Raw genomic sequence first — 72,089 nt, 5'->3', positions numbered from 1 at the left:
CCCTTTCCAGTTGTTACTGCGTTTCAAATTCAGAAACCATAATTATTCAAATTCCTTTAGCACTGTGTTCAAATCAGCATATTGTCATTCATTTTTCGTGACACACAATCATCATTCAATTTAGCAAAGCTGGTTCGACTGGATATTTTGCAGATTTTTTCCCTTTCAATTTCGTAAAGAGGCAATCAGTTTCGCTAAATGAGAATTCAAATAAGTACGACTAAAGAATTACGAATAAACTCAGATAAACTGTAATGGGCAACTGTTTCGTACCTTCACTTTAATTCAAGCGAACCTTATTGTCTTTAATTAAGTTTCCAGTAGACTTTGCATGGGTCCCATACGTTTTATCTTTTTTTCTTTTCATCTTTATTCTGGGGGGGGGGGGGGGGGGGTCTTTGTGTTTGAATCGGGTGTTCTTTATGTTTTTCATGTATTTATTTTTCTTTTTCTTGTTTCTTTCCCAACCATCAATCTGCATAAGTAAACTACCTGGAAGATCACGTGCTTTTTTAGAACCATCATTAGTTCTATAGATTACGTGACCTCCGTCAACAAAAAAAGATCAAAGCAAACTAAATCTGCATTCCTTGAAGACTTTCGGGGTATTAGCCTAGTTAGTAGCCCAAAGTAGCCCAACAAAGCCGGTGTGTCCCTTTAACATAAACCAACTTGAACCCGAGAATGCCAAATCATTCGATATTTATGGAGGTGGTTATAAGAACGACCGGGGGAAGAAACCTACTTTCTATCTTTCTGTCTTAATTTACTTTCATCATAATTTCTATTCCAGCACCAATTCTGCATAGAATTAAAAGGACAGGTTGTTTTGGAATATGCGCTTTTGGGCTACAAAAACATTAAACAGGGGGAAATAATCGCGCGCCACAGGTTTCGCGATGCACAGTCGCCAACCCCTACTCACTAGTGGATATTTGTATTTGTAAACAAAAGAAAGCAACAGAAGTTGGGGTAAATTCCCAGTCGTTGCAACCAAATGGGCTCAAGTAAAACAGCGCGGCATCTTCATAGAACCGTCAGTCCCGCATTTGAGTAAAGAGAAAATTAATTATAGTACTTCACAACAAATTGATTTTACATTAACAATATACAAACTTTTCAAGATAGATCTATTCCGAAAATAACGGTCCCTCAACTAAAAAGTTGTTGTCATATTTCCAGGTGACTCGATGATAGAGCACAATGGAATGCCATGGTCAACATATGACAATGACAACGACAATGCCGAGGGCAACTGTGCAGAGATCTACCATGGAGCTTGGTGGTACAACGATTGCCAAACCTCCAACTTAAACGGGCCCTATCGGAGTTACAGAAACCTGGGTAGCAATGAAAAAGGAGTTACTTGGGAAAGTTGGGCTGGAAATGATAAGTCATTGGAAGAAATGGACATGAAAATAAAACCATTGAGTGCCGGTAACTAACACCAACATTATTGGTAATTACTAAAAATAATTATTAGCATGAAACCTTTCTTGATTACGAGTAATGGGGAGAGGTTGATAGTATAAACCATTGTGAGAAACAGCTCCCTCTGAAGTAATGTAGTTTTCGAGAAAGAAGTAACTTTCCAAGAATTTGATTTCGACACCTCAAGTTTAGAATTTGAGGTCTCGGAATCAAGCATCAGAAAGCACCCAACTTCGTGTGACAAGGGTGTTTTTCTGGCATTATACTTCGTGTGACAAGGGTGTTTTTCTGGCATTATTATCTCACAACTTCGACGACCGATTGGACTCAAATTTTCACAGGTTTGTTATTGTATGCATATGTTGAGATAAACCAACTGTGAAGACTAGTTATTGACAATCACCAATAGTGTCCACTGTCTTTAAAGGATGGTTTACTTTCCAAGCGATTTGGAAGTGTCCCTTTCTTAAAAACACAGGTTCACAGAGGAAACAAAAATTGACAAGTTTGGTGACAACTCAAGTTGTACACTTGTACAACATCAGTTTGTTTTGGCCAAGGCTCGAGCCAAATGAAGGCCAGAATTTGTCGAAAGTAAATGTCATTGAACAATATTTTTGATTTAAATTAACTGCACTCAAAGTCTGTTTCACTAGATTTCAAATCAAGGGTAGTTAAGTATTATAGATTTATTGAACTAATGTTATCGTTTAAACCTTTCAGAGCGTCGCGTTTTAAAACACACTTTAGCTAGTTTCAGTAATGCTTACGGTTTTAGTTTATGTATATTGTGCCATGTGACTACAACTTCTACCTTAACGTTATTTATTTATTTCATAGCACCGCTAAACTTTATTTATTGTGCCGCCCCTAAATGTAGCCAGAGCTCTAAATGTAGCCTGACCTAAATGAAGCCCCAAACCTGTATCTTAATGTCGCCCGAACCTAAATGTAGCCCCAAATCTATACATAAATGTCGCCCGGACCTAAATGTAGCCCCAAACCTGCATCTAAATGTCGCCTGAACCTAAATGTAGCCCCAAACCTGCACTCAAATGTCGCCTGAACCTAAATGTAGCCCTAAACAAGTCCCTAAAATGTCCCGCTCGATTTACGCCCAGGTCGTATAGTTAAAAAGCAAGACACTTCTTTTTAGAGAAGTCCCCCGAATGCCCTACTCTGTTGTAGTAAAATAAAAAGCAATTGAAGTTCTTAATCAAGCACAATCTACCTACCCAGAGGATACACACATGGTGTTAGCGCTAATGCTTATAAAGCTATATAACTGTTGTCATTGCTTTTTGTCTGTAGCCAGCTGCTCATTAATTATCTAATTTAATAAACATCGTGTTTCAAGCTGAAACGACATGTTTTATCAATTCAGAGCAGAAGACGATCAGAGCATACTGATCGAAACGTCGGGTTGAAACCAACGGTTCTTTTCAGAACCACCCCAACTCATTAGAGATAGTCATTACATGGTGTTACCGCAAACCTTTTTATACTGGCAACAAGTAAAAGAAAGATAAAGATAGCGGACTCAAGCAGCACATGAAGAAGGACAGTTGCCGAGGCATATCCCCAAAGCTTATAGAGGCCAGGAAACGCAAAAGACCAACAATCCAGGGCAGAAAAGTACAAGATGTCTACAAAATGGGTACTGCGGACCGTAATCTTTTTCGAGGTAAATAAAAAGAAACCATTAACCCCCGAGAATATCTTTGTGTTGGTTCATATCTGCCATAAGCGGCAATTTTCCCATGCTTTAATATTAATAAATTGCATAAGAAACAAAAGAATGTGCTTCTTTGTATTATTTTTCGTATTGTCCTTAAGAAAGAAACTGCTTTTCATGCGTGTGAGCAAAGCGAAGTAGCATGAAAGTCTTCTTTTACTTAAAGGGGGATGCAAATCTGCCAACAAAAGAGCATTCGTGCGTGAAGCCAATACGACGTGGGGTCCGGGCCAGCTTAAGGGACCGGGAAAATTATAGGTGCTCTGCATGCGTGGTGCAATATTAGGCCAAATTGAGGGGACATTTAATATTGGGGGGGGGGGGGGTCAAGAATCACAGATGCATTAATGACAAGATTACACGATGCTCACTATGCTAACAACAAAGTGCCCTCTTCGCCCTTCAGCGTGTAAGGGAGCACGTATATATTTAACCCCCCGAGAGCTAGGCCGAAACTGGCCGAATCGTCCGGTGCTGTAATGAGCATCATTATCAACAGGTGAATGCACACCGCTCGGTTTCCTACCCTGCATATTCATGATCTCCTTGCCCCCGCTACCCAGCTTTTGGTACACAAAGGAATAGATGGGTGACTGTTAATCCCTGATGACTTGGACAAAGCCCCTTTGTGCCCGGATTAGTAATCAGTCCTGGCCATAAACTTCTCTTGTAAGTTTATTGCTGGTTTCTATGTTATGACTGCATTTGCAAAAATAAATAAGGAATGATTTCTTCAACTAAATTCTGCTGTTAAAAATATAAAACACTAGGTAGGCTACTCTTTCGTAGGAACAAACCATAAAGGGTGGACTTAGGCCGTTCCAATCTACTTCCGTTCGAAACCGAAAGTAGCTCGCTATTGTAACATCAACTTATTGTCAATTTAAACCTGTATCGGTTTTCAAAAACAAATTGCCATAACCCTAGCGTTGGGATCACAAGTCTATACTACTTTATTATTCATCACAACATATTTTGGTTGTGTTTTTCCCAACAAGTTTTGAACATGTAGTTGAGTTTCATTAAATAAAAGTAAGGTTCTAAAAGCGTGTCACAGACGTTGTGTCGGAAAACAACGCAGTTGCCCTTTGTTGAACATGTCATTACTTCTTGGAACCGAATGTAGCTTGGAACATTAAGTTTCAACTTATGGTGAATTTAACCTGTGACTGTTTTCAAAAGCAGAATTTCACACCCTAGCGTTGCCATCACAAGTGATGCTTAAGTTCAGTACCACAACATGTGATAAGTTTCTTCAGAATGTGTTTCGACAAGCGCGTCGTAAATTTAAACGTTGTGAGTTTTTTAGGGTGGACTCCAAAAAAATCGACATGGAAAAGATAGCGACAAAAAAAAGAAGAAGATGGAGAGCTGAACTAACTACATACAGGGGAATGACTTGGCGATTAAAAGAGAGAGTGAGATGGGGTATTGGTGAAGATGCTTTCCTCATGCAGTGGAGTGAATCAGGCAAGAAGCCGATGGCCTGACTATTCATGCTCAGACAAGTAAGCTCAATAGAACTAACAGCTGGTTGGGATATTAGTAAAAATCTTTTAGGTAGACAATTTCATATCTCATTTAAACTGTCTAGATCTGTTACCATAAAATGAACTTATCTTAAATCAGAGAAAACACAGTGTTATTTATGTTTTCTCTTAGATCTCTTGACACTGGCAGATAGGCTTTAGCGCGAGTGAACTGATCAAATGATCCAATTTTGTTGTCGCTTAAAATTGTTAAACAGTAAGCTACACCCATTGACGTCACCGTTACCATGGCAAAGGGTTATAAACGAACGACCAAATTGTGTTACACGCTTGAAGACATACCTTATCATCAACGGCGGGTTTTGATAGGGTGTATTGTTCCGGTTTTCTTGCCGTTTTTAATTTGAGAAAATAGAAATAGCTGTTGCAAACAACTTACCAACCAAATGGACCGAGAGTATAAATGCAAAAAATAGTTAATGGCCTGACGTTTCGACCCTAGCAGAGTCTTTCTCGAAGGCTAAATGACAACACAACAAACATGAACAGGTAACTAAGTGAAACATAAGCAGTGAAGTGGAACTACATGAATGGGGTTAGAAAGCATACATAAAAAGCAGGGGGTAAACAATGAATAGGGGGACAAAAAAGGGGGGGTGAAGGGAAGGGACTGGCTTGACCACAAGCAAGAATATGGAAACACAAAGGACAACATCAAGGGTGGTGAGGTTGGGTAAAAAGTAATTTATTAGTGAATGAGGCTCAGGCTAAAAGGCTATGGGGAAAAAAGGAGACGGCAAAACAAAAGGTTTATTAGTCGTTTCCTTCTTGGATGTTCAGACCATGGGCTTGAATGGTCTGGAGGCGTCTAATCCAGAGTTTCTCCCTACTCAAACGCACAGTCTCTCTGTGGTTGCCTAGTGCCTCTATGCCCTGTAAGATCATGTCAGAAATGGAGTGATTAGGAAGATTGAAGTGATGACCTACAGGTGTATCCAGCTTTTGGGTCTTGACTGTAGATCTGTGGCTGTAGAAACGCCTCTTGAGTGTAGTTCTTGTTTCACCTATATATTGAACACCACAGACTCTGCAAGATATGAGATTAGTGGTTTTTAATTTGATGAAGAAACTTATTCACGCCGTATACGTACAAAGGCAATTAGTTTGCTTTGTTCAAAAGAATCAGCGATGCATGTACCTCATATGGCAAAGGTAAAAGGCAGTGGACCAGCTGTTAGTTCTATTGAGCTTACTTGTCTGAGCATGAATAGTCAGGCCATCGGCTTCTTGCCTGATTCACTCCACTGCATGAGGAAAGCATCTTCACCAATACCCCATCTCACTCTCTCTTTTAATCGCCAAGTCATTCCCCTGTATGTAGTTAGTTCAGCTCTCCATCTTCTTTTTTTTTGTCGCTATCTTTTCCATGTCGTTTTTTTGGAGTCCACCCTAAAAAACTCACAACGTTTAAATTTACGACGCGCTTGTCGAAACACATTCTGAAGAAACTTATCACATGTTGTGGTACTGAACTTAAGCATCACTTGTGATGGCAACGCTAGGGTGTGAAATTCTGCTTTTGAAAACAGTCACAGGTTAAATTCACCATAAGTTGAAACTTAATGTTCCAAGCTACATTCGGTTCCAAGAAGTAATGACATGTTCAACAAAGGGCAACTGCGTTGTTTTCCGACACAACGTCTGTGACGCGCTTTTAGAACCTTACTTTTATTTAATGAAACTCAACTGCATGTTCAAAACTTGTTGGGAAAAACACAACCAAAATATGTTGTGATGAATAATAAAGTAGTATAGACTTGTGATCCCAACGCTAGGGTTATGGCAATTTGTTTTTGAAAACCGATACAGGTTTAAATTGACAATAAGTTGATGTTACAATAGCGAGCTACTTTCGGTTTCGAACGGAAGTAGATTGGAACGGCCTAAGTCCACCCTTTATGGTTTGTTCCTACGAAAGAGAAGCCTACCTAGTGTTTTATATTTTTAACAGCAGAATTTAGTTGAAGGAATCATTCCTTATTTATTTTTGCAAATGCAGTCATAACATAGAAACCAGCAATAAACTTACAAGAGAAGTTTATGGCCAGGACTGATTACTAATCCGGGCACAAAGGGGCTTTGTCCAAGTCATCAGGGATTAACAGTCACCCGTCTATTCCTTTGTGTACCAAAAGCTGGGTAGCGGGGGCAAGGAGATCATGAATATGCAGGGTAGGAAACCGAGCGGTGTGCATTCACCTGTTGATAATGATGCTCATTACAGCACCGGACGATTCGGCCAGTTTCGGCCTAGCTCTCGGGGGGTTAAATATATACGTGCTCCCTTATATACCTGTAAATGGGTTCAGCAGACATTGCTGCAGTGACTTTCAAAACAATGTGAGGTATTTTGTAAAGCAAAGTACTTTCTAAGCAAATACAACAAAGAACTGTCAATTATTCTGATGACACTTGAATGACAAGTTAGACAGGTCGGATGTAACTGGGATGTACACTTTCAAAATGTAATATATTTACTCATAACATTGTTTCATACCAAAGTTAAGAATCTGCTTCTCTTACACACCAACTATAATAAGACTGCCTAAGGATCAACTTGTTAGGTAGCCTTATATAATTTTAAATGGGTTTATAGCAGATACTGCAGTGACTTTCAAAACAAAGGGATTTGTTTTGTAAAGCAAAGTACTTTCTAAGCAAAATACAAAAAAGAGTTGTCAGTTTTTTGACACTTGAATGACAAGTTAGACCAGTCAGATGTAACAGGGACTTACACCTTTAAATTGTACTAGCAAGCGCGGCATCCAGCTGGATGAGAAGGATTCTAGTATACAAATGTTGTAAAAGGTAATGTGGGGGCAAGGGAGGTATTCTGACAGGTAATAATCATTTCGTTGGATTAGAAATTGTATTTATGATCGGTAAGGAAATTTGTCATTAATGTTGTATTTTGTTAAAAATTAATCGTTGAGTGTGCACAACTTAGTTGTGAAACGATGTTTATTAATGAAACCTTTAAAGCTGCTAACTTATACACATACCAGCCCCCCCCCCCCCCAAAAAAAAAAAAAGTTGTGTAATCTGATTCTCTCACACACCGACTACGTAGCCTTTTATGCTTTTAGATGGGTTCAGCATTACTGCAGTGACTTACAGCACGTTTTTATGTGCAAGTTAAGCCCTTAGACCTCTCAGTGTGGCGGTTTCTCTCGATTGCACACCTTGCTGGGTGAGCACACACGTTTCAAAAAAAGTCCATACCCCTGGCACTGAACTTGGTATTTGCAGTCCAGCACATAGTGTGCCTTGTAGAACACATCTACTGCTTTCATGACTGATGCTTGTGGAAGAATATTTCTTGACTCGAGATCAGCGCTGCCTAATGATAGCACAAAGGGCTGGGGATGAAGCTTTGTGTCTATCCTTCCGGTATTGTGGCATTATGATATCCTGTGGCATAAAAAGAATAATAAATAAAACTTGTTAATATCCTAAAACTCAGTTCTTAAGATATAGCGCCTAATATTCCATTCAAATGTCAAAGAAAGTGATCATTATTATTTTATTTTACAAGAGGATATACAGAGTTATTTTTTTGAGTTAATTTGAGAACTGTTTTACAGCGCCTTGTTAGGGTTTACAAGGTGACGGCACAATCTGAAGACGCACAAACCACACGAACACCAGGACAGATCCGTATACTGAGAAGAGTAACAGTAATTCACTAGAGACATGTGTGTTACTATTAGTTTGTGTTGGGTTTGTAAGAATTGTAATTATTTCTGAAAACAAATGATTCATGAAATTGGGTTTTCAAAACATACTGGAGTCATTTAAATAAAATAAATTCAGATAACAGTGACAAATAGAAGACCAAAGCAAGGCTGCCTGTTTTCAGAGAAATTCATCACTTTTACCCGTTGTGTGTCGATGGATGATTTTGGGAATAAGTTGCAAATTATCTGCCTCGGTCAGCACCTTCATTGCCTGCATGTCGATCTCATTATCTGTATGAGTTGTAAACAAAATAAATTTAATTGCAAAGCTGTTACGCATGGGCATAGCTATCCTATCTTAAAAGTAACTAATGCACTGCTTCCAATACATCGAAGCTAATGACGATGAAATAATTTAGCTCATACCAAATAGTAAACACAAAGGAAACTGTATTTATTCATCATTAATATTGATATTGTCGAAAACTAACGCCTTCGCATTTAATTAGTTTGAGCATTGAGTCAGATAAAAGCCTTGAAAAGCTATTGTGTCCATTTTATCCTTACAAAAAAATATTCGAGAGCCGATTATTGTTCCCGATGGGAGCTTGTACTTTTATACAAACATTACCGAAAGGGTAAAAAATTGTGCATAAATATTAAGCTATCTTTTAAAAATTGAACTACGATTCCAGTTGTTTACTGCAAGAATCTTGAAAAATTGGTTTTCAGAAACTCGGGCGGTGCAGGGACTAGAAGGTTAAAATGTTACTCAATCAATGCACCCAATGTCTACTGGAGCTTAACAATACATCAATTGGTCATGTACAACTGAGGCATAGAATAAATAACACAAACAGCTACCTAGCCTGAGAACGAGTGTGTACAGGGCACACCCACAATTTTCATTATTTTTATTTTTGTAAAAATGTGAGATATGATACCAAATATGGTCATTATATGATATACGTTGATTTGAAAAGTGTATGAGAAGAGCATGTCATTCATATTTCTTTGGGGGTGTTGTTTCAAAAGCTACCCCGCATCGTCACAGCGTTTATCATTTCAACTCGTGCCACTTCTGAAAGTTGGGAGCTAAAATTTTGAGTCACAAATAAATCTTGAATTTAGAAAGAATATTGTGTGATTTTTAAACGGCGTCATCATCATCTATTTCAAAACTTGTTTAACTAATTTAAGATACCAACGGAACCTTTTAATTGACGATTTATAAACCACGTGTCAGTCTCCAGGCCCTATCCACGTGTCAGCGTGTTCCGGGTTCAAAGATGTTGCGTATTTTATTTTTTTCCAGGACGAACGTGGGCACACAATTACCCCACGTTCGTCCTCGAACCAGGAAAAAATCCCAGACACGTCACCACGTGAGCCTTCCCGTGGTGACGTCAGTGCACCTCGGGCCAGCCCCAAGTGACCAAATCCACAAGTGTTTTATGCCATCAACCTCCGCACATTACTCGTCACCAAGAAAGGTTTTGTGCTAATATTTGTTTTGAGTAATTAGTCCACTGCCGTGGCAGTGGACACTATTTGGTTATTACTCAAAATAATTATTAGCATATAACCTTTCTTGGTGACGAGTAATGGGAAGAGGTTGATGGTATAAAACATTGTGCGAAACGGCTCCCTCTGAAGTGCCATAGTTTTCGAGAAAGAAGTAATTTTCCACAAATTTGATTTCGAGACCTCAGATTTAGAACTTGAGGTCTTGAAATCAACCATCTAAAACCACACAACTTCGTGTTTGTGAGGAGAGCGTGTTACTCATTTATTTTGGGCGTCTTGCAACTTGTGCCACTTTTCGGAGATGCAGGCATTATACCAAAGTATATTCATACTTATATTGAATTTAGTGGAACATTCCATGAACGATTAATTTAACGAATTAATTGAAAATAGGAAGGGATATCATTCCATCACAATCATGGCTCAGGGCCGAACGTAAGTTTAGTACAAAGCCGAGGAAACTGTTGCGAAAAGTAAACATTGCAAACTGAAAGTCATTTTTTTTTTATGGGGCAATTAGTGATATTTTTATGAACTTTTACAACGCATATTTCATGCTGGACTCGTGGACAAGTCGTTAATGTCTGTCACGGTGATGCTCCCACAAACTGCTCTCGCGAAATTGCTGGTAGTTGCGAGAGCAGTGGTGTCGCGAAAAAAACTGTGTACGTTTTCAGCCGAATATGAACGCCAAACGGACCAAAGACGATTGCGGTTTAATTACAACGTTGTCGTTAAAGACAAGAAGTGTAACTGCAGCCATACCATAAATCAGTGTTTTTTAAGGGTCTGGGTACCTTTCGTAGAACACAAAACACAATGTCCGTATTTACATTAAACTTACACAGTTTGAAAATGTAGAAAGCTTCCCTTAAAATAAAAAGGGTGCTGTAGTTTTTGAGAAATGAGTAAAAAAAGTCACGAAATTAATTTTCGTCTCAGTTTACGTTACGTTCAAACACTTATTCTGTGAGAAGCACTGCAGCTGTTGAAAGTATATATTGAGAAAGGATAACAGATCAAAGTTTGGACATTAATACCCACTCAAAATCATTTGACGACTATGATTCGAGTCTATCTGTTCGAGGCCAGATATATGCGGTTTGTATTCGCTGTAACCTAAACCAGTGGAGATTTGGCATTCTTGTGAACATACGGTGATGTCGAGATAGTTTCTCAGCAAACAGCATTTGAAACTTTCAGGTGTGATTTTAATGGTGTCTTTCATTATAACTTGTTGTATAAATCAGCATCAGGTTGACAAAAACCAATGACTATAATCTTTAATTCGCGTGTTTGTGTGTTTTGCGAGATGCGCCGGATACCAACATTGTCCTTTATAGGGTGCGTCCGTTTAGCTTCCCTGTATGGGTCGACCCCGGTGTGTGTCGTTTTTTTTCTCCAGGACGAACGTGGGTAATTATCTGCACACGTTCTTCCTGGAAAAAATTACGCCACACACCGGGGTCGACCCGGGGAAGCTAATCGAACGCACCCATAATACGAAAGAAGATGCGTACAATCCTTGGGGAGCAGATTATGCAAAACGAATGACGTCACCACTTTCAGAGTGGGTGGTTCGACTGGTGCGTGTTAGGAAGTTTGTGAGACGAGCGTGCCGTTCATTTATTTGGGGTGGTTCGACTGGTGTGTGTGTGTGAGAAGGCTATCACCGCATCACTTCTGCGTTTGTCATCGTGCCACGTCAGAAGATGTACGTACGTTAAAATATTGATACCGAAATCATCTGAAATATAGGGGAAATCTTTGCATTTTGAACTGTTAATCATCATCTTGGCCCCCCTAGTCCACAAAGTTTTAAATAAGTTCAAGCACAACTGAATTTAGAACAGACATATTTTTGCACGCACTAATATTGTTCCTCAACCAAAAAGCGAAATGGTACGTGTCCTATTTTTGACGTTCATTTATTTGCTTTCGGTCGGGGCAGCCAAGCTCTGTCAAAACGAAACCAACGGCACCTCTCTAAGCCTGTATTTCAGTGGCATAGCCGACTTGATCCTACACGGTTACGGATACCGGACATTGGCGGGTATTTCGGTGATCCGTTGCGGCAATTTGTGTCTGTCTGATACTCGATGTTTCTCCATCAACTACTCCGAGCGGGATAAGGTGTGTGAGCTGAACGGGGCTACAGCGTCGCAGTACCCGACGGCTATGGTGGAGTGGGGTAGTAGCTACTACTATGGACCAGAGGAGGTAAGCCGAATAATTAAACAAAATATACAGTAATTTGAATCTATATGTGCACGGGAGGGAGACCAAGATGTAGAGAAAGTTCATTGTGTACCCCGTTGCGAGGAGCAAGGAATTAAATAAGTTGATAAAGCTTTTGGAATAATGCGTAAAGGCGTCGCAGTATAACCGCCGGCTATGGTGGAGGAACGGTACCCTATAATTATGGAGAGAAAGTGAGGTAACTTGCTAGACTAAAACTTGCAACAATTTGCAAAACATTTACAAGAACATTTTATATTTTCATTAGTGTTTGTTAAATTGGATAACTTGACATATGATAGTGTTTTTGGACCACATGTTAAAGACGCTGGACACTATTGGTAATGGTCAATGACCAGTCTTCTGACTTGGTGTATCTCAACATGTGCACAAAACAACAAACCTGTCAAAATTTGAACTCAATTGGTCGTCGAAGTGCCGAGATAATAGAGATAAAACAAAAACACTTGTCACACAAAGTTGTGTGCGATGCTTGACTTCCTGGAAATCAAATTCGAGGAAAATTACTTCTTTCTCGAAAACCACGTTATACTTCAGAGAGAGCTGGCCCCTTTCTCATTATGTTTTGTACTACCAACTATGGGGCGCCGTTTGTCCATTAATTGTTTGACACTTTTAAGGCATGTTTTTACCATGGTTTACAGCAATTAGATGTAAACCATAGAAACTGTTGCCAAATCCTTTTATGGTTTACATACCAGTAAAGTATTTGTTGTGTATAAGTTTATGGTTTACAAACCATGAACATACAAAAAACATTTACAAATCGTGGTTCATAAACCAAGAAAATTTACGCATCTTAAAAACATGGTTAATAATCCATAAAAACTGAAGCATCAAATTCATGGTTTACAAATCATGGTTTATAAACCATGATTTGTAAACCACGATTTTGTATTCTTCAATTTTCATGGTTTATAAACCATGTTTTTTAGATGTCTCAATTTTCATGGTTTATAAACCATGATTTGTAAACCATGAATTTGATGCTTCAGTTTTTATGGTTTATTAACCATGTTTTTAAGATGCGTAAATTTTCTTGGTTTATGAACCACGATTTGTAAATGTTTTTTGTATGTTCATGGTTTGTAAACCATAAACTTATACACAACAAATACTTTACTGGTATGTAAACCATAACAGGATTTGGCAACAGTTTCTATGGTTTACATCTAACGGCGCCCCATAACCAACAGCTCTCCATTAATCGTTACCAAGTAAGGTTTTATGCTAATAATTATTTTGAGTAATTACCATTAGTGTCCACCGCTTAAAGATGCATTGACACCATGTTAGGAACTATTAATTTTGGTTTTTACCCATACACCGATGTGTGTTAGCACTGTATACTCAGTACTTTCCCGAGTCCTGTGAAAAAAATATCACAGGCATGTTACTCGGGTGGGTTTCAAACCCACGACCCTTGCAATTCTAGAGCAGTGTCTTACCAACTAGACTACCGAGGTTGCCCGGCAGCTAGAGGCAGTTCGAATCGTATGTTTTGGCAGCGGGTACCGCAACGATATAATAGATGTTAGGAACTGTGGCCTACAATTCCGGCCATATCTCGTTGGGCCCCCCTGCCCCCTTTCAATGTTGGTTCCAATTGCTGATTGTGTTCTGAGTTGTGTTCTGAGTTACAGTCAACATTGAGCTGGGGGCGGGGGACAAATGTTTTGAATGTGAATGGGAAGTGCACAGGGAATCGATGTATACAACGTTAGGAAAGGGTGGCCCAAGCATTTTGGCCGGGATTGTCTGAGGGTATTTTTTAGATTTTTTAATATGCAAATAATGCTTGAAAAAGATTAGCGGTGAGTAGGGCGTGAAAACCAAAATGGCATTTCAAAGTGATTATTTTATGGGTATGGTGGTGCATTGTGTTATTAGTAACTTGAACCTGTATGGCGCTAAGCAACTCGTGCAAGCGTGAGTTGTGTTATACGTAATTTTATTGCCCTCTCTTTGCGCTAAGCAAAAGATTTTACGACTGCTTTTCTCACACTGCATATTCGTGCTCGCTGAAATGGACGTCTTGACATGACTTTGCTTTACTCGCTTTCACAAATAAAACATAACTATATTCATGGGTTAAACCTAAATAAATTATGTAACTTGGCTTGCTTCTTGTGTTATTCGGTATGAAGTTCATAAAATAATATAAATGAAGACATGTGTAACTCCCAAAGTAGCCCGTCCAAACGTCATTGCCTTTCACTCTGAGACGACAATGACGATTCCTGGCACGACCGCCATGCGGCTGCGCACAAAAATAATGTACCTGTCCAACTTTTTGGGTTGCGTTCATGTATGACGGTTCACCACACGGTTCACCGTAGCATTTTGACTGCTAACTTAGCGTAAAATGTTTTTTCTTCAACACGAAAAGGCCATTACAGTCCACAAACAACACATTACCTGTTGATATTCTTTTCAACCACCTCATTCATTTCTGGGACACGAACTCAAACGGTTAACCTTTGATACCAAAATATAAAAGAAATTTAATTAGTTTCCTTATTTACTTTACTACGGTGAACCGTGTAGACTTGATCCAAGCCTGCTATAGTTACTTTTAGTCAACTAAATATCAGTTGAAGCTAAACGGACTCCAGGATGGTCAGAAAGCCGTTTTTTGTTATTATCTTATTTGTATCACCTTACTCGCCATACAATTAATATTAATCGCTTATACCCATTCTTGTATTTTTCAAGTGCATTTCTAATGTTACTATTTTATTTATTTGGTATTAATGCTGACAAAATAACACGAGCGTAATGGTGTCCCCCCCCCCCCTCACAAATAGACAAATAAAATATAAAAGTTGCCTGTGTCTGTCCTTTTGTGTTCACACACTGTACTCGGCAATAAATAATCATTACTGTCAATGCACAAGTATAGTTAGTCCCCTTCCTCATCCAACAAAATATCATTACTGATTTGCACTTTTCCCGCAAGAAAACATAATTTACTGTCAATGCCCATCATAGTCAGCCCCCCCCCACCCCCCCCCCACCCCAAACAAAAATACTTGCTGATTTGAAATATGTTTTAGTGCCCCTGTCAGTTATGAATCCACATCCACTGTCTTTGGACATTCACAGCCCTTTAAATGCATTATTTGCTAATTTAAAAACGGGGAAAAAAATACGAAATTAACTCAGACAATTCCGGCCATATCTCGTTGGGCCCCCTGCCCCCTTTCAATGTTGGTTCCAATTGCTGATTGTGTTCTGAGTTGTGTTCTGAGTTACAGTCAACATTGAGCTGGGGGCGGGGGACAAATGTTTTGAATGTGAATGGGAAGTGCACAGGGAATCGATGTATACAACGTTAGGAAAGGGTGGCCCAAGCATTTTGGCCGGGATTGTCTGAGGGTATTTTTTAGATTTTTTAATATGCAAATAATGCTTGAAAAAGATTAGCGGTGAGTAGGGCGTGAAAACCAAAATGGCATTTCAAAGTGATTATTTTATGGGTATGGTGGTGCATTGTGTTATTAGTAACTTGAACCTGTATGGCGCTAAGCAACTCGTACAAGCGTGAGTTGTGTTATACGTAATTTTATTGCCCTCTCTTTGCGCTAAGCAAAAGATTTTACGACTGCTTTTCTCACACTGCATATTCGTGCTCGCTGAAATGGACGTCTTGACATGACTTTGCTTTACTCGCTTTCACAAATAAAACATAACTATATTCATGGGTTAAACCTAAATAAATTATGTAACTTGGCTTGCTTCTTGTGTTATTCGGTATGAAGTTCATAAAATAATATAAATGAAGACATGTGTAACTCCCAAAGTAGCCCGTCCAAAACGTCATTGCCTTTCACTCTGAGACGACAATGACGATTCCTGGCACGACCGCCTTGCGGCTGCGCACAAAAATAATGTACCTGTCCAACTTTTTGGGTTGCGTTCATGTATGACGGTTCACCACACGGTTCACCGTAGCATTTTGACTGCTAACTTAGCGTAAAATGTTTTTTCTTCAACACGAAAAGGCCATTACAGTCCACAAACAACACATTACCTGTTGATATTCTTTTCAACCACCTCATTCATTTCTGGGACACGAACTCAAACGGTTAACCTTTGATACCAAAATATAAAAGAAATTTAATTAGTTTCCTTATTTACTTTACTACGGTGAACCGTGTAGACTTGATCCAAGCCTGCTATCGTTACTTTTAGTCAACTAAATATCAGTTGAAGCTAAACGGACTCCAGGATGGTCAGAAAGCCGTTTTTTGTTATTATCTTATTTGTATCACCTTACTCGCCATACAATTAATATTAATCGCTTATACCCATTCTTGTATTTTTCAAGTGCATTTCTAATGTTACTATTTTATTTATTTGGTATTAATGCTGACAAAATAACACGAGCGTAATGGTGTCCCCCCCCTCACAAATAGACAAATAAAATATAAAAGTTGCCTGTGTCTGTCCTTTTGTGTTCACACACTGTACTCGGCAATAAATAATCATTACTGTCAATGCACAAGTATAGTTAGCCCCCTTCCTCATCCAACAAAATATCATTACTGATTTGCACTTTTCCCGCAAGAAAACATAATTTACTGTCAATGCCCATCATAGTCAGCCCCCCCCCCCCCCCCCCCCCCCCCACCCCAAACAAAAATACTTGCTGATTTGAAATATGTTTTAGTGCCCCTGTCAGTTATGAATCCACATCCACTGTCTTTGGACATTCACAGCCCTTTAAATGCATTATTTGCTAATTTAAAAACGGGGAAAAAAATACGAAATTAACTCAGACAATTCCGGCCATATCTCGTTGGGCCCCCCTGCCCCCTTTCAATGTTGGTTCCAATTGCTGATTGTGTTCTGAGTTGTGTTCTGAGTTACAGTCAACATTGAGCTGGGGGCGGGGGACAAATGTTTTGAATGTGAATGGGAAGTGCACAGGGAATCGATGTATACAAAGTTAGGAAAGGGTGGCCCAAGCATTTTGGCCGGGATTGTCTGAGGGTATTTTTTAGATTTTTTAATATGCAAATAATGCTTGAAAAAGATTAGCGGTGAGTAGGGCGTGAAAACCAAAATGGCATTTCAAAGTGATTATTTTATGGGTATGGTGGTGCATTGTGTTATTAGTAACTTGAACCTGTATGGCGCTAAGCAACTCGTACAAGCGTGAGTTGTGTTATACGTAATTTTATTGCCCTCTCTTTGCGCTAAGCAAAAGATTTTACGACTGCTTTTCTCACACTGCATATTCGTGCTCGCTGAAATGGACGTCTTGACATGACTTTGCTTTACTCGCTTTCACAAATAAAACATAACTATATTCATGGGTTAAACCTAAATAAATTATGTAACTTGGCTTGCTTCTTGTGTTATTCGGTATGAAGTTCATAAAATAATATAAATGAAGACATGTGTAACTCCCAAAGTAGCCCGTCCAAAACGTCATTGCCTTTCACTCTGAGACGACAATGACGATTCCTGGCACGACCGCCATGCGGCTGCGCACAAAAATAATGTACCTGTCCAACTTTTTGGGTTGCGTTCATGTATGACGGTTCACCACACGGTTCACCGTAGCATTTTGACTGCTAACTTAGCGTAAAATGTTTTTTCTTCAACACGAAAAGGCCATTACAGTCCACAAACAACACATTACCTGTTGATATTCTTTTCAACCACCTCATTCATTTCTGGGACACGAACTCAAACGGTTAACCTTTGATACCAAAATATAAAAGAAATTTAATTAGTTTCCTTATTTACTTTACTACGGTGAACCGTGTAGACTTGATCCAAGCCTGCTATCGTTACTTTTAGTCAACTAAATATCAGTTGAAGCTAAACGGACTCCAGGATGGTCAGAAAGCCGTTTTTTGTTATTATCTTATTTGTATCACCTTACTCGCCATACAATTAATATTAATCGCTTATACCCATTCTTGTATTTTTCAAGTGCATTTCTAATGTTACTATTTTATTTATTTGGTATTAATGCTGACAAAATAACACGAGCGTAATGGTGTCCCCCCCTCACAAATAGACAAATAAAATATAAAAGTTGCCTGTGTCTGTCCTTTTGTGTTCACACACTGTACTCGGCAATAAATAATCATTACTGTCAATGCACAAGTATAGTTAGCCCCCTTCCTCATCCAACAAAATATCATTACTGATTTGCACTTTTCCCGCAAGAAAACATAATTTACTGTCAATGCCCATCATAGTCAGCCCCCCCCCACCCCCCCCACCCCAAACAAAAATACTTGCTGATTTGAAATATGTTTTAGTGCCCCTGTCAGTTATGAATCCACATCCACTGTCTTTGGACATTCACAGCCCTTTAAATGCATTATTTGCTAATTTAAAAACGGGGAAAAAAATACGAAATTAACTCAGACAATTCCGGCCATATCTCGTTGGGCCCCCCTGCCCCCTTTCAATGTTGGTTCCAATTGCTGATTGTGTTCTGAGTTGTGTTCTGAGTTACAGTCAACATTGAGCTGGGGGCGGGGGACAAATGTTTTGAATGTGAATGGGAAGTGCACAGGGAATCGATGTATACAAAGTTAGGAAAGGGTGGCCCAAGCATTTTGGCCGGGATTGTCTGAGGGTATTTTTTAGATTTTTTAATATGCAAATAATGCTTGAAAAAGATTAGCGGTGAGTAGGGCGTGAAAACCAAAATGGCATTTCAAAGTGATTATTTTATGGGTATGGTGGTGCATTGTGTTATTAGTAACTTGAACCTGTATGGCGCTAAGCAACTCGTACAAGCGTGAGTTGTGTTATACGTAATTTTATTGCCCTCTCTTTGCGCTAAGCAAAAGATTTTACGACTGCTTTTCTCACACTGCATATTCGTGCTCGCTGAAATGGACGTCTTGACATGACTTTGCTTTACTCGCTTTCACAAATAAAACATAACTATATTCATGGGTTAAACCTAAATAAATTATGTAACTTGGCTTGCTTCTTGTGTTGTTCGGTATGAAGTTCATAAAATAATATAAATGAAGACATGTGTAACTCCCAAAGTAGCCCGTCCAAAACGTCATTGCCTTTCACTCTGAGACGACAATGACGATTCCTGGCACGACCGCCTTGCGGCTGCGCACAAAAATAATGTACCTGTCCAACTTTTTGGGTTGCGTTCATGTATGACGGTTCACCACACGGTTCACCGTAGCATTTTGACTGCTAACTTAGCGTAAAATGTTTTTTCTTCAACACGAAAAGGCCATTACAGTCCACAAACAACACATTACCTGTTGATATTCTTTTCAACCACCTCATTCATTTCTGGGACACGAACTCAAACGGTTAACCTTTGATACCAAAATATAAAAGAAATTTAATTAATTTCCTTATTTACTTTACTACGGTGAACCGTGTAGACTTGATCCAAGCCTGCTATCGTTACTTTTAGTCAACTAAATATCAGTTGAAGCTAAACGGACTCCAGGATGGTCAGAAAGCCGTTTTTTGTTATTATCTTATTTGTATCACCTTACTCGCCATACAATTAATATTAATCGCTTATACCCATTCTTGTATTTTTCAAGTGCATTTCTAATGTTACTATTTTATTTATTTGGTATTAATGCTGACAAAATAACACGAGCGTAATGGTGTCCCCCCCCCCCTCACAAATAGACAAATAAAATATAAAAGTTGCCTGTGTCTGTCCTTTTGTGTTCACACACTGTACTCGGCAATAAATAATCATTACTGTCAATGCACAAGTATAGTTAGCCCCCTTCCTCATCCAACAAAATATCATTACTGATTTGCACTTTTCCCGCAAGAAAACATAATTTACTGTCAATGCCCATCATAGTCAGCCCCCCCCACCCCCCCCCCCCACCCCAAACAAAAATACTTGCTGATTTGAAATATGTTTTAGTGCCCCTGTCAGTTATGAATCCACATCCACTGTCTTTGGACATTCACAGCCCTTTAAATGCATTATTTGCTAATTTAAAAACGGGGAAAAAAATACGAAATTAACTCAGACAATCCCGGCCATATCTCGTTGGGCCCCCCTGCCCCCTTTCAATGTTGGTTCCAATTGCTGATTGTGTTCTGATTTGTGTTCTGAGTTACAGTCAACATTGAGCTGGGGGCGGGGGACAAATGTTTTGAATGTGAATGGGAAGTGCACAGGGAATCGTTGTATACAACGTTAGGAAAGGGTGGCCCAAGCATTTTGGCCGGGATTGTAGCCTGTGACTTACACTGCTGCATAACGGTAATGGAAGACAAACGCTATATGTTCGTTATTGAATTACACTACCTTCTGATGGTACCAAATTCGCTTGCGAAGCAACAAAACAGTGTCGGAGTAGCCCTGGAAATCAATTAGTGGGTTTTATGCGATACGTATTAAAGAGACCTCCATAAAGCAAACGTACAAGAACAGGCAGAACTGAGTTAAAGCATGCAGACAAATCAGAATTACAGAAAAACAGAACAATCAGAACAATCAGAGCAATCAGAACAGTCAGAACAATTAGAACAATCAGGACAATTAGAACAATCAGAACATTCAGAATAGTCAGAACAATCAGAACAATTAGAATAATTAGATTAATCAGAACAATCAGAATAGTTAGAACAATCAGAATAATCAGATTAATCAGAACAATTAGAATAATCAGAACAATCAGAACAATTAGAATAATCAGAACAATTAGAACGAACAGAACAATTATAGAACAATCAGAACAATTAGAACAATCAGAACAATCAGAACAATCAGAACAATCAGAACAATCAGAACAATCAGAACAATCAGAACAATTAGAATAATCAGAACAATTAGAATAATCAGAACAATCAGAACAATCAGAACAATTAGAACAATCAGAACAATCAGAACAATTAGAACAATCAGAACAATTAGAATAATCAGAACAATTAGAACGATCAGAACAATTAGAACAATCAGAACAATTAGAACAATCAGAACAATCAGAACAATTAGAACAATCAGAACAATCAGAACAATTAGAATAATCAGAACAATCAGAACAATTAGAACAATCAGAACAATTAAAACAATCAGAACAATTAGAATAATCAGAACAATCAGAACAATCAGAACAATCAGAACAATTAGAATAATCAGAACAATTAGAATAATCAGAACAATCAGAACAATCAGAACAACTAGAACAATCAGAACAATCAGAACAATTAGAACAATCAGAACATTCAGAATAGTCAGAACAATCAGAACAATTAGAATAATTAGATTAATCAGAACAATCAGAATAGTTAGAACAATCAGAATAATCAGATTAATCAGAACAATTAGAATAATCAGAACAATCAGAACAATTAGAATAATCAGAACAATTAGAACGAACAGAACAATTATAGAACAATCAGAACAATTAGAACAATCAGAACAATCAGAACAATCAGAACAATCAGAACAATTAGAATAATCAGAACAATCAGAACAATCAGAACAATTAGAACAATCAGAACAATCAGAACAATTAGAACAATCAGAACAATTAGAATAATCAGAACAATTAGAACGATCAGAACAATTAGAACAATCAGAACAATTAGAACAATCAGAACAATCAGAACAATTAGAACAATCAGAACAATTAGAATAATCAGAACAATCAGAACAATTAGAACAATCAGAACAATTAAAACAATCAGAACAATTAGAATAATCAGAACAATCAGAACAGTTAGAACAATCAGAACAATAAGAATAATCAGAACAATCAGAACAATCAGAATAATGAGAACAATCAGAATAATTAGAACAATCAGAATAGTTAGAACAATCAGAATAATCAGATTAATCAGAACAATCAGAATAATCAGAAAAATCAGAACAATCAGAACAATCAGAACAATCAGAACAATCAGAACATATAGAATAATCAGAACAATTAGAACGATCAGAACAATCAGAACAATTAGAACAATCAGAACAATCAGAACAATTAGAACAATCAGAACAATTAGAATAGTTAGAACAATCAGAACAATTAGAACAATTAGAATAATCAGAACAATCAGAATGATCAGAACAATTAGAACAATCAGAACAATTAGAACAATCAAAACAATCAGAACAATCAGAACAATTAGAATAATTAGAACAATCAGAACAATCAGAACAATTAGAATAATCGGAACAATTAGAACAATCAGAATAATTAGAACAATCAGAACAATTAGAACAATTAGAATAATCAGAACAATCAGAATGATCAGAACAACTACAACAATTAGAACAATCAGAATAATCAAAACAATCAAATCATTCAAAACAATAACAGAACAATTAGGACAATTAGAATAATCAGAATAATCAGAACAATCAGAATGATCGGTACAACCACAACAATTAGAACAATCAGATATCAGATTAACCAGAATGATCAGAACAATCATGAACGTTAGCCCAATCAAATTAATTCGAACAATCACAAAAAATAGAGCAATTACAACAATCAGCACAATCAGAATAATTAAAACAATCAGAACAATCAGAACGATCAGATTAACCAGAATGATCAGATTAACCAGAATAATCAGAACGATCAGAACAATCAGAACAATCAGAAGAATTATGACAGTTAGACCAATCAGATTAATTCGAACAATCACAAAAAAAAACCAATCAGAACAATCAGCACAATCAGAATAATATTAATAACAGTGAGTACAATAAAGAGCACCTTAAGGGACATACAATGAAAAAAAAACACAAAGAAATGCACACAAGAAATGCTTTGATTACTTTTTTTGTACATTTAAGATCCATACGTGGGCTCGAACTAAGGTTGTGTACTTGAGTTAAAACGTGTCGAGCTTTAAATCATTCATATGCACTTGAAATGATTCAAAACTCATGTTTAATTAATCAAAAGGGCTTCTGGAAATCGTTCATTTTCGGCCTTTTCTGAAAAGTCTCAACCAAATTAATGTACCAGTAAATTGAAACGAAGACCATATCTGGCGTTATGTATGACAAAATCGGTGCAACTCAAATTTTCAACAGAGAAAATTATACGTAAAAATATGCTTAAAAAAGAAAGAAAACAAGTCACAAAAACACGGCAAATTCTCCCGTTATGAATGTCGGCAACAGTTCCTAAGAAGTATATTTCATGATTCTCCCCGGAAATATTAAAAGCGAGACCGGATCGTAGCTAGTCCAGTCCGGATACAGCAATTTCCATCGGTAGCCCATAACTCCCGTTACGAAAAAAAGTCAACCATTAAACAGCATGGTTTTCCTGCACGGTGATTGGCTGACGATGACATCATCCATTGATATGGCAGCTTACTGTTTTTCGTGGGTATGGAGCCCCAACCGTCAAGCCATCGTTAGTCAATTACAAAAGAGCTAAATGAGCTGAATCTGGGTTGGGCTATTCGGCCGACTTTAAAGGCAGTGGATACTATTGGTAATTACTTAAAATAATTATCACCATAAAACCTTTCTTGTTTACGAGTAATGGGTAGAGGTTGATAGTATAAAACATTGTGAGAAACGACTCCCTCTGAAGTAACATAGTTTTCGAGAAAGAGGTAATTTTCCACAAATTTGATTTCGAGACCTCAAGTTTAGAACTTGAGGTCTCGAAATCAAGCATCTGAAAGCACACAACTTCGTGTGATAAGGGTGTTTTTTTTCCACAGTTATCTCGCAACTCCGACGACCAATCGAGCTCAAATTTTCACAGGTGTTATTTTATGCATATGTTGAGATACACCAAGTGAGAAGACTGGTCTTTAACAATTACCAATAGTGTCCACTGTCTTTAAACTATAAGGACTTAACTCCTTGAAACCTACCTACCCTATCAATGAGTGGTCATATTCGGCCACAAGTCGAAAACAGAAAGTTTACATTGCCTTCAAACAGGTATGGACACAACACGAATCAAACCTGAATATGCAGATATTTGGCAAGCTATTGCTACTACAGAATAAAAACCAACCCGAAGTAAAACGTTCAATCATTCATTATAATAATAACTATATGTATTGAACAACTGTAATGAGCACCACACGCTAAACTAACCCCGAGGCGCTATACAACATTGAACATTTCCGAAACGATAAAACGAGACTAAAATGTTAAAATGAGGAAGCTTGACATCGTTAAATCGATGTCTTCAAAGACAAACATCGATTTGGACGATATTGCTACACAATTAGTGAATACAGCGCTCATCAAACCAATTCCGAGAACAAAAACAAAAACAAAAACATTAATAATTAAAAATGGAAGACGAGGAGGGCGGGATAAATAATAATTTAATCCCTTTTGTTTCTTCTTGAACGACACATTTCTGAGCACATGTTCGTTTGTCATAATAGTAAGCAGTTAATTATCAGTGTCGAGCACAATTTGATACTGTATGATCACTAAAACAACATTTTAATCAGTTCAATATTATAAATTCATGGTGTAAATGCAAAATATTCATATTCAATGGTAGCAAGTTGTCTATGGTATCTAATAACACAATTTTTTACCCCGGGTGTTTCCAATTTGTTACAAAATTATTTATTAATATACAATTTCCTTAGGAAGTAAGAAGAAATCGATTATAAATATTATTTTAGAACAAATTTTACCGACCTCAAAATACGATCGCTAAAACACGAAATTCGTTTAGGTAAAATAGTTCTGATCTATTTGACCCTAATATTAATAATGGCCAATTTAGAAGCAAAAAACAGCCTTCACAGCTTGAAATCAATGCAGAGCAACACTCACACAACACAATGGCTTTTTACCATAATTTATGCATCGAGCGAATGTTCTTTAGCTACTAGTGGTATTTAGTGCTTTGTGCTCTATCAGTAGTGTCGTCACACAGTAAGTCTGGCGAAACAAAGGTCTCTGGTGCACAGCCGGTTGTCTTAACCTGTTGTTTGTTTTGTTAAAATACACGTTAACCCAGGAGCATTATTAATGTAGGAGTTAAAGTGTTTAAAGGGTTTGGGTATCTTTAAATAAAGCACAAAATACGATGTCCACAGATTTACATGAAATTAAAAAGGCTCGATGGTAGAAATCTTCCCTTAAAATATTATAGGTTTTCTTGGTCAAATTCGGCAAATGAGCAGCCAATTTAATTTTCATGCGTTCGAATTAAAGCTATTTTGCCTCTCCGATTTTTACTGCGTTTCAAATTCAGAATTCGGTCAATCAATTTCGTTTTGAGGCATTCGAGTTCCTAGCACACTCATTCTTTTTCATGACACACAATCATCATTTAATTTAGCAAATCTGGTTCGACTAGAGATTTTGCTGATTTAATCATTTTCAATTTCGTAAACAGGCAATCAATTTCGCTCACCGAGGATTCAAATAAGTACGACTAAAGAAATACAAATAAACAGATAAACTGTATAAGGCAAACCGTTTCGTACCTTCATCTTGGCATATTGTGTTCAAGAGTGCCAAACAAATTAACCGTATGCCTTTAACATTCGTATAAGGAAACAACAAGTTAACCAGGCGTTTTTAAGACTGCACAAATATCAGAATTGACTGCCTCAAAATGAAATTGAATGACTAAACACACGCCTCAAAAACACTCCTGCGAATTTGAATGCAGCTTCGATGAATTGTTAAATTGAATGATTATTTTGTTAAATCGAATGACGTAAAAGTAGATTTGACTAGTCTTAAAATGAAATCGAATGACCCTTTTTTAGTAGCATTCGATTTCGTGCGAAATATAATAGGCTGGTGGTTAAATTGGCTGCTCATTTTCCGAAATTGACCGAGAAAACCTATACTAGCTGAGGTACACAACTCTCCTGAAAACATTTCTCAGCTGTGATTTTCACTTTTTTTTCTCTAAGACGACTATATAATAAAGCTGAAAATTGTGTTACATACATCTAAATTCCCAGTGAAATGGACTCATGTCATGGCCGACAATTTGTTCTAAATTTTTTTTTCAAAATCCTATAACGCCGGGATGGATTTCACAAAGAGTTAAGAATAGTCTTATTTCGAGTTAGGACGAGTAATGCGTCCTAACTTTAGGACTAGCCTAAAGATTTGAATATCTCCCAGGACTAGTCCTAAGTTAGGACTAGTCTTAAGTTAGGACTAGTCCTAAGTTAGGCCTAGTCTTAAGTTAGGACTAGTCTTAAGTTAGGACTAGTCTTAAGTTAGGACTAGTCTTAAGTTAGGACTAGTCTTAAGTTAGGACTAGTCCTAAGTTAGGCCTAGTCTTAAGTTAGGACTAGTCTTAAGTTAGGACTAGTCCTAAGTTAGGACTAGTCCTAAGTTAGGACTAGTCTTAAGTTAGGACTAGTCTTAAGTTAGGACTAGTCTTAAGTTAGGACTAGTCTTAAGTTAGGACTAGTCCTAAGTTAGGCCTAGTCCTAATTACTCTTTGTGAAATCAACCCCTGGCTTGCTCAGTCTTCCTTGCCCTGCTTTTCACCTACATGTTCAAATCACACCTCAGACCGGAGACGTCCATGTGGATTGGACGTAGTATTTCTCCATTTGGGTTTTCCTTCAACATCTAATACTGGATATTATTTTTCCTCTTTTTTTTTCGCATTTATCCTTTTATTGGCGCTATTGTGTTGTTGGATGTGTTAATTAAAAATAAATAAATAAAACAAATAAACAAATAAATAGGTTATTTTTAAAGCCATTATACACTTTCGGTACAGCAAAAACAAAAAAGGTTAACAGATTTACAAATAACTTACAGGGCTTACAGAAGGTAATGGCGAAAGACTTCTCTTGAAATATTGTTCCATTGTTCACAGGTTTGTTATTTTATATATAAGTTGTGATACACGAAGTGTGGGCCTTGGACCATACTGTTTATCGAAAGTGTATAATGGCTGTAAGTAAATATTTAAACATTTCAAGAATCCTGCATATTGTTTGGAGTTCATGCCGAGGTACATCGTCGAGTTATTCACAGTTTGTCTGTCTCTGGAATCGAACCAGAATACATACAACGCCCGATCCAAATATAAAAAACACTGACTATATTCTGTAAGTGTGCCCCTTCCCCGCATGCTAACTAGACAAGGCCACCAATGAAAAGTAGTGTGCTCCTTCCCCGCATGCTAACTAGACAAGGCCACCAATGAAAAGTGCTAACGAATTACAATCGTTCGACTGTATTTTTAAAGATGTCAATAAGGTATTTAAAGACAGTGGTAATTGTCAAAGACCAATCTTCTCACTTGGTGTATCTCAACATATGCATGAAATAACAAACCTGTGAAAATTTGAGCTCAATTGGTCGTTGAAGTTGCGAGATATTAATGAAAGAAAAAAATACCCTTGTTAAATGAAGTTGTATGCTTTTAGATGGTTGATTTCGAGACCTCAAATTCTAAACCTGAGGTCTCGAAATCAAATTCGTAGAAAATTACTTCTTTCTCGAAAACTACTCCACTTCAGATGGAGCCGTTTATCACAATGTTTTATACTACCAACCTCTCCCCATTACTCGTTACCTAGTAAGGTTTTATGCTAATAATTATTTTGAGTAATTACCGATAGTGTCCACTGCCTTTAAAGGGAAGGTATACGTTTTGGTAAACACTCTGAGAAACAATGGGATAACAAGAACTATTGGTTAGAAGCTTAGGCCTACATCAGCTTTTGAAGGTAATTCAATAAAGCATTAACGAAATTAGAGCATTCAATAATGATTGTAAAACGATCTTAGTTGGTCAGAAGTCAGTAGCTTTCGATAGTAAAAAGCATTTTGAGGTAATCAATTTGAGGCCAAAACTTTGTGCTTCAAATATTTTATTACCGCTAGACAGTCAGGCGGGCTTGTCGCGGGACCTGTGTGCTCAATCTGTCACCAGTCTGGCCCGGGCATTTGGTTTATTGCCTCGCCTTTCGGCCAATTGACCCCCTTGGACGGTGCCTTGCATTCCTTGATAGCCGGTCTGTGCTGGCTTGATCACTTTTGTCTGAGCAGCCTTTGAGTTGAGTTGACAATTTTTCAGTCATCAATTTTCGAATTCCCACCGCCATCCCCATTCTACCGCCTTCTTAAAAAATTTTGTATCGGTTTCTAAAATTCGTTTTGAGCTACAATTTTAGTATTGGTTAAATTGCTATCGTTTCGTTGTAAGTTGCTTATTTGATTTTATGAGGACCATCCTGGAGTTTTTACACTCGGCTGCCATAAATCTCAGGAGCCAGTAAGAGAATTTCCTTCTTTTTCCCTTTGGGTTTTTTGAAGTTTTTCGCTCTTCTCAGGTTGGTCCCGCAGGCGGTATTTCATTGTTTACACCTCAATAGTCCTCAGGTATATTCATTCAGCTGTTATAATTTGCTACTTTGGGGTCTTTGTTAAATGTATTATCATTATTATAATTATGGTATTCTGCGTTGACGGGATGAAACATATTTTAGTCGCTTTGTCTTAATTTGCCAACAACCGGGGAATATGTGCTGTTTATTTAACTGTGCTATATTTGCTTTAATTTCAAGTTCCTTTGCAAACCTTTTATTTTAACGCTTTTGGTTTCGCGGTACAGCCTCGTCCGGAAACCTGTATGCAGTAGTAGTTTTGGCGACCTCGCGGATTTAGCTACGGCCGGAGGTCAGTTTTGCTATTGGTTGATTTACTGTTGTTGATTTCGCGGAAATCAGTTTGGCTTTAATTGCTTTGTTTATTACTTTTGATTTCGCGGGTGATGCGACTACCGGGAATCAGTTCAGCTTATTGGTTTGCATTAAACACATTTTAGAAGATCTTGCGGATGGCAGGCAACTGCCGGAGATCTGGTTTAGTTCTATAAAATACAAGCATTTTGTTATGGCTTAGCTCATTGCAGCATAAACAAATAAAAGGCTGCTCAGGCCACTCTGTTGATCAAACCAAAGTGTTTCTGTGTCGTATGTGGTAATAATGTGGTTATGTTAAAACCTTTATTGATACCCCGCCCCCAATTTGAATTTGAGTTTGAGAAACGTCTCAGGAAATGTATTTCGAATACAGAATATGGGTCATGCATGAACCGCTTCTATATTTTCGGCAAAAACCTCAAAACCGCTTCCAAATTTTGCTAGAAATTTGCAGGTGATAGTTTGATTGCACTATCTACATTTATATAGGATCAACAAGACGGCTCCAAAACCATAATACTTTCCCTTCAAAGAGATGCCTGGATTAATGAAAAGTCTTAAACTGAAGCATATCATAATTTATCATGTCGTCTTGTAGTAAAATATTTGATTGCTATTTGACCAGTACGTGCTTTTACAAAGTAGCATTGATGATGATTACTTACACACGTACATTAAACACGAGTATCGACATCTAAAAAGGAAATTAATTTCAAACGAAAAGACTGCCTAAAAGGCATCCTTCCTTCATTAGTTTTTGCTAGAAAGTGATTATGTTCGCTTGGTAGACAGTCATTGGCTTCACAACCAGAATACATGGAAAACCCTGTTCATTTACGTCGAGTTAAACAACATCAAATCCCAATACGGATATGATTCGTTGCCATAGCAATAAGCTGTATAGAAATTTCTACGTTTGTTTTTTCTTTGTTTGGGTATAAACAGTCAACTTTAGTGTCAATGTCATGTGGTATTTGGATTATTGGAACCAGTATGTTTAATAATGCAGGTTGCGATCAAAGAAGCCGCATGTAATTATTGCTTACATGTTCTAACTCAAAGAGGACCAACTGTATGAATGTTTAATGTGGTTCATTGAGGGGTTCAGTAGGAACACCAAGTTAACACCAATATTCAAATTATAATCATTCTTATTCGGGTGATGACTTACTATAAGAGCGTCCATTATAGTGGTCTAATTTTCGTCTTATGGTCATAAAAAGTGTCTACAAGAGCCCTTATCATAAAAAATGTAGTTAAAATGAAACCTGTAAGTAGCTGAGAGCACTCTGCACAACATCCGCAAACGAAAGGGAATTAAATAGCTTACTCATTCTCTCACATAATTCAAGCTATGATAAATACTAGCTGATTCGAGACTTATTTTGATCAGTAGAACACAGAAACAATAGTTATTTTTAGCCTTTCTAAGGCTCTATAAACAGAGGCAGTGTAGTGAATATTTAATAAAGCAGTATATTTAAACTCAACAAATGCGTTTGACCACTGCATATCAACTGTGCGGCCCCCTAATGTAGCCAGGGCCACAAATTTTGTCCTGACCTAAATTTAGCCCAGAATCCGCAAAATGGTTGCCCGACCTAAATGTTGTCCCCACCCGGCCTAAATATAGCCCAATAATTACCTAAGTAAATGTAGCCCAAAAGTAGTACCTAGATGTCATCCGACCTTAATGTAGCTCCCAAAACGTACCTTATTGTTGCCCGACCTTAATTTAGCCTCAAAGTTTAACCTGAATGTCGTCCAACCTAAATGTAGGCAAAAAGTTGTACCCAAATGCCACCGGACCTAGTTGTAGCCCCAAAGTAGTACCGTTATGTCACCCGACCATAAGTAGTCCCAAAGATGTACGTAAGTGTAGCCCAACAGTAAGTACCCAAATGTCGCCCGACCTAGTTGTATTCCAAAAGTAGTACCTAGATGTCACCCGACCTTAATGTAGCCCTCAAAATGTACCTAATTGTTACCCGACCTAAATGTAGCATCAAAGTTTTACCTAAATGTCGCCCAACCTAAATGTAGCCCCAAATTGTACCTAAATGTCACCCGGCCTAAATGCAGCCCCTAAGATGTACCTAAATGTAGCCACAAAGGTGTACCTAAATGTCACTGGACCTAGTTCATGTTGATGGTCTCTTTCCTTCTACTTTGCCAAACAAAAAATAAAGACTAGCAATTCTCATTTAAACAATGACCACCTATTCAACCCAGTTTCCAGGGGATAGTTTTTTCAACATTTTCAAATAATGTGTTCGAAATAATGCTTTTAATCACAACACAGATAACGACTACTGCAGCACCGACTACTGCAGCACCGACTACTGCAGCACCGACTACTGCAGCATCGACTACTGCAGCACCGACTACTGCAGCACCGACTACTGCAGCACCGACTACTGCAGCACCGACTACTGCGGCACCGACTACTGCGGCACCGACTACTGCAGCACCGACTACTGCAGCACCGACTACTGCAGCACCGACTACTGCAGCACCGACTACTGCAGCACCGTCTACTGCAGCACCGACTACTGCAGCACCGACTACTGCAGCACCGACTACTGCAGCACCGACTACTGCAGCACCAACTACTGCAGAACCGACTACTGCAGCACCGACTACTGCAGAACCGACTACTGCAGAACCGACTACTGCAGCACCGACTACTGCAGCACCGACTACTGCAGCACCGACTACTGCAGCACCGACTACTGCAGCACCGACTACAACAGGTAAAAACATTTTTAATTGGTGTGTGTTTGTTCTTGCTAAACAGCTCTCTTGCATCAAGAATAATGAATTGTCACACTTGTTTGCTTCATATGTCATCAGCAGATTAGTCAATTACGCTTTTGTTCTGGTTCATTACCTCATCTGTTTACATCATCTTGATTTTCCCGGTCAACCAAAATGAAAATACCTACAAAGTAAACACATTTTAAATCGCTGAAGTACCCGCTGCTAAACATAGGCTTCGAACTGCCTCTAGCTACGGGGAAAACTCGGTGGTGACACTGCTCTAGAATTGCAAAGGTTGTGGGTTCAAATCCCCCCGTCCAACAGGACGTTTGAGTACTATGCCTGTGGTGTTTTCACCAAACTCGAGAAAACACTGAGTTTACAATTCGGACGCTGTGTTTTTAATTTAATGGTTATTGTTTGTGATCGTGGTTAGTTCATGAGTGTGGCAAGGTACCAATGTTTGTTTCTACTTATATAGTCTAGTCAATTTATGCAAACGAAATTGCATCATACTTCTTTCCCTGGCAATTATCTCTTGAAAACCTCCCAAATAAATGCGCTATAGACTTTGCTTCTGGGATGTGCATTCATTTGTAAGGTTCCATATAGGAAAGTTAAAAGACGTATAACTATAGTGCCTTTAATTTTTTAATTTTTTCCCTTTGACTTTTAGAGTTTCAACCAATCGACTGCTGGGACATTCAAACTAATTCACCCTTAAGCATCAGCGGTGAGTACACTGTGTACCCAGCGAGGCGGACTGGATCTTTGCAAGTCTACTGTGATATGGATTCAGATGAGGGGGGTTGGACGGTAAGTTATGTTTAGACATAAGCTCCTTCAGCGAATGCTATACTTTGTACTTAAATGTGTTTGTAGGGTTTAAAGGTATGCACTGTGAAAGTATAGCTAAGAGTGGTTTGTGGTACCACCATTGTGTTTAGACATTTATTCCATTATTGGCAACAACAAAAGCATCAAATGCAATTCAACCATTATACAGGCTACAGAATTGAAACATACTATAACATGGCTAAAGATACCCCGTTGAGTTATTACCAACATGCAGTGAAAATTTGAAGCATAGTGCCTTTTTAAAAATTTACCAATGGACAGCAGGACTAGGACTAGACAAGGACATACAGACGGACGAGACCGGTCAGATATTTAAATAGATACATTGTTTTTAGTGGATATCAATGTGGACACTGGCTGTTTTCAGAGCCAACACTCCCTCAAAAGAGATTTTACACATGGTTGTCCCCGCTAGTCTACTATTCATATTTATAGTTATTCTTTCTCCACAACATGTAAGTTTCAAACATGTGTATATCTATTTCTCTTGAAGACAATCAGAGCATACTGATAGAAACGTTTATTCGCTAACCACCCGGTTCTATTTTTTTACACTTCAATTTTGTTGTTGTCTGTATCAATAATTTCGATGAACTCCAGGCTTTATGCCCTGTTTCGTGGTGCGTACAAGAGTAGTACAAGTTCAAACCGGTGACCTTTAACAAATCACACGAGAGAGTCCAGTGAAAAGTCCACAGTTAGAAAACGTGTACAAAACCAATGGGAGCTATTGCACAAACAAATTTTTTTTGTATAAACAAAAGAGAGACAATAGGAGGTCCACGGTTGCAGAAGTCAACGTCACAAAAACCTACATTCAGATAATTAGCAGACTTTGTGCAAAATATTCCGCTACAATCGCCATTGATCGCCATTGTGTCAAAGGTTGCAACCAGCATGACGCCAAAAGGCAGCTCTCCAAAACAACAGTAGTCATAATTTAAGGCCATAATATCGCAACGTTTTTTGGTTAGATGTTCAGAAAATGTTTTTGACCAAACCAACCATACCGCATGCAATAACAACAAAATCGTGTAATTGAGAATCAATTTTCAATTTTCAAAAATCATCCTTTTGTTTTTATTTCCTTTTTATAAGATCAGTAATTGATAAAACATGGATAGTTCTAAGTGGCCCCTGACTGAAGCTTGCTCCTAGTCAGAGCTGTGTATTGCGACATGGAGGGACCAGTTTTCTTTGGTTACGTGGTTGCTGAACGCCATGTTGTCTCCAAATGAAGCACAGCTAAATGGGCAGACTAGTTTGGCACCCCGTGTTCGCCCATGCGTTTCTTGGGGAAATAAATGGCTTCTAATCGCGAGTTGTCGTAACTCTCTCAATATGGGTTCACCCCACCGAATAGTCTCCCAAAGCACACAGTGCAAAATGCTAAATATAAAAAAGTACACAACAAATACTTAAAAGTCTCACAGCTTTTAACTTGAAAGGGAAAATTATTGATTGACTCTTGAACTTTTATTATCTGCTCAATTTTATATGGGGAGTCCCTGACCCCGTCGAGTTATTCTCCCTCCAAGTAAAAACACCCCTTCACAGGTCTAATTTTCAAAACGTCCGAGCATCAATCTTGAAAAATGTCCCTACACCTCTCAGCAAATAGGACCATTTATTTCAGGGCCTATGTCATCCAAAATACCTCAAGCTAGAAGTCAACAACCCCCAGGTCACATTTGGGCAACATTTTTACACTGAAACACTTTCTAGGGGCTCTCAAATCTGTCTAAAATAGAATATTTTCAGGGACTACAAAATATTAATGAGCTCGACGCTCTGTTTTCTCCTATTTGGTGGGGTTACACCCATATACGGCTCTGCTCCTAATATAGAAACAGCGCCATCTAACGGTAACTGTTATTTATTTTGCATAATCACTAGGTCTTTCAGAGGCGTGTGGACAATTCGCAAGACTTCGACTTGACCTGGGCGGAATACAAAGCAGGGTTCGGTGACCTCACAAGAAACTTCTGGTTGGGTAACGACGCCCTCAACGAGCTAACATCAGACCGGGTTTATCAGTTACGGATTGAGATGCAATCGTTTTCACTGGTCAGCATGGCCGTCAAATATGGACACTTCAGAGTGGACACGGAGAGTAACCTGTATAGGTTGGACATCGGTACATTCTATGGATCATATGATGCAGGTTTGTTCACACTTAGGTCAAAATTTGAAATAGACCCTGCATTGACGTCATCTAGCCGCCATCTTAGAGGTAAATCGATGACGAAACAATCAAAACACACCGATTTGTACGCGCGGCGCACAGGTTTGGCCAATGTACGTTCGCTTTTTGACCTCATTATGTGAGGGCGCCCTAATGAAATGACATCGTGTGCAAAAGCTCTCTACGCTATAAACGCAAGCGTTCCACCAATACTAATCAAAACGTTTAGTCTTAAAAACGATAACTGGAGCGGATTGGGGATTACTAGAACAAATGAATACGATACTTGCTATTATTGTGTGAACCTAACTTTGTATGGATAAAAATATAAACATGGTTTATGTACACCATGTTATGATAACAATGTTTTAAGAAGTGGTGGATTTTAGAAGAACGGCTTGTTGGTTTGTGTTTATTGTTTTCGCTCATGTGCTATGGATGCATACAACATGATTGGTCTCTCTGACTGCAACCGATCCTGTTCTTATTACAGTCAAGACTGTATGGGTTTGGGTACTTTTTAACAATACAGAACATCGTGGTTACAGATTTAAGATAATGATGGTAGAAAGCTTCCCTTAAAATATTATTACTGAGGTGTTGTACTCTTTGAGAATGAGAAAAACCATCAAAATGAGTAATGTAAAGAAAGTGTTTTCGTTTCAAAAGACGAACATTAATAATGAGCATCTACAACTTATGACGCGACTTTCCTGAAAACAGTTTTCTGCGATTTTCAATGAATATTTGTCAAAAAACCCTGTATGTCCCAACTTGATTTACAAAAGGTATCAATTCCCTTTAACGTTATTCTGGAAGGAAACCTGCTTGACATCCTATTCACTGTTCATTTGTGTCTTAGGTGACTCCTTGGGCCAAACCAATAGTCAACCTTTCTCCACGAAGGATCGGGACAATGACGATGACTTCAGACACTGTGCCCAGACCTACTTAGGCCCCTGGTGGTACAAAGCATGTATATATGCCTGCTTGAACTGCCCATACATCAACACAGATTATGTACCTTATGTTGGGCAGGGTGTGGTCTGGGGCGCGTGGCTAGATCTTTACCACTCAATGAAGTTCGCAGAGATGAAAATCAGACCCGTGGAAGGTAAGAAAGTATAAACAAAACCAACTCATTTATGATGTGAAGCATTGCATGGTGAGGTATCAAAATATATTTGGTTTGCGGTTACACCAAATGTGTTTCTACTTTCCAGGTAGAATTTGTTCTTAGAGAACTGTCTTACTGGAATTATATTGTCGAAAGCCCGCGTTAGCACCATGGCCAATTTAAAATTTAATCTTTGCACTGGTGTTCCATAGGCTTTGCCCCATCGGAAATTTAAATTGCCTAATGTTTCAGACACTTTAATTTCAATATGTTACAGCTATGAAAGGGAAAGACTGCTACGATTTATTAATGATGGGTGAGACAATCAGTGGGGTGTACAACATCAATGTTGAAGGTCGAGATCAACCACTCTCAGTGTACTGTGAAATGGTAAATGCTGGTGGCGGTTGGACGGTAAGTGACGCAAGTTCCAGTCGTGTACAGCAGTGATCGGTATTGGATAATGTACTGCCAGTCGGTTGTAAATCGCATGATTTATCAAACTTGACTGACTAGCGATCTAGCTGAACATTTGTTTTTATCCGCAAGGATAAAGACAGGTACTTGCTTTTCAGAACCAGCAATTTCATTGGATACACGTGCAGTGACGTGAGTTTTTTATGTGTTTTGATTGGTCCGAGGTGTCGTTTGGCAGCTGCACTTTCGGTTGTCTGCATATAAACCTAGGTGACAGGTGAAGATGGACGGGGATTGACCAAGGCTTGAGACCACTATCTGGCATTAACGAGCTCGAAGTGTGACGTCAGATGTTCAGGCTAGCTGAACATCTGACGTCACACTTTAATTTACCACAGAGATTTGACTATAGCCTACGTCATGATCCTGGTGGTCACGTGGTACGGGTGAACCGTTGGTCTCGCATTCATTTCGATGTCAAAATGAGAGCGCTAACAGCCGAGCGCAGTACACTATTACTTACTATCGATCACTGACGTATTGGGTCAAGACGCAGCCCTGGCATTTGGCTGTACATAGACGGTAGCTTTCTCTACTTTTTACTTAGCCTTTTATGGTTAAAGCACTGAGGTCGATTTTAGAAAGATAGTCCCAACTTAGTCATGTGACTCTTATTAAAAACTTAACTCGTCTTATAAAACTCAAGATGAGACAAGTCTTAACTACTTGTGAAATCCACCCCTGGACACCTTTGGTAATTCTTAAAGAACAGTATTCTTACTAAGTGTATCCATATGCATAAATAAATCTTTATAAAAATGGACTCAATTGGTCATATATAAATTGCAGAGAATGAGAATAATGATACCCTTGTGGTACAACATGTTTGTGTGCTTTCAGATGTCTGGAAAAGGCTTCAGCTGAAGTCTTATTTGAGTGACAAATTACCTCTTCTCAAAAACTACGTTACTTCAGAGCGAGCCGTTTCTCACAATGTTTAATGCTTTCAACAGCTCTCCGTTGCTTGTTACCAAGTACATTTTTATGCTAACAATGAGTTTTTGTGCAACCTTTTTGAGTGCCTTTAACATCGACGTCTTATGGTTAGGATGTACAACAATTTGGAAGTGTCGTGGCAGAGCGGTTAAGAGCACCGAATTCAAACTCCTGGTGTTTCTGATCAGCAGAGTGTGGGTTCGAATCCCCAGCCGTGACACTTGTGTCCTTAAGCAAGACACATAACCATTGCTTCGTCCTTCGGATGGGACGTAAAGCCGTTGGTCCCATGTGTTGTGTAAACGCATGTAAAAGAACCCAGTGCACTTATCGAAAAGAGAAGGGGTTCGCCCCGGTGTTCTTGGCTGGATTGGCAGCATATTGCGCCACAGCACCTTGTAAACCATTACATGGTGCTTAAGGATTAGGTCTATATCTCAAAATTCGACCCACTCCTTGCAGTAATAATACCTGGCGCTTTGTATCCTTTGGCAAAAGGCGCGTTGTTAATACGGTTATTATTATTATTATTATTATTATTATTATTATTTAATTTCGCAATCAAAGATTATCAATACACACGCTCCCTCTATACGACGTTTTAAAGGATATTATTATTATTGAAAGTTGTAGGACACCGTCATACGTCATGATATAAAGCTTCGATCGTGAAAATTAGAATATTGAGAAAAACTACTTTAATAACTCACAAGTATCATGATATAACTTCCACAGGTGTTCCAACGTCGAGTTGATGGTTCCCAAGACTTTTACTTGTCCTGGGCGGACTACAAAGCAGGGTTTGGCGACCTCACCAGAGAGTTTTGGTTAGGCAATGACGACCTACACCTGTTGTCTAATCAGCGTCGCTATGAGCTCATTGTTATCGTCAAAGATTGGGGTGGCAATCCTCTATACGCACTGTACGTCATGGTACACTTGTTGTGATGTTGATGTTGTTGATGTTGTTGATGTTGTTAATGTTGTTGTTGATGATGTTGTTGATGATTTTGTCGATGTCGTTGTTGATGTTGTTGTTGATGTTGTTGTTGATGATGTTGTTGATGTTGTTGTTGATGTTGTTGTTGTTGTTGATGATGTTGTTGATGATTTTGTTGATGTTGTTGTTGATGTTGTTGTTGATGTTGTTGTTGATGATGTTGTGGTTGATGTTGTTGTTGATGTTGTTGCCATGGGCGTCAATCCGTCTTGAAACGTTGGGGGGGGGGACATCATATTTACTGCGTGGGGTCCGGGGCCCGCTTTAGGGCCCCGTGGATTTTTTTAGCCCGTAGATGCTCTCTAGTGCAATCTAGTGAATCTGCGGGGTGATGTTCCCCCTCTCAGATGTCAAAATGGAACAGAACATCTGTAAAAATGTGAGCAGCAGTAGAACCTTTTGGGTTGACAGCATCTTAGTGTGGATCTTATGAACCGAGTTTTAGGGGGAAATACTGTCAAAGAGTGAGCACGTGAGTGTTAAACCTTTACGGCATGGGTCCGGGCCCGCTAAAGGGCCCGGGAAAATTTTGTGTATTTAGCTGCTCTGTGGTGCAATATTTAGGCCATTTAACGGCCAAATGGCAAACGAAACAGAACAATGAGCTGTGTGAATATTGTGTTCCAGTGCTCCACAGTTCCTCAGTGCAAAACACGATTTTCATGATAAAGGTGGTCAAAAGACTTGGGGAACATATGATACTGTGCTTTCACCCTTCGAAAATGGGTTGGGTGGGGTTGGGTTCACGATGGAGCATGCGTGTGAGAAGCCTTTACGGCTCGGGGTGCGGGCCCGATTAAGGGCCCGGGAAAATTTTGCAATTGTAGACGCGCTGTGATGCAATCTAGGGCCAATTTTGAGGGGGAATATTGTGTCATCCTTTGACCACATGATTAATGCCCATATAGGGACACGGGGTTTCGTCTTACACAGTGCAAAACTTGGGCTTCATGATAAAGGTGGTCAAAAGGTGGGGGGGGGGGACATTTGATATTGTGTCCCCCACCCTCCAAAAGGTGGGGGGGGGGACATGTCCCCCTGTCCCCCTCCCCTGATTGACGCCCATGGCTGTTGCTGTAGTTGATGTTGGTGTTGTTGTTGTTGTTTTTTTTTTGTTTTTTTTGGTTAGGATTACAAAAGAAAATAATTGTGCTATAATCAGGGTTTTTTACTTGTTTTTCTCATGACACAGTTACGATGAATTCTCTATTACGGACGAAGGTGATTTGTACCGACTCTCTGTCGGGTCTTACACTGGAACAGCTGGTAAGTACGTGTGTCCAAAACAAACGACAAACATATTGACAACAGTGCATGTTTTCCTCGGATAAAATCCGCCAATTTTGGATTTTTATTGTTGATGTTTATAACATTGATATTATTCACAACAGATCAATGGCTAGCATGGGTGCGGACAATGCGAGCATCAGCTCTGAATACGTACTATCAATCTGGACATTGTTGTGTTAATGTTTGTTGGCATTCAAAATACATCCAAAATTCAGACCTTTTTTCACCAGCTTGTGTCCTGTTATGTTTTTAGGTGATTCTTTAACGACAATTCATCACGGAATGGCATGGTCAACCCACGACAGGGACAACGATTTGGATAGTGGCAGGCAATGTGCACAAACAATGCTAGGTGCCTGGTGGTATAACGCGTGTGATATGAGTAACCTGAACGGAGTATACGTCCCGTATCCAGGGTCGGTGGCCATCACCGGTCAGGGAGTCATATGGGGTACCGCGGGCTACCAAAGTCAAACAGAAATGAGGATAAGACCGGCAGAAGTTGGATTTTAGTTTTGGATTTGATTTGGTTACCACCTTAATGGCACTGTACACGTATAGTATTTGGGAAGAAAAGTCTTCTCACTTGGTGTATCCCATTATAAGCATTACATAACAAGCCTGTGGAAATTTGGGCTCAATCGGTCATCGAAGTTGCGAGAAAATGATGAAAGAAAAATACACCCTTGTTGGACGAACTTGTGTGCTTTCAGATAGGAATAAAAGACTTCTAGCTAGAAGTCTTTAATTATTTTAGTGAGAAATTACCTATATAGGATTTGAGGCATTGCATGGTGAGGTATCACTGTATATTTGGTTTGCGGTAACACTGTGTGTATCTACTTGCCAGGTAGAGTTTGTTCTTATAGAGAACTGTCTTGCTATATTCTACTACCGCGGAGTAGATAATCGGAGGTTCGGGAGACTTCTCAGTTGAGAAAAGAACTGTCCTGCTTTTAAATTACCCCTTTCTCAAAAATTACGCTACTTCAGAGGGAGTCGTTTCCCACAATGTTTTATACCATCAACAGCTTTCCATTGCTATTACCAAGTAAGTTTTTAAGTTAATATTTGTTTCGAGTAGTTACCAAACGTGTACCTTCCCTTGAAAGGCACCGGACACTTTATGTAGTTGTCAAAGACCAGTGAACACAGTTGGTATATATAGCCGAATATGATATGCATAAAAAAAGCACTCCCTACAAATATGTGGAACTTGGGCTCATTATTGGTCATTAAAGTTTAAATAAAATTAATTAAAGACCCCCCCCCAAAAAAAAAAAAAAACAAACAAAAAACACACACACAAAAAACACTCTCAAAGAGGCTCAGACCTGACGTAATTCTCCGATTCAAGTATTTTAAGTACTTTAGGGAGAAATTCCTTTCCCTATTAAACTACTTTACTTCAGAGAGGACCATTATCACAGTGTTTTATCCTCTTTACGAAGTACAATATTGTATGCTAATTATATATTGTGAGTACCAAATTGTCCAATGCCTTTAATGGTTACTTTTCTGTATATATAATTTGTATAAACAGTGTTATCTTGACCACACTGAGTGTACACAATAAATAAATAAATATATTATATAATAAAGTCTCGAGTGGGAATCAAGAGTAGAAGTAATATTCAATGAGGCTGCATAAGAATACTTACTCATTACGCCGAGTATGGACTGTAAATAAAACGCAATCATCGTTGTGCCTGTTTGGGATTGAAAAGGGCCGCGCAACAGTTGGCGGTCACGTGGTGGAAGTTGTTTTGTGAAATTGGGATAGGAATAGCATCCTCCACGGTAAGCTCAGAAAGTAACAGATATAGACAAAACTATTAACAAAACTACTAAAACACAACAAAAAAGGGACCGGACTGTTTTTAAAACGGGAGGTTCTCATTGGATGAGTAGAATTTGGTTTGGAATTGCGGGTATTCCACCCATGGACACTCTCTCTCAGGTCGCGGGGAGAAGAGGTTTTAAACGGTTATTAACAAGACGGTTATTAACAAGACTTTTTGCAAAATGTTCAGAAAGATAGGATAAAGACAGCTCAAGCATGTGATGGGAGCTCTGCATTGAAAGTTATCAGCGGTATAGCCAAGATTTTGTTGGTGGGTGTGGTGAGGGGGCGGGGCACAGGGGGGGGGGGGCGGGCATTGCTCTTAGTATAGTAGGAATTGGTTTGTCATTAGGGAGGGGGAGCGCGATCGTACACTAATTCGTCAACACTAGAATGTAACAATTTTCAAGCTGGAATCATCCAGAAAACTGTGTGATTCCATTGTCTATTTGAAATTCATCAAGTCTCAAATGCTTCAAATTGTTTAAAATACTCTTTGTAGTGTGTTACAAAATAAATAGCCGTCTTCCGAAACCGGTTGTGAATATCTCAAATTAAACAATTTTTTAGTAATGGGCCAACTGCAATGTTAAAATCAATTTCTTCACAACATAACACAAGGCTTAGGATGCCTTAAGCCCGGTTCATCCAGGAAGTATGAACCGGGCTCATTCGCAGGAAGTATTAACCGGGCTTATCTGTGTTTTATTATTTACGACAAATAGATCCTATACCGTATTAGTAGTTTTTGCACGTATTTGCCACCTGACAAAACGACGTTGCCTAGTATCCACTATAAGTCACGTGAAATGTAAACATCAGCCGCGCAATTTGTCTATTGCAAATATTTATGCCAACAATAAAGGGAGTTGGTGAAGGCTTGGTGAAGGGTCGTTCGTCATTGTCCATGTCTACCAGTGCTGCCTATTACAAGTGCCATGCATAAGACACATCCTACCGTTCATGCAACAGTCACAGTGCGATTATACATTCATGCAACGGTCGTACATGTAGGTTGCACGTGGCACATTGGGATCGAGGATGTGTGTGCCGTCCCCTCAGCTACAGTGGGAACGGTACACAGACCGGCGGACGGCAAATACAAACGCACAACAATTACCGACTTGATTTTAAGACTAGCAAGTGAGATGAACGTTTAAATTCGACAATTAAAATGTAGTTATTTTTAAGCAATGAGTTTTTGTTAAGTATCATGTATTCCCCGCTGTAAGACACGTGCAGATAAAAATGCATTGAATTGGTAGATACATTGACTATGTAAGTTTATTACAAAGCTTTGCTCGTATAGTGTTCGCATTATATGGACTGGCAATATGGTGACCAGAAGATGGTCCAATCATGTCCGGAGGCTGAACCCTATAGCGCCCTCTCATAATGTGAAGCAACCATGCAGATAGCAGTAACTTAAACTTGCATTAGGGAAACTAAAAGCGTAAAGTGCCTTTAATAATTGAGTGTTGTTGAATTGATTATCATGAGTTAAGTGTTGAATAAACAAGTTCACTTGAAACATAAAACTGTACCTTTTCTGTGGACAGAGGTGTAGTACACACATGGACTGGAATAATGATTGGGCAATAGTTCAGGTGTTTCTAAACCTCAACCCAAAACAAGGGTGGGTTGCAAGTGCAATTATGACCTAATCCTTCAAATATATCTTAATGTAAGCGAATAGAAATTCTTGTGTTCAATAAAATATAGCAATTTAACAATAGGGCCTACTGGATATAGCAAAACATCGACTTTAAGTCACCGAATAAAAATATTTAATCATACCGCATTTTGTCTGTAATTCATCAATATTATCTGGCTACAAATCAATATTCTTGTTTTCTCGCCTTCGTTTATCGGGAGAGGAGGTTTTCTTAGAAAATTAAACAGCAATATACAAAGCAATAACTGTGGACTGACGGAGTGAAACTTAAGCATTAAACTCTTTAAAGACACTGGACACTATTGGTAATTGTCAAAGACTAGTCTTCACAGTTGGTGTATCTCAACATATGCATACAATGACAAACCTGTGAAAATTTGAGCTCAATCGGTCGTCGAAGTTGCACGAAGTTGTGTGCTTTCATATGCTTGATTTCGAGACCTCAAATTCTAAATCTGATGTCTCGAATTCAAGTTCGTGGAAAATTACTTCTTTCTCGAAAACTACGCCACTTCAGAGGGAGCTGTTTCTCACATGTTTTATACTATCAACCTCTCCCCATTACTCGTAATCAAGAAAGGTTTTATGATAATAATTATTTTGAGTAACTACCAATTAGTGTCCACTGCCTTTAAGACAAAGGCGGGTTTAAATCACATTATCGAAATAAGTCATATAATAAACTTACATCATTGCCGGGAGAAACTCATAACTTCGTCCATACACATGGGAAATGTTCAGTGGTATTCTGCGACATTCTCGGGCATTCTGGGGCTTTCTGCGGCCGTCTCATTACGGGAGATGACTACGGGAAATTACATGAGAAGAACTATAAAGAAAACTCTAACTGAACTCAAAGGAAACAGGAACAGAAAATGACCCAACGGTTTTTACTACAAGAATCAGCTAAGCAGCCTACGCCAACTACGTTGGCACCCGGGGCATATTGGACATTCTAAAGCAATACAAAGTAAATACCTGAAATGCAGTGATTAAAATAAATAAAGGGGAAGGCGGGCAGGACAATACAATGAATACCTTAAGATAGTACAATACAAAACAACACACTAATCTACGGAGACTCCGAGTGTTATAGCACAACAAACTTGCAACACGCAGTTGAGAACTGTTCATAGTATATCATACTTTGTGAGAAATGGCTCCCTCTGAGTAACGTAGTTTTGAGGAAATATTACAAGACTTCAGACTTGAAGCCTTTTATTAGGCATCTGAAAGCACACATATACTTTGTGCAACCAGGTTGCTTTTTCTTGTATAATTCTTTTGTAATTTCGAAGACCAACTAAGTCAAAATGTTCAAAGATTGTTTTTTGTATGCATATGTTGTTGGGATGCACCAAATAAGAAAAACTGGTCTTTGACAAAAACGGTGTCCATGCCTTTAAAGACAGTGGACACTATTGGTAATTGTTTACAGACCAGTCTTCTCGCTTGGTGTATCTCAACATATGCACAAAATAACAAACCAGTGAAAATTTGAACTCAATTGGTTATCGAAGTTGCGAGATTATAACGAAAGAAAAAACACCTTGTGACACGAATTTGTGTGCTTTCAGATGTTTGATTTCGTGACCTCAAAATCTAATTCTGAGTACCTGAAATCAAATTCAAATATTTAAGAGGAAAATTACCTCTTTCTAAAAAAAAAACGTTACTTCAGAGGGAGCCGTTTCTCACAATGTTTTATACTATCAACAACTCTCCATTGCTTGTTACTAAGTCATTTTTATGCTAACAGTTATTTTGAGTAATTACCAATACAGTGCCTCTAACGGACGCTGTAGAACATTCGTTTTGTAATTTTTCCCATACTATTTAAATTGAAGTTCATTAAAAGTTTAAATAATCTTCTCCCTGAATTGGAAATTTCTGATGCTTTCAAAATTCCTTAATTCCGTTTCAATCCGGTAGCGCAATCTCAACCTAAACACCAATAGAACAACCTTTTTGTATTCAAGGACAACTTCTTTGTATATACCAGTAATATACTATTAATAGGATGCAGTGCCTCGTGCATGTAGTTTGTTGTTCCTTTGGTTGCCATGGGAATGGGAGCCGGCGGTGTTTAGTTTATCTGTCAGAAAAACAACCCCCAAAATCCCAACATACACAGCACATGTCAAACGATGAATTGTGTGTCAAAATTAACAGACAGTGGCCTCCATAAAATAGCCACGTCTGACCGATTTACACAATGACCAATGAAACACGTTGACTTGATATCCCTACATGTTGGAGACCTAAATTCACTCACTTCGGTGAGTTGATCAAATTAGGTTCTAATGACTTAATTCATGTGTACAAAACCCCATACAGCTTCGCTCCCCAAACAACGTGGAAAAGAAAATTGCTTAAGGATGAAAATAGCTTGCTTATTTTACACATGTTACTGGCCCAAATTTCTTGCCATATACATTGCTCTCGACTGGTATTTAGCTATTGTTTACTTAGTATGTCAATTTAGTGGCGTCTTGGCCGGTCTGATTTTACTAAGCAATGATTTGTTTGCTTAATTAAGCAGCTTCATAAAATTTGTCCGTGCTCCTGAACGTTCCACGTTGCGGGCAATCCTTGGGTGATCGCTGAGTTTCAGATGCAGGGACGTCTCTTTGGAACAGCGTCCCACTTCAACTCATACTATTATTATTATTATTATTATTATTTTATTCGCCATAACAGTACAAAACAAAATACATTGACAACATTATACCCCAAGATGGGCAAGGGACAACAAAAGCAAATACATACTATGATCCGTAGATCTGTTGCCCCACATCTGGGGTACACAATAAAATTAATATAGATTTAACATAATATAGTACACAAAGCAATAATAAAAGCAGAAAATTAAAAACCAATAGAAAATGATAAATATATATTAAGAATAAAAAATAAATTAAATTAAATTAAATTAAAAATAAATAAATAAGTAAAAATAACAGATGGGGTAAGGATAAACAATAAAGGGAAATAAATAAATAAATAAAACCTAAACTTGTAGATAAATTAAAACGACTTAAAATATTGCACAAGTGATTGGGCTAAAGCTACTATTCAGTAGATTCATGAGATTGACAGACAGAAAATCCAAGTGATTTGAGAAAGCTGTGGAAGGGCAAGAGCAGTAGTGAATTACGAATGTTTTCTGGCAAACTAGACCAAAGTCTGGGAAAAAGATGAGGAGCAGATAAGTGCAGAGCATCGGTTCTAGCATACAGGTGTTTGAAGGTGAGAACATTAGAATATCTATGGTTGACAGAAATGATGTCTGCCACATCGCAGTGAATAAGGTTAAACTTACACTTAATGATAAAATACAAAACAGAAAAATTACGACGAATTGACAGAGACGTCCAGTTTAGGGACTTAAGTCTATCGGGGTAGGACATCTCACCCATCCTCTGCCCAAGAATAAACCGAGTAGCACGTTTTTGTACCCGTTCGAGGGCCTGAGTCTGGAGAGATGTATGAGGGAGCCAAGCTGGCATGCCATATTCTAAAATTGGGAGAACTAGGGATTTATAAAGACAGAACTTAGCTGAAACAGAAGAATTGAAAGCAATGGTCTTAATGAGGCCCAATGTTCTATTGGCACTTGAAACAACATTTTTAACATGGTTATTCCAAGAGAGCTGAGCATTCAGAGTGACTCCAAGGTATTTGACAGAGGATGTGGGTTGCACAGGAAAACCTGAAAGAGTGTAAACAGGGGGGTCGAGAGAGTGTTTACGGGAAATATGCATGATTTTGGACTTTGTAGGGTTGAACGTCATACCATTGGAAACACTCCAAGTGCTTAGCTCATCGATGTCATGCTGGAGGGAACTTACATCTAAACAGGAACGGATTGTACGATAAATTAATACATCATCAGCGAAAAGCAGATACTTCTTCCCAAGTCAAATTTACCTCAAAACATATCCATTTCAGAAACCAAAGCCTTCAAACTGTTGATCGTCTATTAGCAGAGGTCTTGTTTTTGTTTGCGCCAGAGTGTCATTATTGACAAAAGTGACGCACTAAAAACTTTCAATATTATTATTATATTTCACAAAACACTAAATACACCTCAATTACTGTGATGCCAATAATTATCTTTACTTAGATAATTGAATTGATTAAATTAAATCTCCAAATAATATTCTAATGACACATAATAAAATTGTTGCACATAACTTGTCAGAATACCATAATTATGTTGTTTGATCAAAAGTATGGAACAAACCGATGGACCCTCAGAGGAAACAAGCACTGTTCTGTGAACAAACACTACTTGGGTTCCAAGGTCGTAGGTTTTTATTTACCAACAATTTGTTTTTCTGTTTTATCAACACAAGTATATACGATTTGACTAAATTTGATACAATTGGACTGTTTAATACGATCGTTACGTTAGTAACAACAAATAAAATATTCGAAACTCTTGATCGAATAATTGTTAATTAAAAATCTCAATTAAGAATTCGGATGTAGGAGTACTTAGTACGTGTATTGTTGTACTTGAGGATGAAAAAAGAGCGGGGATTTAAAACCCCGTATCGAGTAACGAGGCTCAGCGGAAAGAAAGAAAGAAAGACCTTGGAACGAACCACTTCAATGGAGGGGTGTTAGCATTACCGTCTCATTATAACACAGTGGTATTTGCTACCATTTAAAATGGCGGCCATTATTATTTTTATTATTTTATTATTATTTTTTTTTTTTAACAGTTGTGATGAACCTCTTTGCTCACAAAACACCAAATTAATACAATTTACACTGACCATGACATTCGTTTACAAACAGAACGACTCGTATATTCCGGAGCATTTGCTAGCAGGCAATATTATACTACACAGATCATGAGAATTTTCACATTTTGTTTTATAGGTTCCGCATGAATTCAAGAAATAAAACAATAACATAATGTACAAAATGGCATATGTGTATGGAATATTCATGACATACAAGATTTGATGTTTTCTTGCGTGGAACTGTGTAAAATCTTTCCAGCAGAAAGCCCATGCTCTGTGGCTTTTTCAAAGATGTGACGCAACAATTATGTCATGGTCTCTAAGAATTCAAACTGAAATATTATTTGTAGAAGAAGAAGTAATTTTCCCACCAATTTGATTTCGAGACCTCTTTGAGGTACCGAAATCAAGCATCTGAAAGCACACAACTTCGACGACCGATTGAGCTCAGGTTTTCACTGGTTTGTTATGTTTATGCATATGTTGAGATACATCAAGTGAGAAGACTGGTCTTTGACAATTACCATCAGTGTTCAGTGTCTTTAACGAAATCATGAAACAAGTCGTGCATTACGACTACAATTACGATTTTAAAAAGATCTGCCTCTGCTTCAACGGCCGCTTGGGCAATGAAAGTTTATAGCCATTTTGCAAAGCGACATTTCCTGATGAGCATAATATAGTGAGTGTCCTTTCTAAAACATGGTTTTGGTACGAATGGAGATTGGTTTGCGTTTTTTATTAAGCTGTTACAAATTGTAGCGGCATTCAACAGACGACCACCGACAACGATAAAAACTATCTAATATAACATCGGGGAACATTAAACCTTGCCCGGTATACGCCAAAACGAAACGTCTATACTGGAACAGGCGAAAGAATGTATACCTTCGATTTTTGGAACAGTTCGATTTGGTTTTTTTATTTTTATTTTTTAACATAAATGCATATTTGTACATTTGTTTTTGCATACATTGGCTGCATATTTGAGGTATCGCTGAAACCCCAGAGCGCGTTGTCTACGTATGAAGAAAACACCCCATAACATCAGTCAATATGCGTAGCGAATTACCACGGCAATTTGATGCGATTTATTTATACACCGTGGTACTTCTTACCACGTGAGTTTTTATTGCTATTAATTTTTAGAGTCACTAGCAAATGTATTAACCCTGTAAGGAGTGTCTGGAATGAGGCAAGTGAGCTTTTATTTCAAATGTTGATTGAAGCAAATTTTAGGCACAACAAAAGAGGGCAAGAGGTAGACGAATGAAGAAGTTTCAACTTAGATCTAAATCTATGGGGCATGTTGGTGATCTACGTTGACAGGGCTTGCTTATGAAACATTGTTTTAAAAGATAGGGAACCAAGGTAGGTTGATGAGAAATGAATGGGTATAATAGTACACCAGGCCACATAATTGATCACCAAATTGGAAACATTTGACAATGATCAACGACGTAGAAAATTCTTGTATTCTCTATTAGTTTTAAACAAATATTTTGAAAAACAAAATGAGCAACCTAAATGAGTGTCTAGACGCGTTGTTTGTCGATCATTTTGTGTATCTTCTTGCATGCACAAGTTCAAGGTTGAATAGAGCGCCTCTCTAATTAGCTGTTAGGAGTAAATATTGGATACTTATTTATCCATTGATCGGGTGCTTCTTGCTCCTGGTTAACAGTTCAATGCGATTTGAATCAGTGGCGTGAAATAGACACTTTTATTTAGAGAAGGGGTTCCACAGTGGATGATAAAATTGTCTTTAAACGCAGGGTTTACTTTTGAATTGTCAAAGACCAGTCTCCTCACTTGGTGTATCCCAACATCCCATACGCATCAAATAACAAACCTGTGAACATTTGGGCTCAATTCATCTATTGGTAAAGCTTCACTCTATGGAAAGGATGGTTCGCTTCCCTGGCATACGTTATGACCAAAGATTTCACAAAACAGTGAGTCGGATTTCGTAAACAAAAAAATCGTGACACGGATTATTCGATCAATAAATTATTTGATTGATTGATTGTTTGATTAGTTAGGTGTTTTTTGGGGGGTATTCAAAGTTCATTTGTTCTCACCATAATTTTAAACAATTTCTATTAAATAAAAACAAGTAAAAAGTGATGCTTTAAAGCATTAATTGGCCTCGTATTGCAAAATGGCAGTTGTCTTCACCCCAGTTGTTTTACATTTCCCTTCCTCTTATCTACGCGTATTGACATTTTGCAGAATTAAATAGCAAACATACAAAATTAACATTGCCTAACTTTTAACGATTGTCTTCCTTTGTGCATCTTTTGATTAAAAAAATGTAAATAAATCGACGGTCTTTCATACTTAACATTTTTGAAATTTTAGCAGAAAAAATAAAACATGTTAAGTTGCTTTTCTTTTTCGGCGATCATCCTCCACGGTCCGGTTGAAGCATGGTCCACCCTCAAAACATAACTTGACGTCACAATTCGTGTGATCGAACTGTTAAATTTTTGTTTTCGCATTGGAGATATCAAAAATGTCAATGCACTTGAACAGTTTCCAGGTTGTTAATCAGTAAATATCCTCATGACCGGCACTCTGCGGTTTTATTTTCATGTCCACATCTCTTAACGAAAAACGATTTCCAGTCCAACTTTCCCAAGTAACTCCTTTTTCATTGATACCCAGGTTTCTGTAACTCCGATAGGGCCCGTTTAAGTTGGAGGTTTGGCAATCGTTGTACCACCACGCTCCATGGTAGATCACTGCGCAGTTGCCATTGGCATTGTCGTTGTCATTGTCATATGTTGACCATGGCATTCCATTGTGCTCTATCATCGAGTCACCTGGAATTTAAGGACCCGGTAAATCAATTTTGACAATTTTTTTCGTTAACCATAAATAATAAATGTATTATGAAATTACCATATCAAATTCCCCTTTTTGTCTCCCAACAACTCAAAGCTCTACGACATTAAAAAACGCGGTCCTGACGATTCTGAAGAAGGAAGATGCTGCATTGTTTTATTTTAGCCAAATCGGTTTGGACGATTGTGAAGTCTCCCCAACTTTCTTTTACTACCAAATAAAAAGTTGCCCAAAAAATCATGCAAAAGTTAGTGTGAAACGGGTTGAACACATACAAGGCAAGCTATGACATGACTTAGTATCCATTGATGTGTTTTTTCCCTTTTACTTATTTCACCGTCCGCTATTTTTTGGAGCCATACAATTTGTTTTACCAAATGGCGGACTGTGTTAGTTCAGAAAGTAACAAAAAAAAACTAATTATGAGGCACATTTTATGTGAATCGTTACATTGTACTTTTACATCATCTTTCACACCAAATTAATTCATGTAGCCTAAAAGCGTCGGAGGCAACGCGGTCTTTGCAGAATTCAAGCTTGTATAAAACGATAGAAAGTAAGTTTCCCGCGGTCGTTCTCAACCATGTTGTTATATATTCAACACCAACGTCGAATGAGTTGGTGTCCTTTTTTCAATCTTTAAAGTCGTGGCCCAGGCCCCACACAGGCGGTCAAGGGTCATAACCCCGCCCGACTTCTCGTTTATGCTTTAAACGGACCGCGTACCTGCATGCTCATTGGGGGCGGAGCACCTCTGCCCCCTCCATTAACAGCTTTAAAAAAAATAAAAAATAAAATAAAAATTATGATATAATACCTGCTTGTGTGGCACCGGTAAATGTACCAATCGTCAAGGTGTAATTGTCCTTCTCGTCAGATACATGGAAACTATCGTACCTAAAGAAAGAAAAACAATTATAACCATAACAATCTCAATCGAACAGCATAACTGGTTTAAAGATGAAGTGTGAAAATCTAACTCTGACTTGGATTTTAAGATCATATGATCCGTGGCGTAACTAAGGGAGTGGGGCACAAGGGGTCATGTTTTTAAGTGCCCCTGCCTAGAAAATATGTGCCCCCCCCCCCTTGTGCCCGTAAAAAATTAATACGCCGCTCCATTTATTTATCTATATATATAGGTAAATAAAACACAAATTCTTACATAGCATATGTCCAGTAATTATTATCAAACAAGAGCACTACTCGAAGTTGATAGACATCTTGGCTCGTCAAAAGATGAATATTCTCCAACCCCAACCAAAACTCCCCGTACAGATTCCCAAATCCAGTTTTGTACTCGGTCCAGCTACGATAAAACTCAACGTTGCCATCTTCACGGTTCTGGATTTTCTGCAAGATTAAGGAAAATATCATCTTTTTTTTACGAGTGTGAAAACTGGTTTCATCTACCTGTGTATGGATATGTCTCCTTTAAAAACCTTTGGAATGTTAAACTTTCGTATTCAAAACTTTAAGAGTTATTAGAAATTAACGTTTACTTTAAATAAAAAGGTAACCATGTCTGATGTAAATGCAAATCAACAAGTGACATGCGACACCAACCGCAACACAAATAAAAAGATACTGAACGGGTTTCATTGCAGCTGTCAATGATAGACTGAAATAAGTTGCATTTTAAATAGTAAAAACATGGTATGGGTCAAACATTTAACTCATAACATAAAGAATCTTGTTCCTGTTTTCAGTGTTCATTTCCTTTTTTCTGTTTTTCTTTTCACGTACGAGACAAAGATTGGGGCACGTAGACCCAAATGGCCGTCAATTTTTAGGCAATTTTTTATTTGGGGTTCACTGTTGAGTCAAGTGTCTGTACATTTACCTCTATCAAGAATAATATACGAATATAAATATTTATCTTTCGTATTTCGCCTGTATATTGTAATACTTTTCAGAGTTGTTTATATTATATTTCCATGTATTTTTGTAAATGGTTAATTTTTAGCGTAATTTGTATATAACATAATATTTTTAGACACGCAAAACCAAAGCGAATTTCACTGTACTAATATTTGTTTTTTTACAAGTGACAATAAAACATTATTCTATTCTATTCTAAAGACAGGACTTTTGAAATTTGAAATTTCTCGACAAATCGGTGATGATTTTTTTAAAAGTTTTTGTTGTACACAAACCGTCCATCCTCCGCCACCGTAATGGTCCATTTGGCAGTATACATCAAGTCCCGCCGACCTGCCTTTGACATAGATGGTGTAGATACCGCTTGATCTTTGCCCATTCTGGAAATGGTCCCAGCAATCCTTGGGTCTTGGATCAGCTGTTGAGCGGCAAACAAACAAATGATTTGTTTTTTTAAATAATTGATGACAAATACACTGAAGGGAAAGAGTGTCAAAGACAGATAAAATTAATTCCCTCTTGGTGCAAAGTATATAATTAAAAAGGCATCTGATTTTTCCTGATTTTTTGTGAAACAACCTTTTTATTTAAATTCATTTTGGTTTTTACCCATATACACCGATGTATGTTAGCACTGATACACAGTGCTTATAACCCGAGATATATGAACAAAATCACAGGCATATTACTCGGGTGGGATTCGAATCCACGACCTTTGCATTTCCAGATCAGTGTCATACCAACTAAACCAGCGAGATCGCCGGTAGCTAGAGGCAGTTCGAATCCCATGTTTTAGAAGCGGGTACTGAAAACGATTTAATAGATGCTAAATTTAAATCGGGGATAAATAATGTTTTTTTAAATGTTTTTTTACCCATATACACCGATGTGTTTAAACACGTTATACTTAGTACTTACCCGAGTTCTGGAAAAGAATCACAGGCATATTACTCGATGGGATTCGAACCCTCGACCTTTGCAATTCTATTATATTTGTTTACTAAAGTTCTTTTTGAAACAATCCGGGCTTTGATTTGGGATCGGCTTTTGGCTCCATCAGTAATTTGTAAAAAGGTGCACTTTCGATGCGGGTTTCAAAACAAGTCGGGGTCAGAGCTTTTGCCGTCAAGTTTGAATTGTGCATTTATTGCAATAAATCCCTTCCGACCCCACATAGCAACTACAAACTAAAATTCTAATGTAGTAGGTGACATGTGTCACTGTGTGCTCATAATCGAAGACCTACCAGTAGTTGAGTGCAGTGTCTCATGTGTCAGAGTTCTAGTTGTTGATGCTTCGGTTGCCATGAGAACAGGAGCTGCCTTTGTCTGTCAGAAAAAAAATACATGATGTTTGTACCTTAATCAGGGCCGCTTTCTTTAAAGGTAAAGTGTCATAAGTTGATTTTGGACACATAATGCCTTATTACAGGAAAAGTTATAAATAAGGGTGCAATGAAGGAAACGTTTTGAGGTTTAAGCTGGTGTCACAGTGAAATAACAGCGGGTACCAGCCGCATCGAATCGCTGCAGTATTCCCGAACGGAAATCTTTGATACGGTTCACGCTCGAAATTAAGTTGACAATGAGATAAACCAAAATAAGGAAGTCAATAAGTTCTCATACACATAAAGGGAAATATGAAGAAGTAGCTCAAAACATATAGGGGCCTACCTACAACAAAAAAATTCATTCATGGGACCTTTAAGATGAAATGTCAACATACTAATTGTGACTTCACATTTACTTTTTTGAAGTATCTAAAAGGAAAGTTCGAAATAAGTCTCCGATTAACTATGGCATACGAATATAGTTAACCAATTGGTTTTTTGATTTTAGAGATGACGCCCAAAGTACGAGAGAGCAATGCGATTACCAGAATCGGCTTTTCCATTGAGCTCAATCGGTCGTCGAAGTTGCGAGATAATAATGAAAGAAAAAAAACCCATTGTCACAAGAAGTTGTGTGCGTTTAGATGGTTGATTTCGAGACCTCGAAATCTAATTCTGAGGTCTCGAAATCAATTCGTCGAAAAGTATTCCACTTCAGAGGGAGGCGTTTCTCACAGTGTTTTATACTATCAACCTCTACCCATTACTTGTTACCAAGTAAGGTTTTATGCTAATAATTATTTTGAGTAATTACCAATAGTGTCCACTGCCTTTAAAAGACTTATTAATAAAAAATTGAAACGAGGACAGAGAGAAGTATTACCACAATTAAATTTTGACCTTAAAGTGGACTTTCGTGGAACACATTTTAAAGATGTGAAAGTATACCTTTAACATAAGCGGCTGAATTTGTTTTCGTTATTAAGAAACACCAGGTCACATGTATTGAACCCAACATGGGTTTTTAATGAAAGCACCAACGTTCTGAATATAGTTTTCTATCAATAGTTGACCTCCAAAAATAGGTGGGTAATGTAATTATTATTTGGCCTGAAAAAAAATGGGGGAAAATTAAACCGCCTTTTGTTACCCCCGCCCTGAATTTGAGAATGAGCCACGAGCCAGGAAAATAAATGAGGCTAAACCAGCACCAATTTATGGGGAAATTGGTAAAGACCTTGGAACAATCCATTTGCATGGAAGGGGTGTCGGCAAAAACATGATAAATTGATAACCCAAGTCTACAACCCCCCCCCCCCCCCACCCCACTCAACCTACTGTGGACCCCGATGCGGGCATTGGGGGTCAGACCTGATTATCGATCATCATGACCCAGATAATGTATGATGATGACCAAGGAACTGGTCAAACGGTCACACAGTTTAAAGAGACACTGGACACCTTTGGTAATATTTGTCAAAGACCAGTCTTCTCACTTGGTGTATCTCAACTTATGCATAAATTAACAAACCTGTGCAAATTTAAACTCAATTGGTCGACGAAGTTGCAAGAGAACACAGCTGCCTTGAATTCGAGAGCTCAGCAAAGGTATCGATTTCAATTCTAGTGAGAAACTACTTCTTACTTCAGAGGGAGCCATTTCTCACGATGTTTTACACTATCAACAGCTCTCCATTACTCGTTACCAAGTAATTTTTTAAGCTAACTCTCATGAATAGATTTCAGTGCATTTAAGTGAAGTCACATTTTCTGGGTCAGCCATAACCAGAAATATTTCATGCCCAATGTGACCCGGAACCCGAGTCAAATCTAATCCTGGAATTATTAAAATGTGTAAATGGACTTTGTGTAACATGCACTTTGCAGACATTCAGTTTTGTTTAACATTTAAAGACACTGGACACATTTTTGGTAATTGTCAAAAACAAGTTGTCGAAGTTGCGAGAGAACACCCTTGTCACACGAAGCTGTGTGCTTTCAGATGCTTGATTTCGGGACCTCAAAATATAATTCTGAGGTCTCGAAGCTCGAACTCAAATTCAAATATTATAGTGGAAAATTACTTCTTTCTCAAAAACTTCGTTACTTCAGAGGGAGCCGTTTCTCACAATGTTTTCTCAACAGCTCTCCATTACTCGCTACCAAGTACAGCTTTATGCTAATATTATTTTGAGTAATTACCAATAATGTAATGCTTCTCTTCAAATGGTTTAATATTTTCATAGGTTATTTAGAGCGCACAAATTAAATTCAAGTTTACAAAATCACCAATTGTGGCCGACAGAATATTTAAATTCGGTATATACACTATTTGAGCTATCATAAATTGATCATTAAAGTGTATCATAAGTGACTACAACCTCACGAAAGAGTTTAAGAACCTTATATGATTTGGAGTCGCCGCAACTATTTTTGTTTGTTTGTGATAAAGATTTTTTCGGGCGCTCAATGTAACTTGTTTTCAGTGAACGAAAATATTTCGAGAAAAAATAAATACTTATGGAAATAGCAACGAAACTATTAATCTGACCTTGGTCTCCAGCTCGTAGTACATCCATCCAGACTCCTCCTTTACATCTCTGGGGTACTCGGTCTTCGTACCATCAATCAGCTCGCATATACCCGATACATCCTTGTAATTCACGGCAACACATTCCGGTTCGCGGAGGCAGTTGGCCAAGCATCTTGCAGGCGATCTAACTCGTTTTAGACTCCGAAGTAGATGGTTCTTGAGAGCAATGTTGGATCCAGCGGATTGGGAAAACCCAGAGGAACGCGAGAGTACTTGAGCGTGAGACTGGGTAAAAAAGTACAAGCTGAGAAAAACAGCAAGAACACAAATCTTCCGCAATTCAAAACAGTTCATTTTGGTAATAACTCCCTAAAATTGTTTGAATTCGTCACGAAAGAAAAGTTGACAAAACAATGAAGCGTCAACCCCCGTCAAAACCGATTGCAAAACTGATTGCAACGTTTTGTATAAAGTGACGCCAACTGAACCAGTTATGATCTGACGATTGCAATAAACCGATTTCATGTTAAACCGCTCATTACAAGCCGCGCACTCTCTTTACATTCCTGTCAGAAATAAAAACTAGTTACTTGTTTTAAAAGTTCGATGTTTTAGTTGGGTATTTTCTGGTTTTTTTATTATTCTCTTTTGAAACAGTTTATGAGGTTACAGCAATTTTTTTGTAAATAGTGTTACTGTTTTGAGCCACAGTCAAGCAATTAAGGAATTACTCAAATAAAAACCATAACATTGGAACGACACGAATATTGGCAATGAGCAACAAGATCACACATCACCTTTTTTTTACTCGAAACGTTCAGTTGATGACTAAACAAAACCAAAGCACAATAATTTTTTTCGGTTTTATCGACTATTTCGTCTAACTGACAATTACACGCTGAAGGGCGAAGAGGGCACTTTGTTGTTAGCATAGTGAGCATCGTGTAATCTTGTCATTAATGCATCTGTGATTCTTGACCCCCCCCCCCCCCCAATATTAAATGTCCCCTCAATTTGGCCTAATATTGCACCACGCATGCAGGGCACCTATAATTTTCCCGGTCACTTAAGCTGGCCCGGACCCCACGTCGTATTGGCTTCACGCACGAATGCTCTTTTGTTGGCAGATTTGCATCCCCCTTTAAGTAAAAGAAGACTTTCATGCTACTTCGCTTTGCTCACACGCATGAAAAGCAGTTTCTTTCTTAAGGACAATACGAAAAATAATACAAAGAAGCACATTCTTTTGTTTCTTATGCAATTTATTAATATTAAAGCATGGGAAAATTGCCGCTTATGGCAGATATGAACCAACACAAAGATATTCTCGGGGGTTAATGGTTTCTTTTTATTTACCTCGAAAAAGATTACGGTCCGCAGTACCCATTTTGTAGACATCTTGTACTTTTCTGCCCTGGATTGTTGGTCTTTTGCGTTTCCTGGCCTCTATAAGCTTTGGGGATATGCCTCGGCAACTGTCCTTCTTCATGTGCTGCTTGAGTCCGCTATCTTTATCTTTCTTTTACTTGTTGCCAGTATAAAAAGGTTTGCGGTAACACCATGTAATGACTATCTCTAATGAGTTGGGGTGGTTCTGAAAAGAACCGTTGGTTTCAACCCGACGTTTCGATCAGTATGCTCTGATCGTCTTCTGCTCTGAATTGATAAAACATGTCGTTTCAGCTTGAAACACGATGTTTATTAAATTAGATAATTAATGAGCAGCTGGCTACAGACAAAAAGCAATGACAACAGTTATATAGCTTTATAAGCATTAGCGCTAACACCATGTGTGTATCCTCTGGGTAGGTAGATTGTGCTTGATTAAGAACTTCAATTGCTTTTTATTTTACTACAACAGAGTAGGGCATTCGGGGGACTTCTCTAAAAAAAAGTGTCTTGCTTTTTAACTATACTACCTGGGCGGAAATCGAGCGGGACATTTGCCTTTAGGGACTTGTTTAGGGCTACATTTAGGTTCAGGCGACATTTGAGTGCAGGTTTGGGGCTACATTTAGGTTCAGGCGACATTTAGATGCAGGTTTGGGGCTACATTTAGGTCCGGGCGACATTTATGTACAGATTTGGGGCTACATTTAGGTTCGGGCGACATTAAGATACAGGTTTGGGGCTTCATTTAGGTCAGGCTACATTTAGAGCTCTGGCTACATTTAGGGGCGGCACAATGAATAAAGTTTAGCGGTGCTATGAAATAAATAAATAACGTTAAGGTAGAAGTTGTAGTCACATGGCACAATATACATAAACTAAAACCGTAAGCATTACTGAAACTAGCTAAAGTGTGTTTTAAAACGCGACGCTCTGAAAGGTTTAAACGATAACATTAGTTCAATAAATCTATAATACTTAACTACCCTTGATTTGAAATCTAGTGAAACAGACTTTGAGTGCAGTTAATTTAAATCAAAAATATTGTTCAATGACATTTACTTTCGACAAATTCTGGCCTTCATTTGGCTCGAGCCTTGGCCAAAACAAACTGATGTTGTACAAGTGTACAACTTGAGTTGTCACCAAACTTGTCAATTTTTGTTTCCTCTGTGAACCTGTGTTTTTAAGAAAGGGACACTTCCAAATCGCTTGGAAAGTAAACCATCCGATAAAGACAGTGGACACTATTGGTGATTGTCAATAACTAGTCTTCACAGTTGGTTTATCTCAACATATGCATACAATAACAAACCTGTGAAAATTTGAGTCCAATCGGTCGTCGAAGTTGTGAGATAATAATGCCAGAAAAACACCCTTGTCACACGAAGTATAATGCCAGAAAAACACCCTTGTCACACGAAGTTGGGTGCTTTCTGATGCTTGATTTCGAGACCTCAAATTCTAAACTTGAGGTGTCGAAATCAAATTCTTGGAAAGTTACTTCTTTCTCGAAAACTACATTACTTCAGAGGGAGCTGTTTCTCACAATGGTTTATACTATCAACCTCTCCCCATTACTCGTAATCAAGAAAGGTTTCATGCTAATAATTATTTTTAGTAATTACCAATAATGTTGGTGTTAGTTACCGGCACTCAATGGTTTTATTTTCATGTCCATTTCTTCCAATGACTTATCATTTCCAGCCCAACTTTCCCAAGTAACTCCTTTTTCATTGCTACCCAGGTTTCTGTAACTCCGATAGGGCCCGTTTAAGTTAGAGGTTTGGCAATCGTTGTACCACCACGCTCCATGGTAGATCACTGCGCAGTTGCCCTCGGCATTGTCGTTGTCATTGTCATATGTTGACCATGGCATTCCATTGTGCTCTATCATCGAGTCACCTGGAAATATGACAACAACTTTTTAGTTGAGGGATCGTTATTTTCGGAATAGATCTATCTTGAAAAGTTTGTATATTGTTAATGTAAAATCAATTTGTTGTGAAGTACTATAATTAATTTTCTCTTTACTCAAATGCGGTCCTGACGGTTCTATGAAGATGCCGCGCTGTTTTACTTGAGCCCATTTGGTTGCAACGACTGGGAATTTACCTCAACTTCTGTTGCTTTCTTTTGTTTACAAATACAAATATCCACTAGTGAGTAGGGGTTGGCGACTGTGCATCGCGAAACCTGTGGCGCGCGATTATTTCCCCCTGTTTAATGTTTTTGTAGCCCAACAGCGCATATTCCAAAGCAACCTGTCCTTTTAATTCTCTGCAGAATTGGTGCTGGAATAGAAATTATGATGAAAGTAAGTTAAGACAGAAAGATAGAAAGTAGGTTTCTTCCCCCGGTCGTTCTTATAACCACCTCCATAAATCTCGAATGATTTGGCATTCTCGGGTTCAAGTTGGTATATCTGAAAGGGACACATCGGCTTTGTTGGGCTACTTTGGGCTACTAACTAGGCTAATACCCCGAAAGTCTTCAAGGAATGCAGATTAAGTTTGTTTTGATAAAAACAAAATTAAACGGAGGTCACGTGATCTATTATAACTAATGATGGGTCTAAAAAAGCACGTGATCTTCCAGGTAGTTTACTTATGCAGATTGATGGTTGGGAAAGAAACAAGAAAAAGAAAAATAAATACATGAAAAACATAAAGAACACCCGATTCAAACACAAAGACCCCCCCCCCCCCGAGAATAAAGATGAAAAGAAAAAAAGATAAAACGTATGGGACCCATGCAAAGTCTCCTGGAAACTTAATTAAAGACAATAAGGTTCGCTTGAATTAAAGTGAAGGTACGAAACAGTTGCCCATTACAGTTTATCTGAGTTTATTCGTAATTCTTTAGTCGTACTTATTTGAATTCTCATTTAGCGAAACTGATTGCCTCTTTACGAAATTGAAAGGGAAAAAATCTGCAAAATATCCAGTCGAACCAGCTTTGCTAAATTGAATGATGATTTTGTGTCACGAAAAATGAATGACAATATGCTGAATTGAACACAGTGCTAAAGGAATTTGAATAATTATGGTTTCTGAATTTGAAACGCAGTAACATCTGGAAAGGGCCAAATAGCTTCAAATCGAACGCATGCAAATTAAATTGGCTGCTAATTTGTCGAAATTGATCGAGAAAACCTAAATTAAACAATGACAGTTAGTAAATGTATAAGCATACTATACCTGTTTCTGCTCCACCGGTGAATGTATCAACCGTCAAGGTATAATTGCCATTCTCGTCAGATACATGAAAACTATCGTACCTACAAAAAAAGAGAAATAAACATAACCATATTTCAATCTTAACTGAACAACATACACTATTTTAAGAAGAAATGGTGTTTAATATTGTTGACTTAAAAAAAAAATACAAAAAAGTAAATAAATTCAATAAAACACTACGTCTTACATAGCGTATGTCCAGTAAGAATCCATCGAGAGCCAAACTCGAAGCTGATAGTCATCTTGGGTCGTCAAAAGATGAATATTCTCCAATCCAAGCCAAAACTCTCTCCTCAGATTCCCAAATCCAGTTTTGTACTCGGTCCAGTTACGATAAAACTCAACGTTGCCGCTTTCACGGCGCTGGATTCTCTGCAAGATTAATTTTTTATGGACATGAAAAAATGGCTTTGTGCAAAGAAAAGTTGTTGCATGGTCGAGTGGTTTGGGGCATCCCAGTCACGACACTGTGTGTTGTGTCCTTGAGCAAGACGCTTCACCATAATTACTTCTCTTCATTACTTCTCCTCCCCGTTACTGACATTGTGAATCTGGGCGTTAATAATTGGTGATCGGGTAGAAGTTATCTTCAAGTTATCCACTTTCCTTTTCATAACAAACTCAGCTCTTGACAGAACCTCAACATTTCATTTCAATTTTTTTTAAATCCCTTTGGCAATAGTATTGATTAGTGATTTAATATGATGTATCCTTTACACGTACCGTCCATCCGCCACCGGCGACGTCACTGTCCATTTGGCAGTACACGTCAACTCCCACCGTCTTGCCTTTGACATAGATGGTGTAGATACCGTTTGATCTTTTCCCATTCTGGAAATGGTCCCAGCAATCTTTGGGTTTCGGAAGAGCTGTTGAGGGGCGAACAAAACTTGATAAAGTCGCCTTTAACAACTTTATGTTTTGAATGTGGCGAAATAGAAAGGAAAAGCATGTTAAAGAAAGAAAGATTGATTAATGGGCGTGTTAATTACCGGCACTCAGTGGTCTTATTTTCATGTTAACTTTCATCAATGACTCATGATTTTCGGTCCAACTTTCCCAAGTTATCCCTTTTTCATCACTACCCAGGTATCCGTTCGTCCGATAGGGCCCGTTTAAGTTGGAGGTTTGGCAATCGTTGTACCACCACGCTCCATGGTAGATCACTGCGCAGTTGCCATTGGCATTGTCGTTGTCATTGTCATACGTTGACCATGGCATTCCATTGTGCTCTCTTATCATCGAGTCACCTGAAATAAAGACAAAATAAGCAACAACTTTGTTAGTTTAAGGGGATTAGTTAAAGGCACATGGACACCATTGGTAATTGTCAAAGACAAGTATTCTATCTTAATGTATCTCAACATATGCAGAAAATAACAAACCTGGGAAACAAATTTGGACTCGATTGGTCGTCGAAGTTGCAAGAGAATAACGGACGATAAAACACCCTTGTCGCACAAGTCGTGTGCTTTCAGATGCCTTGAAATCGAGACCTCAGCTGAGATCAGCTGAGGTTCAAATCTTTCAGTGAGAAATTACTTCTTTCTCCCTAACTACGTTACTTCAGAGGGAGCCTTTTCTCACAAGGTTTTATACTACCAACAGTTCCCCATTACTCGTTACCAAGAGAGGTTTTATGCTCACAACTATTTTGAGTAGTTACCAATAGTGTCCAGTGCCTTTATGACCCGGTAGTTCCTGAGTAGATTCTATTTGACTATTTGACCAATTAATTTTCCTTTTTTGTTTCTCAAAACAAATCAAAGCTGCATCGACACGAAAACCGCGATCCTGGCAATTCTTTAAAAGTGCTGCAGTGAATTCGTTCCCTCCTCTTAAGTTTCTTTTTCCAATCAGCAATTGAAATGAGGGGAGTGTTCGAGTGCGAGTTGCGAAGCCCATGGCATAAAACATCCTTGATAAACGCTTTTGTAGCCCAAAGCGCACAATCCGAAGGCAACGTGCCCTTTAGATTATCTGCAGAATTCGTAGCTGTATCAAAATAATTTTTTTGACGAAAGAAAGTTTTTCCCTGGTTCTTTTCAACCATGTGTTAGCGTTAACACCAAATTCGATAGAGTTTGTGTTCTTGTTGTCAAGTTTGCCTTAAGTATTATATTAACAATTGAAATCCATTTACCCTTACCTGCTTTTGTGGAACCGGTAAATGTACCAATCGTCAAGGTGTAATTGTCATTCTCGTCAGATACATGAAAACTATCGTACCTAAAAAGAAAGAAACAATAAGCATATTTAACCTCAGTTGAACAACAAGAAACATTGTAAAATCTTGCTGAGACTTGAATTTAAGTTCATTAAAAAAACTAGTCACTAAAACACTACGTCTTACATAGCGTATGTCCAGTAAGAATCCATCGAGAGCCAAACTCGAAACTGATATTCATCTTGGGTCGTCAAAAGATGAATATTCTCCAATCCCAACCAAAACTCCCCGTACAGATTCCCAAATCCAGTTTTGTACTCGGTCCAGTCACGATAAAACCTAACGTTGCCGCTATCTCGGTTCTGAAGCATCTGCAAGATCGAAGTAAAATATTAGTTTATATGATCAAGAAAACAGGCTTTGTGCCGAGAAGTTGTTTTTTTAATTTAAGTTCTGGCGGATTGGTCATCGGAGTGAGGGTTCGACTCCTTGTCATGTCACTTTGTGCTGTGTCCTTGAATAAGATGATTTACTTAAGTTACTTCTCTTTACACAGGGAAGTATGTACCTGCGAGGGCGAGGGCAGAGGTGTACGAACTAAGGCAACACGTTGCCTTGGATCGGTCGAGTTGGTCTGTGAAAAGCGTTTGTAACCGTGTCAAAAATTTGACTCCCATAAATGGCCGACCATATTTGTCGACGAGGTAAAAGGAAAACCAGGCAATTTCGAGTGATACTAATTTTGTGTGGATCATCATATTCTACTTTTAAAATATCTTTCTGAACATTTGCATTTTATAATAAACGGTTACAAACGCTTTTTACACACCAACTCGACCGATCCAAAGCTGTATACTCCACACGGAGCCCAATGACAAGGGCACCGTTCATGAAAATGAGCTATAAGAAGATCACTTTGTTTTGTATGGGTATCGGTAGGAAAACGTAGCGGCGTTTGAATGCTTTTTCATCCAATTAAACACGTTGTGCATTTCGTTTACATAACATACTTGGCTCAACATTTCAGGACTTGGTTGCAAAAAACGTTGATGGTTTTAAAGAGAGTTTTGTGTGGCACGTACCGTCCATCCACCACCAGCGGTTGGACTGTCCATTTGGCAGTACACATCAAGTCCCGCCGACCTGCCTTCGACATAGATGGTGAAGATACCGCTTGATCTTTGCCCATTCTGGAAATGGTCCCAGCAATCCTTGGGTCTTGGATCAGCTGTTGAGCGGCAAACAAACAAAACGATTAAACATGTTTTTTTTTTTTAAGAATGTGACAAAGTAGAAAGGAAAAAAATGTGATTTGAGCAAGCTTTTGAAATTTTCTAATGAAGTAGATTGCCTGATGTCCCGAGGAAGATGATTTCACATCATTGGTGCTGCAAAAGAAAGAGCCCCCCCCCCCAACTGTGTTTAGTTCTTTGAATGTGAATAAATTAAGTTTTGGAACAGGAACGCAGATTTCTGACAGGTTCTGTGATGGTCTAGAGGTCAGTGAGATATGAAGGGGCTGATGCACTGAGGCAGCGAAACCGGCTCCGCCCCCTCTCCCCATAACGCCGAACTGTGTACAATGTTTTGTTTTCTTCTGACAGCGCCCTCTTTTGATTCTCAACCCATGTTATTACCAATACATCGCACCCATGGGGACACCGGAGTCGAGCTTATAAGCCGTCATTTCAAAAAACGGCCTCAGTTTGATTTGGGCGGTTCTTGGAATCCTAATTCCCGCCTTTCCTTACAGTAATTGCAAACTAAAACATTACACCATCAACACAAAATACGTTTGGACTAATTACATCGTGCCAATAATTATAGGCCTTATATGCGCCATTTTGCGTGCAGGTGACATGTGTCATTGTGTGTTTATAATCAAATACCTACCAGTAGTTGAGGGCAGTGTCTTCTGTGTCTGAGTTCTAGTTGTTGACGCTTCGGTTGCCGTGAGAACAGGAGCTGTCTTTGTCTGCCAGGAAAAAAATCAATTACAGAGCAAGTGATGTCCAAACTTATTAAAGGGCAGCTTTCTTTAAAAGTATGGTGCCGTCAATTGGTTTGTGTCGACATAATGCTAACAGTAAAAAAAAAAAAAAAAAAAGTTTCAGTGTCTTCTTGCTGAGGACACTAAAAACTGATTCGGTATTTTCGAAAGAACGTTGAATTCCCTCGGGTTTATGGCGAGGTGACTGAGGGTATACCAACCACATCTCCGGCTGCAGCATTCACAAGCCAACATAAAACATCTCATACGTTGAAATGAAGTTACCTGAAACTAACCCGCCCACCCCAACTCTGAAATACTTTACAGTTTAAGGTTGACCAAGATCGTGTATTTTTCCCCCAGTAAGATGAGGCCACTTAGCATAATTGGCGTGTTTTACCTACTTTCTCTTACGAGCGCAACCAAGCGCAATCATGAAAGTGAAAAACTCATGCTCTTGAGATGCAAATTAAAATTAAAATGATATAACGATGCTTTAATAACAAACAATTATTATTCTCTATAATTTTATTATAACATACGCACCCAAATCTGGTTCATGTGGTGCCAAACTCATTCATGTGTCAATAATTATTTCATTTATTTTAAATCTTCGGACATAATTCTTGGTTGACAGGGGCCGTCCAGGGTGAGGCAAAAGTTTTAAAAACTGTCATCAAAGCGATGTGCCCTCTCAGACCCCTCCAACAAAATATGACATAGAAATAGGTCAAATTGACACAAAGTCATAGTTAAAATCTACTAATTTGATAACCACGTTTGAGTCATCCGACTGAGTTCTGACCTGTGTCTGAGTTGTTGTTGTTGTTGTTGATGCTTCGGTTGCCATGAGAACAGGAGCTGCCTTTGTTTGTCAGAAAAAAAATAACGATTGACCACTTTTAGCAAGCTTTTAAACTACAGTTTTTAAGATATGTTTGTTGGGGATTTGCAAAAAAAGTAAATTCTTTAGTTTATTGGAGCTATTGGAACATTGGTTATCTAGAGTATCGTCAACTTGTTCTCTGTAAATGTAAAAGCGTGAAAAACACAATTGTTCACATTTCGAGTTGTCCCTCATATGGCTCTTTAAAAGAGTGGTGTTTTTTCACTCTTTTAGAGTGGTTTCACTCCATGCAGGGCAGAGTGACAGTACATGCACGTGTATTGTGTCCATGCGTTGTGCATGCATGCGTTATGTGCTTTAGGTCTTCAATCACTCGACCATTCTGAGTCCGCACCGGCTATGTTCATGATTGGTTGGTTGTGCCCGTGTAAGTAGGTAATACACGCCCGTTTATGCCAAGTGGACTCATGTTTCCTGGAAAAAACCCAAAAGAACTTACGCACCCAGATCTGGGTCAGTTCCCGACCCACGCATGTGTCACTATGATCCAGAACTAGGTCAAGTTGACACATTAGTTAAAATCTACTAACAAATCGATAACCACGTCTGAGTCACCCTGACTGAGTTCTGACCTGGGTCTGAGTTCTAGTTGTTGATGATTCGGTTGCCATGGGAACAGGAGCCGCCTTCGTCTGTCAGAAAAGAAAATGTACAGAGTATGTGCACGTTAGGGGATTAGAAAGTAGATACATACATAACAAATGTGTCCTTATATTATTATGTATGTGTCAATATGAACCAGAATAGGTCAAATTGACACATAATCCTAGTTTAAATCTAACAACAATTTAATAACCACTTTCTGGGTCAGCCTAGACCAGAAATGGGTCATGCCCTCTGTGACCCGGAATCCCAGTAAATTCTTACCCTCGAGTTTTTAAAGAGAACGTTGCCTTGGATCGGTGAAAAGCGTTTGAAACCGTTTGTTATATAAAAATGCATTATGGTTAGAAAGATGTTTTAAAAGTAGAATATAACGATCCATACAAATATGCCTCGAAATTGCATGGGTTTCCTTATACGTCGTGAACTAACACGATACGCCAAAATGGCCGACCGATCAAAGTGGTTTCAACCTCAAGGAGTAACTGCGCGCGAGAACCTAAAACTATTTTTCTGTCGTGATAGTTTGTGTTTCTTTTGTGTAAAATACCCCACAATGGTGCTCCCGTAAGATCATTAAACGTAAGCAAGACATTGACAGGGAACATATAAAGGAACTGCGAGAGAGGAAATAAATTAGTTAACTTTGAGCGAGTCTTGGGTCTCCTTTTTTTATTGTATAATTATATTTTTATCGTTGGCAGGAGTCTGGTTTTACACATCTTTTGATGACAGTTTTTATACTTTTGTTTTAACCTTGACAGCCCCTGTACAACTTGTAACTATTGTATATGTCTCAAGATTTAAAATAAATAAATAAATAACAACGAAATTATTAATCTGACCTTGGTCTCCGCCTCGTAGTACATCCATCCAGACTCCTCCTTTACATCTCCGGGATACTCGGTCTTCGTACCATCAATCAGCTCGCATATACCCGATACATCCTTGTAATTCACGGCAACACATTCCGGTTCGCGGAGGCAGTTGGCCAAGCATCTTGCAGGTGATCTAACTCGTTTTAGACTCCGAAGTAGATGGTTTTTAAGAGCAATGTTGGATCCAAGGGATTTGGAAAACCCAAAGGAACGCGAGAGTACTTCAGCGTGAGACTGAGTAAGAAAGTACAAGCTGAGAACAACAGCAAGAAAACAAATCTTCCCAAACGATTGAGAAATCTGGTAGAAATTCATTTTTGTAATAACTCCATGTAATAACTTGAATTCATTAAGAAAAGAAGAGTTTACAAAACAATGAAGCGTCAACCCCCGTCACGAAATGTCTCGACAAAACCAAATTCAACGTTGTGTAGGTGAAACCCACTGAACCAGTTGTGAACCAACTACTGGCGCACTGAAGATCGCAATTAACTGATTTCGTGTTAACGTCTTGTTACAACCAATCTATCACCCTCTGATACTGTTTTTATATACTAGAATGTTGCTGTTTGGAGCAGCAGTCAGCCTTTAAAGGATTTAAACGACAATACATATTGGCAAAGAGCAACAACGTTACCTTTTTGTCCACTCTCAACACTGAAGTTGTTGAAAGCGACGTAAACTGTCCTCACTCAGTAAATTATCGATTATTTCGTCTAGCTGCCAATAACAAGCTCAAGGGTGAAGCGATCGCTTTGTTATTCTTTGTAAGGATCGCGTTATCGTGTTGTTATTGCTTTTCTGCCTTCTTAGCTTCACGTGTGCAAGGTGTCATGGCAGCTTCAAACAAGTAGGTCAGCTTCTTGTGATTGGGGTGGAGAAAGGGGTTGTGGGTGGGTGGCACTGGATGGCGTGTCAAACTGTGCAATATTTGATAATGTACAGTGTATGTGCGATGTTTCTCGTGTAAAATACCTGCAACAATTTGTAATATATGTGCGATAATTTGCTTATAAACATGTGATAATTTGTAATATATATATGTTTTTGTTTTTTTGTTGTTTATATCTTTGATAATTTTTTATATAATATTATATGCGATCATTTGTATGCAATGTTTTGTGATATACATGCGATAATTTAATATACATGTGCGATGTATGGGTGCGTTCGTTTAGCTTCCCTGGGTCGACCCCGGTGTGTGGCGTTTTTCCCAGGATGAACCTGGGTAATTATCTGCACACGTTCGTCCTGAAAAACGCAACACACCGGGGTCGACCCGGGCTAGCTAATCAAACGCAACCATAGTGTGTGTAAAACGGAATTGTGGGATATGGTATGGCTTCCTGCCCACTTGATTCCCGTATCCTTGATGTTTTTAGATCGGACCAGACTAAGGATGGTATAGTATGGTTCGTTGAGGTGGGCGTACGGGTTTAACTAGACCGATGGTCGGCGAATGAGACTTGATTCGCGTACGGACCGACACCTTAAATACTACACGCCCAACAAGTTGTCTAATAGGCCTGATATCAAGTAAAGCAATTCCCTTATTATTTAATAATAATAATAATTTGCAACTTACAAGAAACTTCAATGGAACAATGCCAGCGGGTTTCGTCGGGCTGTGGCGTGGAGATATGTGTCATTAATTCGTTGACGGATCATACAACTTCAACTCAAAATTGTGAACCAAAAATAACGGAAAGAAGGAAGTCTTGCCGCTGACGCTTCTTGTGCAGGAATGATTAGTCAAGCGCTGCCAATGCAGGATAGCTCTGCGCCACACCCTTAACGCCTCAACGAACTGCAGGTATTCTTTATAAATTGAAGTTACTCATAAGGCAAGGAATTCGGTGAATTAAAACATAGAGCAAGGATTAAAATAGCTACGAAAAAAATGACTAGGTGCTCCAAGTCAGTTGGTTACATTTATTTAATTGAAAGTTTGCAGAAACTGTTGAATTAGTTTAAAACGTCTTTTAATACGATTGGGTGTTTACTGTTTTACTAACATTCGGCCGACCATGCCAACCGAGGCGTTTAATTTTGTATTTATTTTTTATCAAAAAAAGAAAGGTGATGGGCCCCGAAATAGCCAACCGCGTATTCGGAAAATAGAACATATACAGTACAGGGAGGTGACAAAGTTTCGCATTTTGCTCGATTCTAAACGTGAATCCATTATTTTAATCGAACGAATTATAAAATATAAGCCCACAAATACAACTTTTTAGATGATTACATAACAATATAATAACTATTAATGATTTTCAAGCCAAAAAATATATAATAATTACCAAAAAATGAGCCGCAAAATACAAAAATATCAAATATCTCATAAGACTGATACCATAGACACTTCAAATATCGAAGTGTGAGAATTTGGTCCACTTATTAACGGTAAATTAAACACAGTAATAGCTTCGGATGGGACGTAAAGCTGTTGGTCCCATGTGTTGTGCAACGCATGTAAAAGAACCCAATGCACTTTTCGAAAAGAGAAGGGGTTCGCCCCGGTGTTCCTGGCTGTATGCGCCGTAGCACCTTGTAGAAAAGCCCTACAAGGTGCTAAATAATTGGGTCGCAAAATTCATCACTGCAATTACCTATCTTTCTGAAAGTTTGTATATACTCAGCGCCTTGAGTACCTTGTTTGGTAGATACCTGCGCTACATAAGACTTCGATATTATTATATTAGTAATAATAAATTATTTCTATGTTAGTAGAAACACAATACTTTTGTTTGGCCTAGTGTGTATTATATATATTTTTAACGATGTGATGCAAAAACTAAATTCGGTCAAGAAGTAACGTTTAATGGTTCACAACCGGAAAATCATACCTCTTGAAAATTAAAAATTCTGAGGCCGGTGTGACAAGTAGATTCCACATCTCACCGTCATTGACCAAGATTTGACGGTCTGCTCGCAACTTGGGAGTCGTGTTTGACCGCGAATGCCCGCAATGTGCAGAAGTGTTTAATATTTCCACCTACGCAATTTAAAAACAGTGGCACTTTTGGTAATTGTCAAAGACCAGTCTTCTCGCTTGCCGTATCTCAACATATGCATGAAATAACAAACCTGTGAAAATTTGAGCTCAACTGATCGTCAGAGTTGCGAGATAACAATGGAAGAAAAAACACCATTGTCACACAAAGTTGTGTGCTTTCAGATGCTTGATTTTGAGACCTCAACTTCTAAATCTGAGGTCTAGAAATCAAATTCGTGGAAAATTACTTCTTTATCGCAAACTACGTTACCTCAGAGGGAGCCGTTTCTCACAAAGTAATTAGCAATAGTGTCCACTGCCTTTAAACCGAAAGGGGTGGCCGGGGATTACTAGATCAGTGGGTGGTCCAATGTGCAATGTACAAATCGTGATTATACGTAACATTAAAATATTATTTTAATGTCCATTCGGGGCCACCATCACTCAGTATCTCGAAATTGAAAGACAGACAGTTGAAATGTGAAATGAAATGTTAAACTGTAGCAGTCGCGAGGTAATACAATAAATGGTGGGGTGTGAAAGACATCAAGTAACATGAAACTACAAGTCAGGCGGCACAGCAAACTGATAGGCATTCAAACTATTCTGCATAAGCTTGAAACTAGCTATAAACGTGTGTCTTTAAACGCGACGCTGTGATGTTTAAACTGTACAATTAATTTATTAATTAAATATTTGTTCACTGCTGGCGTTGGATTTTATTTCCAGAAAAAACCTTTGCGTGCAGTTAGTTTTGGTAAAACTACGCAATATTCTACAACTTGAATTGTGACCAAACGTGACACTGTTTGTTTTCTCTGTGAACCTGTGTTTTCTGTTAATTACCAGCACGCAGAGGTCTTATTTTCATGTCCACATCTCTCAATGACTCATCAACTCCAGTCCAACTTTCCCAAGTTATTCCTTTTTCATTGATACCCAGGTTTCTGTAATTCCGATAGGGCCCGTTTAAGTTGGAGGTTTGGCAATCGTTGTACCACCAAGCTCCATGGTAGATCTCTGCACAGTTGCCATTGGCATTGTCGTTGTCATTGTCATACGTTGACCATGGCATTCCATTGTGCTCTATCATCGAGTCACCTGGAAATAAGACAATTAAACAACAACTTGTTAGTTTTACCCTGCGCTGCATATAGGCCACATTCCATGCGGCAGCGCATTGTCGTACGGTCCGCGACCGTCCAGTGACAAATAGCGACAACTTCGTGAAAAACTGATTTTGGCTGCTCACAAGCTCTTCAAGTAGACCATGTGAACCTTGTTTACAAAAAGTGTGACTTTGTACATTACTTGTCTGGCAGGCAAGATACGTTTGCTCAAACCCTTGCTCTATGCTCAAAGTTGGCGAATAATAAGGGGGATGTGTGAGTGTGCATTGGGCAGCGTGGGATCAATTCCACGAAAAACGCCTTTGTAGCCCAAAGCGCCCAATCATTTTGATAGTCTGCAGAATTCGTGCTTGTATCAAGTTGAGGATTGAGAGTCAGTTTTTCTGCTGGTCGTTATCAACCATTTAACACTGAACTCGATCGAGTGTGTGTTTTTGTCGTCATAATTTATAAGTTGGCCTAAAAATTTAACAATTGAAATCCATATACATGTATACCCATAC

General features: G+C 38.5%; 5 protein-coding genes across 6 annotated transcripts in view; 2 read left to right on the top strand and 3 right to left on the bottom strand.

Moving 5' to 3' along the window:
* The window catches only part of LOC117294287, an 8,228-nt gene extending 6,783 nt beyond the window's left edge, over positions 1-1,445 (top strand). Inside the window, exon 10 of the mRNA XM_033776648.1 lies at positions 1,183-1,445. Within this exon, the coding sequence (XP_033632539.1) occupies positions 1,183-1,445 (263 nt within the window). The remainder of the gene's footprint in view (positions 1-1,182) is intronic.
* A 10,374-nt stretch (positions 1,446-11,819) lies between these two features.
* On the top strand, positions 11,820-39,938 carry LOC117294286. Its single transcript, XM_033776647.1, has 10 exons — positions 11,820-12,140; positions 28,414-28,430; positions 31,533-31,555; positions 32,239-32,378; positions 34,317-34,584; positions 35,468-35,719; positions 36,000-36,136; positions 37,871-38,058; positions 39,328-39,401; positions 39,679-39,938. Exons 1-10 carry the CDS (start codon positions 11,820-11,822, stop codon positions 39,936-39,938), a joined length of 1,680 nt encoding a protein of 559 aa, XP_033632538.1.
* A 10,309-nt stretch (positions 39,939-50,247) lies between these two features.
* On the bottom strand, positions 50,248-61,129 carry LOC117294285 (fibrinogen C domain-containing protein 1-A-like). The gene is made up of 9 exons (XM_033776645.1): positions 61,104-61,129; positions 60,878-60,957; positions 59,480-59,582; positions 56,307-56,592; positions 53,672-53,753; positions 52,701-52,843; positions 51,710-51,897; positions 51,362-51,441; positions 50,248-50,522 (listed from the first exon to the last, which is right to left on the bottom strand). The coding sequence occupies exons 1-9, from the start codon at positions 61,127-61,129 to the stop codon at positions 50,248-50,250; spliced, it is 1,263 nt and encodes a 420-aa protein (XP_033632536.1).
* A 771-nt stretch (positions 61,130-61,900) lies between these two features.
* On the bottom strand, positions 61,901-64,187 carry LOC117294284 (fibrinogen C domain-containing protein 1-A-like). The gene is made up of 4 exons (XM_033776644.1): positions 64,166-64,187; positions 63,270-63,454; positions 63,066-63,145; positions 61,901-62,166 (listed from the first exon to the last, which is right to left on the bottom strand). Exons 2-4 carry the CDS (start codon positions 63,452-63,454, stop codon positions 61,901-61,903), a joined length of 531 nt encoding a protein of 176 aa, XP_033632535.1. The 5' UTR covers positions 64,166-64,187.
* Positions 64,188-71,225: 7,038 nt separating this feature from the next.
* The window catches only part of LOC117294857 (fibrinogen C domain-containing protein 1-B-like), a 14,671-nt gene continuing 13,807 nt past the window's right edge, over positions 71,226-72,089 (bottom strand). For both annotated transcript variants that reach the window (XM_033777399.1, XM_033777400.1), the window contains one exon: positions 71,226-71,557. In XM_033777399.1, coding sequence (XP_033633290.1) covers positions 71,295-71,557 — 263 coding nt within the window. In that variant the 3' untranslated portion in view covers positions 71,226-71,294. The remainder of the gene's footprint in view (positions 71,558-72,089) is intronic.

This window comes from Asterias rubens, chromosome 9, assembly GCF_902459465.1.
Source record: "Asterias rubens chromosome 9, eAstRub1.3, whole genome shotgun sequence".
Classification (NCBI taxonomy): domain Eukaryota; kingdom Metazoa; phylum Echinodermata; class Asteroidea; order Forcipulatida; family Asteriidae; genus Asterias; species Asterias rubens.
Note: the sequence above shows the minus strand (reverse complement) of the source record. Positions and strands in the feature narration are given on the sequence as shown.

Coding starts and splice junctions, on each gene's coding strand:
- LOC117294285 (XM_033776645.1), bottom strand. CDS start 61,129: ATGGATTCTTACTGGACATACGCTAT. Junction 56,593..59,479: donor ATCTACCATGGAGCGTGGTG/GTACAACGATTG, acceptor TGTTTTTCTCAG/CTTGTACTTTTTTACCCAGT. Junction 51,898..52,700: donor ACGGTGGCGGAGGATGGACG/GTTTGTGTACAA, acceptor TTAATCTTGCAG/AAAATCCAGAACCGTGAAGA.
- LOC117294284 (XM_033776644.1), bottom strand. CDS start 63,454: ATGCTTCAGAACCGAGATAGCGGCAACGTTAGGTTTTATCGTGACTGG. Junction 63,146..63,269: donor TCTTACTGGACATACGCTAT/GTAAGACGTAGT, acceptor CTTTCTTTTTAG/GTACGATAGTTTTCATGTAT. Junction 62,167..63,065: donor TACCGGTTCCACAAAAGCAG/GTAAGGGTAAAT, acceptor TCTTTATTTCAG/GTGACTCGATGATAAGAGAG.
- LOC117294286 (XM_033776647.1), top strand. CDS start 11,820: ATGGTACGTGTCCTATTTTTGACGTTCATTTATTTGCTTTCGGTCGGG. Junction 36,137..37,870: donor ATGCTGGTGGCGGTTGGACG/GTAAGTGACGCA, acceptor TAACTTCCACAG/GTGTTCCAACGTCGAGTTGA. Junction 39,402..39,678: donor GTCTTACACTGGAACAGCTG/GTAAGTACGTGT, acceptor TTATGTTTTTAG/GTGATTCTTTAACGACAATT.